Raw genomic sequence first — 72,089 nt, forward strand, 5'->3', positions numbered from 1 at the left:
GGTAAACAGTATCATGGCTAGGAATAATGTATTTTTCTTTCTTTCTTGATATTGATAAGTTGTGGATAGTGAATATTTTGTGCTGACTGGTGTCAAGCTATTTGGTGTCTGTGATCTGTTTTTTGTATATCAAATTATGAGTTAAGAGCTGAATATATGTGAATAATGTAGGCTATGTGATCGATGGCGTCAGAGGTGAAAACTCTCAGAGAGATGCTGACCTCTACTGGTTCAATTCTGTCATTGAAATAAATTTTTTTTTTCTTCTGCTCTGTAAAATGGGCTTGCTACATATTCACAAGTACTGCCATTCAATTGCTTGTTGTAACTCTTAAAATTAAAAATAATTTTTTTTCAACACTGAATCTAATGCTACACATATTTAACTCTTCAAAAATGTGTATTGGTCAAATCTCAGGAAACTTTATTTAGTTCTTTACAAGGTTTCTAAGCAGAAGATGGATATATATATATATATATATATATATATATATATATATATATATATATATATATATATATATATATATATATATATATATATATATATATATATATATATATATATATATATATATAATATATATATATATATATATATATATTTTTTTTTTTTTTTTTTTTCATTTTAAAGAAGACTGAAGCCACAAGTTTATTATTTTTTAAATAATTTGTTTTATTAAACAATTGTATAAATGATGGACCAAACAAAACTTTTTTGTTTTAACTATTTATTTATTTTTTTAGAAAAAAGTACATTTTTGTTACAGGAATGAACACTTGGTAACAGGAACGAAGACTGTGTAACAGGAATGAGTGTCCATACGTGTGTGAGAGAGAGTGTACATATCTGTGTGTGCTAAATGTCTAAAATGTTTTCGTAATTTCAACTGTAAAACTCATAAATCAGGTGAATATTATATCAACTAATATTCACAATTTTAAATCAACAAAACAGAGGACTCTACTCACTCCTGTTACTTTTACTCAGTCCTGTAATTTTTCATGAGTAACAGGACTGAAAGTAAAAGGATTATAAACATTTGCAAATATATGCCAAATTGCCATTTGGCTAAGTAGCTAATAGCATGAGGACACTGAGAAAATTGTAGTGACTTACCTAAAGTTAATATTTTTAAAATAAACAAATAACCTCTAAGAAATAATGTAGGTAACAGGACAGTGCGTTGAGATATGACCTTCTTAGTCAAAGTTACAATTTCATCAAATATACAGAAATAAAAATGAGAGGACTAACTTTTGGTCTTCCCATGGCCTACATAAGATCCAGATGATGCAACATCCTTTTAAAACAGTTAATATAAATGTTACCATATGAAATACATTTGCTATCATGTAACAGCAAAAGTGTAATTCACATGGATAGAAAAAAAACCCATCACAAAACATACCTAAATTATTTAAATAATCATTCAGACGCAGAGCATTTCAATGTAGTATTTTGTACCACATAAACGAAAAAAAAAAAAAAAAAAAAAAACGTTTTCCCAATCACTGAAAATAAATTATTTCCAAAACAAATGATTTCAGAATTGTTGTGCGAACATAGTATAGAGTATATTAGAAAAGCTAAATGTATAAATGTTTCTACATTCATAAAAAAAGAGGGAAAATATACACCTTGTGGTTTGGTGTAGGCCTGCTAGTTAGCTACTTTGGATATAAAGCATTTGCGAATTATTTGAATTAAGACATTATATTATATTAAGTCATTTTTATCCCTGCAAGTAAAAGACAAGTGTATAGTTTCATCAAGTAAATTAAACACATTACATAGGACTGTTGGAATGCAAATATACCGTAGTTACAGAACAGCAGTGGTTTTCCATAATTACTGAGGAAAATCTTGACAAATACACCTGCAGTTTATGGAGACATAAACAAGACCGTAATGATGTCTAGACTTGACAAGAAGGTCACAATTTTCTCACTTTAATATCATATGTAAGACGTAAAATTGCTTTTACTATAAACTTCAGGAAATAATTTTAGTGAAAATTTTTACTTATCTGGTTCTGGACAATGTGATATTATCTGAACAATGTCTGAATTAGGTGTTTTGACTAGAATATTCAAGGTGTCGTAATTTAATTAGTTCTGCTATAATTTCATCGTGGTCACATGTGTGGTAAAATCTGATTGGACAGATGTTTTTATGTACTACCCATAAGGTATTTAAATGTATCTATTGCAACATTAAAGCAGAACTGATTGTTTCTCACTTGATGGTAAGTTTACAATTCTTTTGCATTTATTCCTCTTCAATAGTCAGGTAATTGGGACTTTGTAACTTTGATGCATACAGTACGTGATATCTGCAAAGGACTATGAATTATTATGACATTCATAAGAGCTGCATGCAGGCATGCAGGCATGCGCAATATAATGTTTATGGCCTCAAGTTGAGCAGCAAATGGCACGTAGACACTTTACATTTAGTTTAAATAGATGTACTAAGATAAATTTTATTTAAGATAAATTATTAAGATAATTTTATAAAATGAAATAAAATGAACAAAAAACTGTATTAAAAAACTTATAAAAATTACAAAACAGCGAAATTACTAAAACTTTAACAAAAAATAAGTAAAAAAATTATATGAAAAAAAAACCTAATTTTAAAATATGGATACAAACTATAATAAAGTCTTAATGATACAAAAATAACACAGGTGCTAGCCAACTCTGAAATGTAAACATGACAGTATTATCTTAGTAGGCCTAGCGATTATGATTGTTGTGGTTTTAGTGTTTGCCTATTTGATCTGAGTGCAGTTTTTTGGCACAATTGATTACAAATTTCTAATCGACAGACAGAGGCAATGTGTCAGAATAACTGGGATGGCACTGCCGTCAAATCAAACATTTGGAATAGCTGTACGATATCAGTTGTCTTGAGGTTCATTTATCACTTGTGGTGTGCCTCAGGGCTCAGTGCTGGGACCAGTCCTGTTTTCACAGATACCACTTTCTCAATCAGATAAATCAGACATTGTTTTAACCGTTAAAGTGGTCATCATATATTCAGTTATACTTTTGGACAGCTTTAGGTCACATGGTTAACAATCTTGTACACAACACATGACTAAATTTGCCAAGTCATTGCCCTGTTGATTTTACTTCAGAATAGTCTATTCTCAAGTATGAATCTAGTATATGATCTATTTTTTTGTATAAATATATCTTTATGCTTTGTGAAGCACTTTGCAAAGATATTATTATAATACCAATTATTGTTGTTTTTATTACTATGACTATTTTGAATTCATTTTTAATGTGCTTTATGTTACAAAAAAAAGTGTTTGGAATCTTTAAAAGTGTGTTGTGCATTTTAGGGTGAAACGTAAAGATGAAGACAGTCATTGTAGTGTTGTCTATCCTGGGTCTTTGTCTTAGCGCTCCAGTAAGTTCCACTAAAAAAATCAATAGGTTAAATGGATTAAATATTAATTAAAGGAATATTTCACTTTAATATGAATATTACCCCATGATTTACTCACCCTCAAGCCATCCTAGGTGTATATGACTTTCTCCTTTCTGATGAACAAAATCTTATTAATATATTAATAAATATCCTGACGCTTTTATAATGGCAATGAACAGGGCTCACAAGTTTGAAGCTCAAAAAAGCGCATTCATCCTCATAAACATACTCTGGGGAGTTAATAAAGGCCGTTTGAAGCAAACCGATGCATTGTGTAAGAAAACTATCCATATTTAACATGTTATAAAGTAAAATATCTAGCTTCTGGCAGACCGCCTTCCGTATTCAACTTATCGAAAAAGCGTAACTGACGCGACACATGGTACCGTAAGTGTTTTGAACTGCAAAAGGCGGTCTGGCAGAAGCTAGATATTTTACTTTAGTTTTAAATATGGATATTTATCGATTCGCTTCAGAAGGTCTTTATTAACCCCCTGTAGCCGTGTGGAGTACGTTTATGAGAATGGATGTGCATTTTTGAGCTTCAAACCCCGTTCACTGCCATTATAAAGCTTGGAAACATCAGGATATTTACTAATATAACTCAGATTGTGTTCAATCGAAAAAAGAAAGTCATATACACCTAGGATGTCTTGAGGGTCATGGGGTAAATCATGGGGTAATTTTCATTTTAAAGTGAACTACTCCTTTAAAATAAAATCATTCTGAACAACATTCTCTGTCTTCATAAAGGTGGAGCAAGACACAGGCGGAGATAATGAGCCAGAAACTGGTGAGGTGAGAAAATAATTTCTGCATAACAACATTCCAAAACAATGTATTTACATGTCTGTACATCTTTCTGTGAATGTTGTGTTTACTGATCTAGGCTCAGCAGCATGTTGGTTCTCCACTTGCTCACACAGACCCCATCACCAGGAATATCTTCTTCCCTATTCCAAGAGCTGATAACATCCTTACAAACCCTTATTTGAACTACCAAAACCCATACTACCAATACTACCCGTACTACCCATACTACCCTTCATCCTACCATGCCTACACACTGCCCCCTATTGTTATCAGTCTTCCTCAGAGAAATCCCTGAAACTGCCTGAATCATTACTTCAAGAGCTTCAACGGCAGATGGCACAGATGAAAGCTTTTAATTATGCATATTTCAGGCTGACACTTCACAATTTTTTTTCCTTCTTTCGTTTATTAAATAAATATGCCTTAAGTGTGCAATAATGTGATCTGTATCCAATTTACTGTAGGTGTGTATCTAAAAAGGTTTAATTAAGCTATATCACATGAGCCAGAGTGTGCTTCATCCAATTATTTTGTCCATACATAATACACAATAAAAGGTGTAACATTGCACTGTGGTGAAATTATTATTCTTTCTGTACTATTTAAATAAATATATATAGCTATATATTAAATAAATACATATACCTGAAAGGGCTGGAAGCGTAATGCAGAGCAGCAAGAGCAAAAACAGCAAAAATTAAACGTACATGAAAAACAGCTGGTTCAGAAGTACATGTGAGAATAAACTCAAAATGAACAGAAGTTGAGAACAGATGAGAACGAATACAGAATGAACAAAAACACTTGTTTCTAATCTAAGAGGCATAAAGATTAGTACAACCCTTTCTAGGATAATAAAGGAATTGAAATGGAAACATTATACACAATTTTATAAAGCTTTCCCACACAGGACTCAAACCCACAATCTCTGGGTCAGGTGTGTGTCACTCATCTCATTGTACCACTGGGTAGACGTGTGTTCACACAAATGCCGAAGTTCCATAGTTCAAGTGGGAATCAAATCAAACTGAAGATTTTGTATATTACAAATGCACTGAATGTTATATTTAATAAGTTCAAATGAAATAATTCTCAGAAAGAATGTCTGGAACAGAAGCAACTTTTGCACCCCTTCTGGCCACAGTACCTCTTGCGGTCTGGGCATGTGCCACACAGGATTCGAACTCACAACCTGAAGGGTTCAGGACAGGAGGCTTAACAGACTGCGCCACCCAGTTAACGCCGATTCATCAGGCTGCCGAGGAGAGCCTTCAGTGTGAGAATGAGCACATAAAAAGCATTATTTAGCAATTATTTAGTAACCAGATTAACATGCTAAGCTAACTTAATGCTAATGTAGCTTGTGGTTACCTGATAGCTAAAGAGACACATTAGAAAGAATGGCAACTGGTTAGCATGCTAACCAATTAACACCGATTAGTCTCAGGAACGGTATTGAATATCAACATTTTTTTGTGCGGCTCGGTCCAAATATCACCTGAGCCGATTTTGGACAAATAGGAGTAGCGAAAACTGTTTAATTTGCTTCAATATGGAGTACAGTCACATGGAGAATGACAAATTAGATATCGTCACAATCAGCATAAACCAAGGAACGTTTAAAATGTTGATGTTTTTCAAATTTTGAACCATGTTTTCAAAAGTTAAAAGCGTTTTTGCAGCAAAACCTTATATCTCTGGAGCACCAGAGAAATTAGCTTTATTAATAATTTTTGGTGTTCATCAGGGCTCGGTGCTGGGGCCAGTATTGGTGTAAATAACACTGTAGTGAAATTATTGTTCCTTCTGTACTGTATTCAATAAATAAATCAATAAAAAGTGCCAACTAAATAGAGGAGATTGGGTGTGGTTGGATATATGGTTTGGTCAGGGTTCATTTTGTTTTCTTGACCCACATGTCATTAAAACAAACTAAAAAAATATTATACAAACTCTGGAAAGAAATATTTAAAATATAAGTGTTACTTAATAGAGATAGAAAACTGATTTGCATACCTGTGATTGTGTATGTAAATTGTAATAATTACGTAAATTATGAAAAGGTAAGAGGTAAAAAATGTAAATATTCAAAAATTATTTTAAAATAATGAAATACAAGGCATTGTAAAGGCTAAAATAAACTCAATGTTAAGAGGTGTTGAAGTAGAGAGAATGATGGAGCTTTGCAAGCACAGTTTGATATTCAATCATCCCAGCAATTAGCTCTCAGCTGTGTGTTAATGACAGGCCCACTCATTAACAGCCTATTACAAGAGCACACTGAAAAACACTCATGATAACACTTTGTGAGCATCGCACAAACATTGTGCAGCTGAATGAGAACAGCATGAGAGCAACCTGTCTGCTCATCTCAACAGATTGCTGAAATGAAGGGGAAATTGGGTTCAAATGAGATTTGGTTTATGTAATATAAAAAAAGGCTAGATCATTGATATGAAAGGGAGAAAGTTTTCAATTTCATCTCTATTTATCACTTTCATAATGCATTACATGCAAGGTAGAGTAAAGAACAAACAGCGCTTAGGTCTGCCAGATTTGAAGTTTTAATTTCTTCAGATTTAGAATTAGTTATAGGAATGTTATACGTTTAATATGTGAATGTAAGTTCAGTGCACACAATGATTGCTTGTCCTCCAGTAAAATGAGGTCAGGATTCTGATATTTGAGGTCACAGCCATATTTGAGAGGGAACAAACTGCATGGTCTTTGCATTGAAAGAACAAAATAGGAACTAGTTCATCCTTTTTTGCAACGAATGGTCTGTGAAAGCAGGTGATCTTCAGAAACCTCAGGAGGACAAACTAAATTTTATATGAGCTGTATTGTTTTCCATTCCTTTATTTATATGAGACATTGTCTGAATATAGTTTGTCTCAAACCTTGATGCTAAGATCATGTATGTATTAGTTTATAAAACATATATCTACACCGATCAGGCATAACATTATGACTTTTAAATTAATTGTCTGTTGGTCCCCATTTTGCTGCCAAAATAGCCCTGACCCGTCAAGGCACGGACTCCCCTAGACGCCTGCAGGTGTGCTGTGGTATCTGGCACCAAGATGTTAGCAGCAGATCCTTTAAGTCCTGTAAGTAGCGAGGTAGGGCCTCCGTGGATCGGACTTGTTTGTTCAACCTGGTAAGCGACGCACATGCACCCGGCCATCCACGTGATGTAAAAGAAAAAGTGATTAATCCGACCAGGCCACCATCTTCCATTACTCCGTGGTCCAGTTCTGATGCTCACGTGCCCACTGTTGGCGCTTTCAGAGGTGGACAGGGGTTAGCATGGGCACCCTGACTGGTCTGTTGTGCACTGTGCGATGCACTGTGTATTCTGACACCTTTCTATCAGAACCAGCATTAACTTCTTGAGCCATTTGAGCTACTATTTGAGGTAGCTTGTTTGTTTGATCGGACCACCCGAGCCAGCCTTTGCTCCGCACGTGCATCAATGAGCCTTGGCCGCCCATGACCCTGTCGCCGGTTCACCACTGTTCCTTCCTTGGACCACTTTTGACAGATACTGACCACTGCAGACTGGGAACACCCCAGAAGAGCTGCAGTTTTGCAGATGCTCTGACCCAGTCGTCTAGCCATCACAATTTGGCCCTTGTCAAACTCCCTCAAATCCTTACGCTTGCCCATTTTTCCTGCTTCTAATACTTTCACCTTTAAGGGCAAAATGTTCACTTGCTGCCTAATATATCCCACTCTCTAACAGGTGCCGTGATGAAGAGATAATCAGTGTTGTTCACCTCACCTGTCAGTGGTCATAATGTTATGACTGATCGGTGGACATGTCTCAAAACAACAAAAAACGTCAGACTTGGTTCTCTAATACTTAAAGTGCACCATATTCATAAATGAGTGACAATATATTAATCACAGGAAAGAGAATATAACACATAGGAAATCTTTTGATTTGTCAAAGCATTCAAGACACATGCAAAAAAATATATTATATCAAATGTCATTTTATATATATATATTAATGAAGTTTAATATGATAATTTTCCATACACATTGACAGTTTTAAAATCAGTCACTTCTGTTTAAGACCAGTGATTTAGACTGCTGCTGTGGTTTGTGCCATTTTTGAAACTAGAACTTTTGCAAAAACAGGAAACAGTGGTTGCTGCTGAACAGGTAGGGAAAAAAACTAAGAGAGGAAACAACACGAGTGGTTTTAAACATAAAAAAATTAATTCATGGATGCGAATAAAACAACCTGCCACACTACTTACTGAGCCCGATTTCAAACAGACCAGAACACCAGATGTTTTGTTAATGTGCCTCCATTTGCTTGATGGCTTATTTTTAAGTCTCTAATAACGGTCTTGACTGTTTAAATGCTTAATTGCATGCTGATTGCGGATCGCTGCCATTACAATGACAAGGGGGGGAAAATCTGTTATTGTTAAAGCTACAGAAATGTTAAACGCTCTTCGTGTTAAAACAGAGGCTGTCTTCAGATGAATAGTGGAGGCCACAGCTGAGGGCAGAGCTGTAATTATACTAAATGATAAGGCCACTCTTAGAGACCAATAATGAACGCAAGTGGCCTGTTTGAGATGTGAGGCTTTGATTTAAAACAATTATTAAAGTGGTTTATTTACACTGAAAAATATGATCATGAGATGAACATTTTGCGCATATAATCAGAGCAAACTAATTAGCCAGAAAATATACCCAATACAATTAGACAATACATTTCACAAACTAAAATTTACCTAATTTCCATTTCCAGCCTTCATACTTACAGAAAACCTTGCCACTTAAAAATAAAGGTTCCTTATTGGCATTGATGGTTCCATGTTGAACCTTTACATTCACGGAACCTTTGCATTCCACAAAAGGTTCTTTAGATTTTTAAAATGTTCTTCACACTGAGAAAAACAAGGTTCTTTTAGGGTGTGTTCACACTTGTAGTTCAGTTCGCTTGGTCTGGACCAAAAAACTAATAAAAAACAATTTAGTCCTCGTCTGCTTAGCATTCACATTGGCATTTTAACACCAAACCTAAATATGTTCACAACCTGATTGGTCGGTTTTTATTACGTATATTTTGAGACGGAACTTCCCAAACAATACTGTGCTGGTCTAAATGCACACGTTATGTGCGTAGCCTACATATGATGGCATTTTGACCAGCGGAGAACTCGTGAAGAGCTTATAAAATGTGTAAAGGAGTCAAAACAGCGGCAGGAACCCCTCCATCACACACACAAAGGAAGATCTGCTGCGAGGAGACGCGGTTCTGATGCCTGTTCCGAACTGTGATGGGCAATATTGTGATCAGGGAAAAAACAGGTATGCTTGACCACCGCGTTTTTGGTTCGTTTACGTCTTTTGTCTGTGCGGTGTTCATATTTTAGTTGAAACACACCAGAGTTTGTTTGAAAGCGGTTCGTTTTCAGTGGTCTCGGTCCGCTTGTTTGGTGCGCACCAGGGTTCAGGTGGCTGTTTGTTTCCAGTTCGTTTTAATCGAACCAAACATGCCAAGTGTGAACACACCCTTAAGAATTGTTCACTTCTTTGTGGAACCAAAACTGGCTCTTCTATAGCATCATTTTGAGAGCCCCCTTTTGGAACCTTTGTTTTTAAAGGGATAGTTCACCCAAAAATGAACAGTCATCATTTACTCGCCCTCGAAGTTGTCCAAACCTGTATGAATTTATTTCTTCTGCTGAACACAAAATAATATTTTTTTTAAGAATGTGGGTAACCAAACAAGTTGATTGGTCCCATTGACTTCCATTACATTCTTCAAAATATCTTCTTCTGTGTTCAGCAGAAGAAAGAAATTCATACAGGTTTGGAACAACTTGAGGGCGAGTAAAGGACAGAATTTTCATTTTTGGGTGAACTATCCCTTTAAGAATGTACATTCTAAAAACTTCTTGATTCTGGTCAGCGTATGATCTATATTTAGACTGACTGAGGTGGCAATATTGAGGCCAAAATACAGAATCTGATGCTATATTCATTGCTAAAGAAACGCGTCTAGGTTATTTCTCAGAAATGAATGTTTCTTCATGAACACTTCCCTTTTTAGCCATCAAACATTGGGTTGAGAAAATTCCCCACAGTGCTGTGCTCAGAATCCAAAAGGCGTCCGTAAGAAGAACGTCTGCAACACACAAACAAATCATAAGGCCACTGACAATCAATTTAACAATAATTGCAAAAGTAAAATGTAAATTAACTCTGTTATCGCCTACTATGCATTAAAGGGATAATAATATTCACCCCAAAATTTGAAGACAAAAATATTATATATTTTGCATAAAGGAAATAGCATCTATTTTAGATTTTTTTTTTTGTGCCATTTAATGTGATTTAAGCACATTCCCTCCCAACTACTGTAATGCAAAATATTGTCCTTCTCAGTCATAATTTATCACAATCAGCAAATATTAAACTCACTACAATAAAAACTACTATGATGCATGTATAAATACTACTACAATTTAAGTTTAATGCATTTTATTTTTCACATCTTTGTTCATGATGAAATGTAACAATAAAAATATATATATTTATTAAATTTATAACAAAAAAACGAATTATCCCCATCAAAAATTATCCCCTTCTTTTATATATATATATATATATATATATATATATATATATATATATATATAAATGATCAGCTCTGTGGGACTCACCATAAAATGCTTTGGAAGAAAAATAAAAAAAGATGACTACAAATAACTAAATTTTTTCTCTTGACTCACCTGATTTTGAAGAAGTACGCCCCAACAAGTAAGATTAATACAATAGCAAGGAAGCCAATTATGATTCCAGCGACACTCCCTAAAAAGGAACAAGGAAAATATTTAGTTTGCTCAATCATATCTGACATAGTCAGTCATGAAAGCTATTTTAGGCATTTTAAGAATTACTATATTGTTTCTATTATTAATTATTCATATCAAGCAAAACACAAAAATCAAGTACAAAAAAAAGTATACTGAAAAGACAAGCGTGTAATTTTCTTACACTCTTTCTTTTTGCATACAGGGAATTCATTTAGATACTTCGGACACACTTAAAAATGTGAATGTCACCACATGCACGCTCGGTCGCTCACACACTCTCTCTCTCAAAGCTATGTCTCACAAAAAGAGGTGTGTCAGGTTTGAAATGACAGGACAAAAGTTACAGTGTTCAAGATGTTCCACTTTGTGGTTGTCACATGGTAGCGGATCATGTCCATACTTAATGCGTTGAACTACATCTGTGGTTACTCTCCTACAGTATGTGTGAACTTGAGGAGAACTGACTTCATACATCCACCCAAAATCACTGAAACACCAGTAGGGCTGTGCGATATTGAAGAAAAATGCAATATGCGATATCCTTGTTAAATAATGCGATATTCGATATGCGATACGATATTGCTTTAAGTGTGTAAAATCTATTTCTTTCCCCAACTGATATCTTTCACTTAAAGCATAACCGACTGTGTTTTACATGAATACTCATCAAGACAGCCATTTTGACATAACTGTGTGTGTATTTGACAGTTCGACTGTGTAACAAGACACGAAAAGAAAAATGGCTTGCGCGCACGTTTCGGTGTGTGAGTCAGACAGCAGACAGCACGAGACTGCAAGTAGTTGTTTTTCGCAAGTTATTGTGTTTAATAACTCTTTTTAACGTCAAGCAAGTCACATAAGTAACAGTCGTGTGCCCAGTCTATTCTCTGATATGCGTCAACCTAAAACATACATTTTTCACAATGTTGAAGTAGCCTATTAAAACCATTCAGATATCGTGTGCCCTTGCAATATGCATATTGCGATATGTACATATGCGATATTTCGATATATTGCACAGCCCTAAACACCAGCTAAAATTCCTTGAGCAAAAATGTTTGTTCTGAGAAAAGCTCTAGTAGCATTTGTTTGCAGATGACACTTGTTTGTTGTGGGGTCAGGTGCAATGACATTCAGACAGTTTTAAGTGTGGTCGAAGTGTCCTACTTAGATGCTATGAAAAGGGTGAGGAACAATATAAACATTACGGGAAAAGGCTATAGGTAACTGTTAATGGTTCAATCACTCAGTTACTGTATTAAATATTAACTTTGAACCATGGGCGAGGCTAGCCCCTTTTTAGGGGTGCTTCAGCACCCCTAAAAAGGAGCTCAGCACCCCTAAAACTTGGAGTAAGAAATTGTGTTATTTAAATTTTTTGTTAGTCTTTTACACGGTTAAATAATGTCCAAAACATACCCCGTAGTTTGTGGTTTAAAATGTATGTGTTAAGGAGGAAAATGAAAACATCCCCGCATAGCAAATGGTGTCATCCTCTTCTCTTCTTCTACTTCTCCTCTGTACCTGCACCGCTCAGCACGACCGTCATCCAGCGCGGAACACACGCAGAGTGAGAACACGTGCAGTAGTGTTGTGATCGGTTGAAAGCTGTGTCTGACACTTCTTTCCTTTTACCTAGAGTTGTTCCGATTTCGAAACCATATCGGTGAGTACTGGAGTCAGTATCCTGAATCACCATGGTGGTACACCAATAATAAGTGTTTATTCTCGGACTTTTTAGTCCGGCGGGTCGCCGCTGCTGTGGAGTAGCACAGGGGCCAGTTGCATAAACTAAGCCATTATGTTAAGACAGTGTCTTAAGATCTAGTATGAGCCACTAGCAGTTAGGCAAGTGGCATTCAGTCTTACTTTTCGTATCAAATTAGGCCAGTCTATGTTTTTATGTAACTGATTTAAAAAAAATGTGAACAGTCTTAAAGAAAAAAAATGTATGTCTAACTTGTAAGACTAGTCTTAGCGGTTTATGCAACCGGCCCCTGGGTGACTCGTCCATAGTCATAAACGGAGAGAAGTAAGTAGTTTATCGTTAATTTGATACTCATTTTAACAATCGAGAGTCATGTAAACATGACGTCACATGCGTCTTTTCTGGTCAGTCGTCATAGAAACATGAAGCCCTGGCGTTTGGAGTGAAAACAAACGACGTATCACTGAAAACACTCACTGTGGCTTTTTAAATGAATTGTTATAAATTCCTAGATTTATATCTGTTATTTTTCAGTTGTGGCTGACTATCAAACTAGACAATAAAAGAAAGTTTCATGTTTTTCTTTTGCTATTCATTCATCACACACAGGATTTAACCTGAAACAGGCTTAACTCCTGAACTCCTAGCATAACTCTCTCGCTCTCTCTCTCTCTCTTTGTCTGTGTGTGTGTGTGTGTGTGTGTGTGTGTGTGTGCGTGTGTGTGTCTGTCTGTCTGTGGCCTGGCAGTGAGCAATGGACATACGACAATTATTTAAAAGAAAAAAGACAGATTCAGGTGAGAGACTAGGGACAGTCCATAATGACCTCTGTCTTGTTTTTTGTTTTGTTTTTTTTGTTCTTCTGAAAAGTGTTGAGCTAGAGTAACAGATAATGCAAACCAGCTGTAGTTGTATCAAATTACTTATCTAGGCAATGGTCCCCTGTTTTTATTTTATTTATATTTATTTCAAACTCACAAGCTTCTCTTGTAAAATGAATTTGTCATTTAAAAAGTTTCTAAGCCCAATAATAATAATAATAAAGACATTTAAAATGACACGCCTCTGTGTGCCTTTTGATCATATCCTTAGAATCTGTAAATGGTCTCATTTTTGTGACATGACAAACTGTCCTCAACTCTCCTGCCTACAATATATTTGTGTATGATTGTCAGTGCCAAGGGAAAGAGAGGGAGATGGCGAAGGAGAAAGGGAAAGGGAGAGCATGCAGGAAGAATCAGGTGAGGAAATAACAACAATAAATTGACATATAGTGAATAGTGGCAAGCAAAACAGTAACTACTCCTGTTTATGTGTGTGTACTCCTATACAAACTTATTGGCATTAAGTAGCCTATATTACATTTTTTTTGTAACATTATTTTACACCACAGTTTTTCTTAATAAAGGAGGAAAACAACAGGGAGAGTCCATAAGGGATGAGAGGGAATTGACTAGTGAAAGAAATGAAGAGACAGAGGGAGTGCAACATAGAGAGCACCAAGCCAAAGCAGCAGAGACAGAAGAGAGCTGTTCAGACTTAGGGGATAAGGACACTGGTCCTAAACAGTTAAAGCTGTCTCAATACCCTCATACTCAGTTTGGCACACAAAAAAGAGCCTTTCAAGAACAGTGGTTCAAAAGTTTCAGATGGCTGGAATACTCAGCTAGACAAAATGCTGCTTTCTGCTTTCCTTGTAGGGTATTTGGCAAAAATGTCAGAAAGGATGCACTTGTTAATGATGGAGTTAATAACTGGCAAAAGGCTCTTAGCAAGTTTCAAAAACATGAAACAACACAGTCACATAAGGACAGTGTGGTTTGTTGGAACAGCTACAAAGCAAGCCTGTCAAAAGGGAATGTTGTAGAGCAGATAGAGGCAGCAAGTACCACTGAAATTAGTGAAAGAAGGCAGTACCTAGAGCGTATTATGGCAGTAACCTGCTTCTTGGGGAAGCAAGGCATAGCATTCAGAGGTCATGATGAAACGGATGAGAGTCACAAAAAAGGCAATTTCCTAGAGTGCATGTCACTTTTGACGAAATTTGATCCCTTCTTGCAAAGATACACAGCCCCTTCAAACACCACGTTCCTCTCATCTGAAAAATGAGATGATAGAGTGCTGTTCACAAGAAATAACAGAAAATATCATCAGTGAGATAAAGGGAGCAAATATGTATGCCATTATGGCTGATGAAGCCAGGGATGGAAAGACAGAACAGTTGGCACTCTGTGTTAGATACGTGTCTGTTGAGGGTGCCGTCAAAGAAAGGTTCCTAGCCCTTACAGAGGTGTCACAGTTTGATGCTTCTTCGATAACAGCTGCAATTGAAAATCAGTTGGTAAAGAAGGGAATTGATCAGTTGAAATGTGTGGCACAGACCTACGATGGGGCAGCTGTCATGAGTGGGGATGTTGGGGGTGTACAAGCCCATTTAAAAAAAAAGCAACCTGAGGCAATTTATGTGCATTGCTATGCACATGAGTTAAATCTTGTTTTATGTCACACATGCAAAGTTGTCTCTGAAGCCACAGAGTTCTTCAACATGCTGGAAAGTCTCCATTCTTTCTTTAGTGTCTCCCTTGTAAACCACCATAAGTTTGTGGACACTCAAAAGAAGTTAGGGTTGCAGCCAAGAGAACTTGTGCAGTTGTCAACTACACGCTGGGCATGCCAGCTTCATTCAGTGACTGCAGTGATTGATAATTTCCCTGCTATCATTGAGTGCCTCTCCACAATCAAGACACCTACAGCAGTTGGATTGAGGGCAAAACTCTCCTAAAATTCTCCTCAGTGTATTTGCTGATGGTTTTCCACACTCTCCTGTCTGTAACAGCAGGTTTACATAGATACCTACAGAAGGAGACCATTGACATTGCCCAAGCAGTGACATACAAAAATGCAGTGACTGACACCATGAAGCAGAAACGCAGTGATACCACTGCTGCAGATCTGTACTCCAGAACAATGGCTATGTGTGAGGCAAACCAGATAGCAGTAGAATCATCCTCAGGACAGAGGCGTAAGACAAAGAGAATGGATGAATATGTTGTTGAGTCAGCTTGTGGGGCAGGCAGTGAAACCTGTGGCTCTTCAGAGTCTGAAGATCTCAAGAGGAAACTTTTGTTTCCTTGTCTGGACCGAATGATCTGTGAACTTGAGAGGCGTTTTTCTGGTGTGAATGAGGATGTGCTCAATGGAATTCAGGCATGCAGTCCAACCTCAGGCCATTTCTTGTCTGAGCCTCATCTGACAGCACTGGCTCTGCATTACCATATTGAACTTAAGTCAGAGGAAGTGATAGTCGCAAAAAACTTTCTGAAGCGCAAGAGTGAGGCTGGTACAGTTCAGGACATGCTAGCAGTGTACAAACTCCTAGATTCGGAAATGTTCCCTTCACTGAAAGCTGTTATGCAGGTTGCCTTGACAATACCAGTTAGCAGCTGTACATGTGAGCGGTCTTTTAGTGCCTTGCGTCGGCTCCATACATGGCTCAGGAGGACCACAGGCCAAAGCAGACTCCAGCACCTAGCTGTGATGTCTATTGAGAAGGAGTTGCTTGAAAAAATTGAACACCAAAGGGTCATTGACAGGTTTGCCACCCTCAAAGTGCGGCGACATAGATTAACTCTCCCAAAGTAGAGGCAAATGGGGATTCAGGGGAAGTACTTCAAAGATTTCCCTCTTTCTTTTTTTATATCTTTACTTTCTAAGTATTTTCAAGACGTCTGTAAATACTCTGGATATTTTGGACTTTTTGTTTTTACCTTCTTTTTTGTTTCTTTTTCTTTTTTTTTGCTCTTGATATGAAGCTTGTTTTATTATTATTTATTGATGACATATTGGTTTATGAAAGTTCAGACAGGCATGCATCCAGATATGTTAGAGATGGCCATTTGTAAATAATTTACAGAAGATGAATTACATTTTGTTGTCCAAGTACCTGTTACTTTGTTCAATGACAATAAAGTTGAATCTAATATAACCAATCTGATGACTGTTGATACAAAATGAGGCACATGGAGTTATCGGTCAGGAAAACCAGCTGAGTGAAGAAGGTTTTGTGTTTGTTACAGGGGGCTGTCTGTGTGAACTATCACAATTAAGCTGGTGTTCTGAAAAGGTCTCAAAAAAAAAGAAGAAAAAAAATCTGGATTTTGGAGTTAGTTGAATCAATGTTAAAATGATAAAGTTATTTTTCAATAGACATATTTTTTGTTTTTGTGTGAAAGAGGGTGGGTGGTGGCAGTGGGGTTCATTGGGTGCTCAGCACCCCTAAAGCTCTGACCCTAGAATCGCCCCTGCTTTGAACTAGGGCTGCAACGACGCGTCGACGTCGTCGATGACGTCGACTACGAAAATACGTCGACGTGCGTGAAATGCGTCGACGCGTCGGCGGCACATTATTTACGTTCTAGAATGAAACAGAAGATCTAGAATAATGGCAGCTTCTGCTCCCGGGCATAGTGAAAATGATCATTTATCATATAAAGCCAGACCGCGACATTCAAAAGTGTGGGAGTACTTTAAACAGAAGCCGAATAAAACTGTGCTTTGTTCGCTCTGTAATGCCGGTTTCACACTGCACGCAGTGGCAGAGCAGAAGCTGTGCGCGTGGAGAGCGGGAGCTTTCACACTGCAGTCAGTGTTGCCAAGACCGCTTTTTTCCGCGGAATTGGGCTACTTCTACACTGTTGCCGCGGGCTGTGTCTTATGTCCGCGGGTTGAAGCAAAAAAACACACATATTTAACCCCCCGAACGCGATGTTTACCAGAGAACCTCCCCGAAACGCGATTGGGCTTGTTTTGGGCTAGTTTTGAGTAACGAATGGGTGGGTTTTGTTGTGTAAACCTGGCAACCCATCTGCCAGTGTTCTCTCGCGCAGCTGAACCGTGGCGCGTGTATTGCAACAGACGGTCACATTTTCCTGGGTTCTTCTCCGACCCCAGTACGTCTCGTGCTTTTATTTATTATGGGCTGCATATATCTCCTGTTAATGCGACCTGGTTCCGCTCTGTCCCAAACACATATGCATAATAACTTGTTGTATATAGGTAGTTTACATGATTAAAGTAACATTAAAGTTAAGATATGCCTCTAGCTTTAATAATTTAAATGTGTCTTTGAAGTTTGGGCAAAAACTTCTGGCAGCTTTAGTCGTTGTTTATGCACATGTATCTTCAAAATAGACGACTAGTTATACATTAACACTATGCTGAAAGCTCCTGTATGTGAACCTTTTGCAGATAAATACAAGTGCATTTTCGTTTACTATTGACACAAATCAATAAGTAAATCATACTCAACTACTATAGTAAACAACTTTTCCTAATTAGGCCTACTCTGTATACATTTTATGATGAATAGTATCATTATATATTATGTTTAAAAAGCTTCTTTTGTTCATATATTTCATTATAAAATGGCACACTATGTACACTACCCTTCCTGAAATACAATTAATATTGTCATCATTCATTGATTTCATGTTAAAATAATATACAAATTCACTACCCTCTTTGAAATACAATAATCAGTAAAAAAGAATAATAAGATTAATCTGGAAAAATAATCGTTAGATTAGTCGACTAATCGAAAAAATAATCGTTAGATTAGTCGACAGAAAAAATAATCGTTAGTTGCAGCTCTACTTTGAACACACTTAACGTGTTCGGGAATCAGTGGTTTGGGTGTGTACAAAATAATAAATCCAGTTGCTAAAAACACTAACCTGTTTGTTAACTGCCTTGGTCAATATCCAAGAATGTTTGTATTTAATATAGTTTAATTACAGGCTTGAGGAAATAAAATAAAATAAAATATTTTATGACTTAGGCTAGTTAGAAAAACAGGAGGAGTAGAGGAGTAGTTCCCTTTAAAATGAAAATAACCCCATGATTTACCCTCAAGACATCCTAGGTGTATATGACTTTATTCTTTTTGATGAACACAATCGGAGTTATATTAATAAATATCCTGACGTTTCCAAGCTTTATAATGGCAGTGTCCATTGAGTTTGAAGCTCAAAAAAGCACATCCATCCATAATAAACATACTCCACACGGCTCCGGGGGGGTTGATAAAGGCCTTCTGAAGCGAACCGATGGGGTTTTGTAAGAAAAATATCCATATTTAAAACTTTATAAAGTAAAATATCTAGCTTCCGGCAGACCAACTTCCGTATTCAACTTGCGTCCGCCTCCCGCAGTTCAAAAAGCTTACGCTACGTTCTAGTGATACGCCACGCCAGTTGCGCCTTTTCCATAAGTTGAATTGTGTTCAACAGAAAGAAGAAAATCATATACACCTAGAATGGCTTAAGGGTAAGTAAATCATGGGGTAATTTTTAGGGGTGTAACAATGCATCATGGATAGTGGCAATATGTATTTTGAATAGTTCACCCAAATGAAAATTACTATATGAGGAAAAAATGCAAGTTTACAGAGTTTTAGTGTCAGTACTACATTCAACTACTATAATGATGAAAATACAATGTAGCCTATAATAATGCAAAAAAGTCCTAGCCTATTAATTTATAGCCCCACCGTAATCCCAAATTTTGCATTTTAATCAACGGTGTAGTCATGGTGTAATTGTAATGTTGTAGCGTGATATGTATTGAATCGTGGCAGGAGGGTACACCCCTAGTAATTTTCATTTTAAAGTGAACTACTCCTTTAAATTTCATACTAAAATTTCATCACTTTAGTTGTTAACCTCAATAAAAAAGTTTGAATTTTAATTTACCTGACCCGGTTTATGAAAACCATATAGGAAACTAAAGAGTCTTATAAGGAAATACAATACACCCCTTGACCTACTTAAGATCTGGAGCAGAAGGTCAGAAAACAAAACTTAGCATTCATTCAGCTGGATAAATTGGTGGGACTGAAACACTGTATTGATGATACAATGAAATATTTACACAAGTTGCAAAAAATATGCACTCATACCCGAGCTCAGGCCCTCTGGGTTTTTTCCAAGACTGGTATCGTGTTGTGTGGACGATGCTACCGGATTTTTGGTTGTCGTTTTTAACTCAGTAGAAGAGGGCACAAGTTTGGTTGTAGGCCTAGTACTAGTAACCATATATGTAGTTTTGGCACTAGTAACAACCGCTGTCGTGTTTCCCAGCGTTGTGTTCGTTGAGGTAAAATTCTCTGAAGAAGAGGATGTTGTCTGAGTTACATTCACCCAACTCGATGTGGTCGATTCGTTGGTCGCATTGGTGACTACGCTGGTGAGCTCCGTTGCTGAGGAGGTAGTATTATCGCTAGAGGTTGTATTTGCTGTTGTCTGAGCAGATGTAGAGTCGTTTGTAGTGCTCGAGGTGGAAATCATAGGGAAATCAGTTGTTGTTTCATTTGAACTGACGACCGTGGAGACAGATTGACTCGTGTTTCCCTCAGTGACATTAGCTGATGCTGTGTATGTAACGTTAGAAGTCAATGTCGTTGAATGAGATGTAGTTTCTGCTGTTGCTGTCGATGTGTCATCTGTGCTGCCTCCAAATATCATCCAACCTTCAAGTCCAACACACAAAAACAACCAAAAAGCCACAAAAAGTCTACATTAACTTAACTTAACACACAATACATATCAATAATAACCACATCTTGCACCAAAACTGCATCTTCTAAACAGGAAACACTTACGTGGAGTCGCTTTATGTGCTGTAGTAGTTGCACATTACAGTAGCCTATGTTTAAATTCAAATTACCTTTATTACACCTTATAAAAACTAAAGTAACACGAGCTACACATACAGTAACGTCAAATGGCAATTTTAGTAGCACGTGTTTTTAATGAATTGGTAAGCATAATATTTAATATTACAATTTATATTACAGATGTCACATGTAGGCTATTAGGCTAATTAATTACAACAGCAATGTCATTTTAATTCAAAGGTCCGTAAAATAATTATTGTTGTTGATAACTTATAATAAGTAGCTAAGTGAACACTATAATGTTTGACATAGTACCCATTATAAACATACCTGCAAATATCACCAGCGTTGAAAAGTGCATCTTCATTTTCCTTCCTCTTTCGTTTCTTACGCTGCGACTGTTTAACCGTTTCTCTTGCACTCCAACACATGTGAGTGACAAGAAGGAAATTCACACGCACAGGTCGTGAGCGCGCAGGCGTGCACGCCTCCGCTCTATTGTGACCTCTTCTAATAATGCCATATCAGACGAGCAAATAAACATGCGGGCAAAGGTGCTTTCTTGGCAAATAAAAAGCGAGGTATTGTATATGGAGTGTAGGCAAATGGCACGAATTATAAACAGTTTATCGTAGGAGACCATGACATGCAATGGCCAAAACTCGCCACTAGAGAGGAGCAAATCATAGAAGATTCACTGAGACGTCTGTGCACTTACAGTCACCATCAAATCAAAAATACCTGTGTTTATTATAAATTGTTCATCACAATTCTTTTAATTAATCTGCTGCCTAATCTTATATTCAAAATAACCTTCCCTCCCTCTTGCTCATCTCTTTTCTGATGATGATGTGATAACTGGCATAGGGGCGGGACAATAACCTGTCACTCACGTGAGATCAAGTCCTGCCCTACATTTTGCTCTTGTCCGAGAAGCACACGTCTTGTCCATCAAGATCATTTTCACAGATGAACACAACTTTTATGAATTTTGAAGCCTAAATGCAGTCGCCAAAAGTAAAAAGCTAAAGACAAACAGACTACACCACGGAATACTGCCATCTGTAGGTTTGTGGAAAAACTTTAGGAATTATAGTTAAAGGGTTAGTTCACCCAAAAATGAAAATTCTGTCATTAATTACTCACCCTCATGTCGTTTGACACCCGTAAGACCTCCGTTCATATTCGGAACACAAATGAAGATATTTTAGTTGAAAGCTGATTGCTGAGAAAGGCTTCAGATAGGACTCCATTGGCATTCAGTACACTTATACTCCCAAGACCCATAAAAGGCACTTAAAACGTTGTTACAAAGTCCATCTCACCACAGTGACTCTACAATAATTTTACGATGTGACGACAATAGTTTTTTTGCGCAAAAAAAAATCAAAATAACACCTTTATCCAACTTGTTCTTGTCTTCCGTGTGTGCCTCCACGACGCACGCGCGAGAATATGACGCAGATCCGGCGTTCGGACACATGACCCAGAAGCGATTTGTTTACAAGCAGAGGAAGACGCACGTATCTAAGCTGTTGAATTCTACATTGATCGTGCTTTAGGTCTCGGCGTAGTTCTCAAAATCGGGCTAAAGTGTGCATTTCATGAATTCCCGAACCCCAGCGCTACGTCATATTCTCGCGCATGCGTCGTGGAGGCACACACGGAAGACAAGAACAAGTTGGATAAAGGTGTTATTTTGATTTTTTTTTTGCGCACAAAAACTATTGTCGTCGCATCGTAAAATTATTGTAGAGTCACTGTGGTGAGATGGACTTTGTAACAACGTTTTAAGTGCCTTTTATGGGTCTTGGGAGTGTAAATGTACTGAATGCCAATGGAGGCCTATCTGAAGCCTTTCTCAGCAATCAGCTTTCAACAAAAATATCTTCATTTGTGTTCCGAATATGAACGGAGGTCTTACGGGTGTCGAACGACATGAGGGTGAGTAATTAATGACAGAATTTTCATTTTTGGGTGAACTAACCCTTTAAACCCTCTCTCATGATTGTTCCATGTTGCATTTGCTCTAGTATTTGTCCTTCATTTATGTATGGAATTTTTTCAGATTTATGCCAGTTTTGTTGATTTTATTTGCCAGTTTCTATAAAAATGCTCTCTGTTGCAGTCACAAACGTGTGTGTGTGTGTGTGTGTGTGTGTGTGTGTGCGCGCATGTGTGTGTATGAGACAGAAAGTTCGTTCCACTTTGTGTTTATGCTCTAGGACCAGATCTTGATATAAATGTAGACATTTTCAGATTTATACTGGATTTAGTAGATTTTTTTTTGACAAACAAAGTGGAGAAAAAAAAGCATTTTTTACATTTTCCCATTCATTGCCAAAATCTAAAAAATGCCCCCAGACACCTGTGTGTGTGTGTGTGTGTGAGTGAACATGCTTGTTCCATATTGCATTTGTGCTCTAGTATTAGTCCTTCATTTATGTATGAAAATCTTTCAGATTTATGCCAGTTTTGTTGATTTTATTTGCCAATTTCAATAAAAATACTCTCTGTTGCAGTCACACACACGTGTGTGTGTGTGTGTGTGTGTGTGTGTGTGTGTGTGTGTGTGTGTGTGTGTGTGTGTGTGTGTGTGTGTGTGTGTGTGTGTGTACGTGTGTACGTGTGTGTGTGTATGAGATAGAAAGTTCGTTCTACTTTGTGTTTATGCTCTAGGACCAGACCTTGATATAAATGTAGACATTTAATTTTTTTTGACAAAAAAAGTGAAAAAAAAAAAATTCTTTACACTTTCCCATTCATTTTCAATGTGGGGTCAGTCTGACCCCGAGGGACTTAAACTGTAAAAAAATTTTTACACACCTTTAGAACAACCAAATCAAGCCCATGTTTGTGCATGTTTATATAGATTATTTAGGAAAAGTCACTGAGTCTCATGGCCCTGAGATGAAGGGAACACTTTTAAAAAATGGAGGAAAAGTCCAGTGGGGTCAGCTGGACCCCAAGGGCCGATCAAGGGTTAAGCCTTGTCTGTGAAACCGGGGGCTAATGTAATGATACAGATTTTTAATACAATACTATATCAACATTGGTGTAGTTTTACATACATTGGAACTGCATTACTGATCCTTCTTGTCCCCATTGTTTCTCCAACAAGCTTATTGTAAGATAGTGCACAGTTTAGGTACAAATGACAATTATAGCAAGACTACAGGTGGAAACAACATGTTGTCATATCATCATTACATGTACGCTGAGACAACTTAGTTTATCCTCATTCCTAACCACATTCCATGATGATCTGTGTAGAGAGTCATACAGGTGGAGCTCAGTAGGAGCAAAGGGCATGTTGACTTTGTTTTGCAACTCACAAATGCACCATTATGATGATGATATCAGTATCAGTGTTAACAGTAACAGTATAAATCAGAATAAGAAACCTGATGAAAAGACCATAAGGTGATCTGCTGGTCTAAGATGAGTTGGTTTCCATGCTTTGACTGGTTTTCAACACCGGACTAGGCCAGATTCTGTATCTTAAACAAGCCTAGAGCAGCTAACTAACTTATGCTACGCTGGTATTTTGGGAAAGGGATCAATGTATATATCAAATACATTGATTCTGTCAGCACATTATTGGTTTAATGTGGTGAAAGAGGAAAGAATATTTATTTTTTTAATCAAAGACTCTAAACAGAAAGCAGTGATTGAGGGGTGTGTTCTATGAATGGCTGTAGTTTCAGAGTGTCATTTCAAACATACTTTCATGGTTTCGACATATGCAGAATGATGCAACAACCTTACCATAGACAGAATATTACAATGTGCCAACACTGTGAAATGTTCAAAATGCACGAACTCTTTACAGAGAAGTGTTATATTTTCATTTAGGTACTACTACATTTACATTTTACATTTATGCATTTGGCAGACGCTTTTATCCAAAGTGACTTACAGTGCCCTTATTACAGGGATAATCCCCCTGGAGCAACATGGAGTAAAGTGCCTAGCTCAAGGATACACTGGTAGTGACCGCTGGGATCGAACCAGCAACCTTCTGCATATCAGTTCCATGGTTTAACACACTTGACCACCATCTCACAGCAGTATAATCTAGTGTTTATTTTATTTCAAGTAATGAAAATGTTTTTGATGGTTTTAATCTTAATTAGTTATAACTATAATAACACTGCTAAAGAGTTTTGATGCAGCATAAATTAAAGGGATAGTTCACTCAAAAAAGAAAATTCTGTCATTAATTACTCACCCTCATGTCGTTCCAAACCTATAAGACTTTTGTTCATCTTTAAGATTTTTTTTATGCAATCTGAGACATTTCTATCCCTCCATTGACAGTTGAAGTTCATAAAGATATCGTAAAACTAATACAAATGAATTGAGTGGTTTAGCCCAATTAATTCAGTCTTTTACATATAAACATTCATCAACTCACACATCAGTTGTGGTAAACGGAAGCTCAAGCATGTTCGCTTGTCGTGCGACAACCAATGAGGTTCATTCTCGTGTTACGCAGCACATTTGAGCTTCAGCAAGAACCAATGAGGTTCATTCTCAGAACCAATGAGGTTCATTCTCGTGTTATGCAGCACGTTTGAGCTTCTGCAAGAACCAATGAGGTTCATTCTCGTGTTATGCAGCACGTTTGAGCTTCTGCAAGAACCAATGAGGTTCATTCTCGTGTTACGCAGCACATTTGAGCTTCTACAAGAACCAATGAGGTTCATTCTCGTGTTACGCAGCACGTTTGAGCTTCTGCAAGAACCAATGAGGTTCATTCTCATGTTATGCAGCACGTTTGAGCTTCTACAAGAACCAATGAGGTTTGTTAGTGTTACGCAGCACATCTAAGCTTCTGCAAGAACCAATGAGGTTCATTCTCGTGTTATGCAGCACATCTGAGCTTCTGCAAGAACCAATGAGGTTCATTCTTGTGTCACGCAGCACGTTTGAGCTTCTGCAAGAACCAATGAGGTTCATTCTTGTGTCACGCAGCACGTTTGAGCTTCTGCAAGAACCAATGAGGTTCATTCTCGTGTAATGAAGCACATCTGAGCTTCTGCAAGAACCAATGAGGTTCATTCTCGTGTTATGCAGCACATCTGAGCTTCTGCAAGAACCAATGAGGTTCATTCTCGTGTTACGCAGCACGTTTGAGCTTCTGCAAAGAACCAATGAGGTTCATTCTCATGTTATGCAGCACGTTTGAGCTTCTGCAAGAACCAATGAGGTTCATTCTCATGTTATGCAGCACGTTTGAGCTTCTGCAAGAACCAATGAGGTTCATTCTTGTGTTACGCAGCACATCTGAGCTTCTGCAAGAACCAATGAGGTTCATTCTCATGTTACACAGCACGTTTGAGCTGCCACAAGAACCAATGAGGTTCATTCTTGTGTTATGCAGTACATTTGAGCTTCAGCAAGAACCAATGAGTTTCATTCTTGTGTTACGCAGCACATCTCAGCTTCTGCAAAAACCAATTAGGTTAATTCTCATGTTACGCAGCACATCTGAGCTTCTGCAAGAACCAATGAGGTTCATTCTCGTGTTACGCAGCACGTTTGAGCTTCTGCAAAGAACCAATGAGGTTCATTCTCATGTTATGCAGCACGTTTGAGCTTCTGCAAGAACCAATGAGGTTCATTCTCGTGTTACGCAGCACATTTGAGCTTCAGCAAGAACCAATGAGGTTCATTCTCAGAACCAATGAGGTTCATTCTCGTGTTACGCAGCACATTTGAGCTTCAGCAAGAACCAATGAGGTTCATTCTCAGAACCAATGAGGTTCATTCTCGTGTTATGCAGCACGTTTGAGCTTCTGCAAGAACCAATGAGGTTCATTCTCGTGTTACGCAGCACATTTGAGCTTCTACAAGAACCAATGAGGTTCATTCTCGTGTTACGCAGCACGTTTGAGCTTCTGCAAGAACCAATGAGGTTCATTCTCATGTTATGCAGCACGTTTGAGCTTCTACAAGAACCAATGAGGTTTGTTAGTGTTACGCAGCACATCTAAGCTTCTGCAAGAACCAATGAGGTTCATTCTCGTGTTATGCAGCACATCTGAGCTTCTGCAAGAACCAATGAGGTTCATTCTCGTGTTAAGCAGCACATCTAAGCTTCTGCAAGAACCAATGAGGTTCATTCTCGTGTTAAGCAGCACATCTAAGCTTCTGCAAGAACCAATGAGGTTCATTCTTGTGTCACGCAGCACATCTGAGCTTCTGCAAGAACCAATGAGGTTCATTATCGTGTTAAGCAGCACATCTAAGCTTCTGCAAGAACCAATGAGGTTCATTCTTGTGTCACGCAGCACGTTTGAGCTTCTGCAAGAACCAATGAGGTTCATTCTCGTGTAATGAAGCACATCTGAGCTTCTGCAAGAACCAATGAGGTTCATTCTCGTGTAATGAAGCACATCTGAGCTTCTGCAAGAACCAATGAGGTTCATTCTCGTGTTATGCAGCACATCTGAGCTTCTGCAAGAACCAATGAGGTTCATTCTCGTGTTACGCAGCACATTTGAGCTTCTACAAGAACCAATGAGGTTCATTCTCGTGTTACGCAGCACGTTTGAGCTTCTGCAAGAACCAATGAGGTTCATTCTCATGTTATGCAGCACGTTTGAGCTTCTACAAGAACCAATGAGGTTTGTTAGTGTTACGCAGCACATCTAAGCTTCTGCAAGAACCAATGAGGTTCATTCTCGTGTTATGCAGCACATCTGAGCTTCTGCAAGAACCAATGAGGTTCATTCTCGTGTTAAGCAGCACATCTAAGCTTCTGCAAGAACCAATGAGGTTCATTCTTGTGTCACGCAGCACATCTGAGCTTCTGCAAGAACCAATGAGGTTCATTATCGTGTTAAGCAGCACATCTAAGCTTCTGCAAGAACCAATGAGGTTCATTCTTGTGTCACGCAGCACGTTTGAGCTTCTGCAAGAACCAATGAGGTTCATTCTCGTGTAATGAAGCACATCTGAGCTTCTGCAAGAACCAATGAGGTTCATTCTCGTGTTATGCAGCACATCTGAGCTTCTGCAAGAACCAATGAGGTTCATTCTCGTGTTACGCAGCACGTTTGAGCTTCTGCAAAGAACCAATGAGGTTCATTCTCATGTTATGCAGCACGTTTGAGCTTCTGCAAGAACCAATGAGGTTCATTCACATGTTATGCAGCACGTTTGAGCTTCTGCAAGAACCAATGAGGTTCATTCTTGTGTTACGCAGCACATCTCAGCCTCTGCAAGAACCAATGAGGTTCATTCTCATGTTACACAGCACGTTTGAGCTGCCACAAGAACCAATGAGGTTCATTCTTGTGTTATGCAGTACATTTGAGCTTCAGCAAGAACCAATGAGTTTCATTCTTGTGTTACGCAGCACATCTCAGCTTCTGCAAAAACCAATTAGGTTAATTCTCATGTTACGCAGCACATCTGAGCTTCTGCAAGAACCAATGAGATTAATTATTGTGTTACGCAGCACGTTTGAGCTTCCACAAGAACCAATGAGGTTCATTCTTGTGTTACGCAGTACATCTGAGCTTCGGCAAGAACCAATGAGGTTAATTCTCGTGTTACGCAGCACATCTGAGCTTCTGCGAGAACCAATGAGGTTCATTCTCATGTTACACAGCACGTTTGAGCTGCCACAAGAACCAATGAGAAACAACATGAGAAACAACACAAAGGGGAACCGACATGAGGATGAGTAATTAATGACAGAAATTAAATTTTTGGGTGAACTATCCCTTTAAGTACAGAATGCACCCAAAAGCTGAAATGTTAATTCCAGATCTGGTTTACTTTCGGCAAGCAGATTTTGGGCCAATCATAGGCCGTAATTCAACCTTGATGCGGCCCAAAATCAAATTGCTATCTGGGAAGCGGACAGAAAACAAGAAAAACTGACAAAGTTTTAGATGCCAGACATTTAGAATGATTAAAAGAAAACAAAAAGGTAAAATAAAAGATCTTAAAAAAATTCTAATTATATTATAATAATTATATAGCCAATATATTTGCATTTTTCTTCATTTTTTCTGCTTAGGCTGTATAGGCTACCATGTAAAATTAAGAAATTGACATATTCCAATTATTTATCAACTGGTGACGCAATGCCAAGTGGGCGGGAAACTACAGGTGTGCTTAGAATAGGCGTCGAAACTTGGAGCAGTTTTGATGTTGACATGATGACCGACAGTCACGTGACTTTCAACAATTGCCAGATTGTATGGGATCCTCCCACCTGAAGTTTCTGCTGCCCGTCTACTTTTTAAACACCGGAAACAAAGTAATTCATTCCCAGCAGGCTTTTTTTGTGTGTTCGTTTGTGATCTCCCAAATCTATCATGCGAACTCCTGGGATTTTTATTTTCGGGATGGTGCTCGCACCTTGCGGTTGGCTTCTGGAGCTGGTCAGCACCGTCGCACCAGCCTGGCGCACGATCAACAACATCCCTGGACAACCCATCGATCTGGTCCTCCAACAAGGATTATGGGACATCTGCAAGACTTTTGCATCATCCCAGAATATTATTTGCAACCAACAGGACACGCAGTACTTCAGCGCTCAGATCATACAGATCGCGCGAGGCTTGATGCTGGCATCACTCATTCTCAATGTCATCGCCATCGGCGTGGCATCAGCCGGAGTCAGATGCTGGAGTGATAACCCGCACTGGACCGTGGCTGGGGTCGGTGGGGTTCTCATCTTCATCTCAGGGGTCCTCACAATCATCCCAGTGGCGTGGTACACTCACATCATGACCTCCATCTTCTCCACATCCACCGATATTCGTGTGGGATACTGCCTGGTGCTGGGCTTCATCGGTGGGTGCATGGAGGTGCTCGGAGGTTTGGTGATGTCCATCGGGTTGTGTCGGCGCTGTGATGGTCGGAAGTCGAGGACGGACGCGGTGAAGTTCGCGCGCTATCCCTCTCCACCGCACAGAGTCACATCGCTCAGTGTAATCAGCGCGAGCAGCGCGGCCAGCAGCGTCCCGTATTACTCCAAACAAAGTGAGATGGACTTCACACGAGCGAAGACGCAACGGGACAGCAGACCAGTGAACACGGCGAATAAAGCACGACCTTACGACTCAGATTTGTAAAATACAAACTTTTAACCTTGTGAACTCAAGAACCTTACGACCATCACCAGTGTAACCATCACTTCCTCGCGAAAATTCCAGAGTTTATCAGTCAGATTGATCAAATCAGCCTTTCCAATCCCTGAAGAAGAAAACAAGCCTAGGCTGGTTTTAGCTGGTCTCCCAGGCTGACCAAGCTGGTGTTCAACTGGTCTTTTAGCTTGTCTCCCAGCTTGACCAGCCTGGTCAGCTAAAAAAAACCCCTCTAAACCAGCCTGGGAGACCAGCTAAAACCAGCCAACCATCTTAGGCTATTTTATCTGGGGGGGGTTTTCTTCAGCAGGGATGTAAAATCATCTGAAAGCGGAATAAATAAAGATACAGATAGAGATACAACTATTTGAAAATCTGGAATCTTGAGGGTGCAAAAAAATCTTAATATTGAGAAAATCTTCTTTAAAGTCCTTAGAAAATGTCTCCATGGAACATGATATTTAGCTACTTAATACCCTTATGATTTTTGGCATAAAAGAAAAATCTATAATTTTGACCCATACAATGTGTAGTTCGCCACAAATATACCTGTGCGACTTATGACTGGTTTTGTGGTCCAGGGTCACATTTAATTTCGTTTTTTTGAATAACAGTGACCAGTTATATTGTGGGAAAATATGTAGGCCTATTTCGAAAATGCCTTATATATTTTTTACAATGACATTGTAAAATATAATATTTTTCTGGTAAAAAAAAAAACTTAGTCACTATAAAATGTACAGTAAAAGCAAGCAGTAAAAGGAAGTGGCCCAAAGTTTAAATAGGTTTTATTTTTATTGCCGGTTATGTTTTATGTTGTTAGTTTTTTAGTTCATGTTCAACAGGATGTTAGTGTGTGTGTGTGTGTGTGTGTGTGTGTGTGTGTGTGTGTGTGTGTGTGTGTGTGTGTGTGTGTGTGTGTGTGTGTGTGTGTGTGTGTGTGTGTGTGTGTGTGTGTGTGTGTGTGTGTGTGTGCGGAAATACCTTTTTTGATGAACTGTTATTCATCATGTGACCACCTGTATTATCATTGATGTTATCAGTTTATTTTAAGGTCATATCAACTGCTCAGCTATGGTATTTTCGCGGAAATCATGGTTACCATTATAAATGTTCTGTTAAGGGAAGTGAGGTTTTGAAGTTATGTCGAATAGCACTAACACCATCAGTTTGGTTTTATACTTTGCACTTTATAATGTAAAGCCCTTATGATTTTGTTGGCAGTACCTTCGATGTCTTTTTGTAGCACTGGGCTCTAATGTGTAAATACTGTAACTTATCAGCAACCTTTTTTAGTTATGCCAACTGCAAAAAGCAAACACATTCTTCTGAAGAAAGCTAATGTTTGCACAAGCACTGCACACGGTACAGAAGTGTATGTCTCTGGTGTACAAGACAGAACCAAATGTAAAATATCTTTGTGGAAGTTATGTTGTAATTGACGTCCGTCCATCCATAAATTGTAATGCAAATGGTTGAAGGCTGTTTATTTCTTTGTATTTTCCTTTTTTTTGATGATGAACACTGTCCCAAGAGCTATGGCTCATTTATGTGCCTGCATGAATATAATAAATGATGAATGATTGCTCATTTGGAACAATGTCGAGCACTACTTCATGCATCCTAATAATAAATATTATCCTTTTATTGCATTTCCATTAATAAGCTATTTTATTTATGGACATAACATTTTTAAATGATATGGCATTATTTTATTAACTTAGTATGTCTTATGACATTAAGACATTAAAAGTTGAAATTATGACACTTCATAAGTTTTAAAAAGACAAAATAATGAGATAGCCGAAATTACGACTTATGACTTCTTAAGTCAATTTCGACCTTGTATGTCTTAATTTTGATAAGTCATAAATATGACTTAGCATGTCTTGATTGTGATTTACAAAAACATTTTCCCCTTTATGTGGCAGAAATAGGCTTCTATAATATTTTCTTTATTTATAAGTAGGGTTGGGTACCGTTCACATTTTAAGTACCTTTTTTCGGTACTTTGGGGATGTTTACATCAATAACTGTAAATAACCTGTAAGTCATTTATAGAAGTGTTATTGACATTATGCCAGAGCTGCCCTGGTTGCTGTCTGCCATTATCTGTGATGTTTGTATACTGTAATAGTTACTAGTAAATAGTAGGCTATACTAGCTACTTAATTTAATTCTTAAAAACAACCATTTTTTTTCTTTTCTTTTTAATTTAATTTCTATGAAAAGATTTCCCACAAATTATGTGTTATATATTTTCTGGTAATCATATGAAGACATAAGACATTAATTTAATGTATCTTTTAATTAAATTAAACTTTTTTGTCAAACAAAGTGCTGCTCAACTGAGCTTTATATGGTTAAAATTAAAACATGAAGAAAATTTGTAATTTATTACTTAAAAAATAAAGTTTTGATCATTTATTATTATTACATTAGTGTTAGTATTATTATTACATTGAGAGTATCTAAATTCTACTGTACAACAGTGATGTATTTGTCAAGTTAGGCCAAACTTTTATTTTGACGGGTTGCCGTGAAGACCTTTGAGTTTCTGTGTTTTTGACATGACAGTTTTTCTCAAATTAAATGGTAAAATGCTCATGAAGTGACTCTCAGTGGCTCTGGAGATGACGTTCATGCGTTCATGTCCTCATATGAGACGGCAGAGATAGAAACATGTGACCGTCACGCGCGATTCTGAGTGAGAGTGTGTGAGGTAAACCCAGACTGTAAACCGCGCGTCTACGGCATTCATTCGCACAGAGACACAAATTATTTGTATTTAAATAGTCTTTTGCGGTTTAATATTCACAGACAGTCTATATCACCAGATGCGTTCTCAGGTACCGAAATTTGGTACCGATTGATTTCATGTGAATCGGTACTCGGTAGTACCGACGTATATTTTATATTAAAAGACATTTACCTCAACATGAAAAAAAAAAGTGAATCAGTTGTCAGACTACGGAGCTCCTAATGGGACATGGAGAGTGGAGATATTAAGTGGAGGGGGTGGAGATATTAAATCAAAATTTCTTAGGGGAATGCAAACATTTAGCGAGCGAACAGAAAGTTTCTCGGGGAGCGCAAAATATTTGCGAGAGAACGCAAAAGCATTGACCTATTATTTTTCCTCCCATCTCATTTCCATAGGGGCTCCGTATTAAACAAACCCAATCATGAAAGAAAAAACTGGACAAAACGTATTTAATGCATAAGTATCAAACAAGTAATTGGCCAAAAGACATTCATTCATGAACTGTATAAAGTTACAGCATGTAAAACAACAAAAATGCCTGAATATAGATAAAAATGTGAAACATGTTATGAGAAGAGGTGATTGAAACCAACACAGGCAAACTTCTGGAACAAACAAACGTTTATGCAGATTAACTTTTGGTCTTACTGAGGTATAACCATTGTAAACAGCATTTCTTTGTGACAACTTGCCCCATTCTACCCTATTTTCCCCATAGCTCTTGCATAATGGTATTCCAGGTATTGGCTGAAACATGGCATGCAGTGAAAACCAGTTTTGCCCGAGTTTAAACCAGGCATTCAACACCACACCCTTCAGATGCTAATCACACAGATCCACCTCCTTCAGGTTTCAGTATGTTTCTTCTTAAGCACCAGACACACTCGACTCGCTTTAGACGTGGACAGCAGCTCAGCCCTCAACCATGCGGACTCCGGGGATCTTGATATTCGGCATGGTCCTGGCACCCTGTGGATGGATCCTAAACCTGACCAGCACGGTTGCACCAAACTGGCGCACCATCAACAACCTGGCAGCCCAATCTGTGGATCTGGTGGTGGAACAAGGAATCTGGGACATCTGCAATACCTTCACAACGTCTAGGGCGCAACAGTGCAACCAACGCACCAATGACCAAACGTACTTTAACAACCAGATCATTCCGATCGCTCAAGGAATGATGATTGCGTCCTTGATCGTGACCATCCTTGGCCTGGCGGTGGCAACACCTGGAGTCAGATGCTGGAGGGACAGACCAAGGTGGATCCTGGCTAGTTTAGGCGGCCTCCTCATCTTCTGCTCCGGAGTCTTGGCCATTATTCCCGTTGCGTGGTACACTCATCTGCTCAACAGCCTGAACTCCACCTCGGTCAAGAGAGACCCATTGAGAGCGGATGACATCCGTGTAGGATACTGCATCGTTTTGGGCTACATCGGAGGCATCATGGAGGTCCTCGGCGGTTTAGTGATGTTCATCGGGATCGCTTCCTGCTGCGGTGGACGGAACCGCGGAGAAAAGCCTGGTACCAACACGGGAAGGTCGGCGGACAGGATGGATAGACCGAGGACGATGGAGAGGCCGACGCCTCTGCCAAGGGTCACCGTACCAAGAAGCTACATCAGTGAAAGCAGCGTACCTTACTCGCAGAAGTCTCTGGACGACGACCTGGACTTCCCAAGAGCCAAACCTAGGAACAATGGAATTGTCAACACATCCTACAATGGAAGACCTTACGATGCTGATCTGTAAAATGATTAGCACATACTGTGAATAAATATTAGTTTACCACTTGTGAATGTTGACAACCGTTAAAGCCATGCAAGCTGTCTTCAACTGGAGCGTACACTTGTCACACCAGTTCTTTTACAAGTACTTTGAATGTTTACAAGAGCCACCGATTGTGCTTGCCAGTTTCCCTCTGAGGTTAAGCAACATGAGGACTTCCAATTTTAGAGTTGTAAATAGCCAAAATGTAACTTCCTGTCGAAGGTTTGTAATGCGGGTTAAAATCAAATCATGTGTCTTTATCTGTCCTAATGATGTTATCACATTAATACTGCAGGGTTTGAGAAAAATTAATTGTGCAATATTTTCCTTGGCTGTGGAAATAGTTTCGTGAAAGAGGTGACTGCGATGCAGTATAACTAGTAATACTGGTTGTTGCAGTTTTATCTCCACTGCAAGCATGTGGGTCATGTCTGAACTGTCGTGTGATCCACGAGCCATGTGAACAATGTAGCGATGGTCATGAAGTATAATCCTCCACAAAATCATTTCTATAGTATATTAATTTTCGATAGAAGTATTTCTGCCAAAGCGTAATAAGTGCTGTTTAATAAAGGCCAGTGATGACTTACCTTCAAGTCTGGAAGCATTAAAACAGAGACATATTACAACTATAAATGAAGTTTATTAATTATTAACTGTATAAACAAATGCATATAAGAGCAGCGAGGTGTAAATGAGGTTAAATGGTAATAAAACCACCCAGATAAAGGAAGTAGAATGTAAAGGAAGTAGAGTGTAAATGAGATCTTTGTGACTTTATTTTGCTGTAACTCATCAGATCATGTGATATTTCCCATTGCTCTGGGTTGTGTGGTTTCTAAATACAACATCTTTTAAATCTCTTTGTAACAATTTAGTTTTTTTTTTTTATTAAAGTACTATTTATTCAAAAACAAACAGTGTTGTCCATGTGTATCGATACCTACCGTTATAAAACGAATATCAATGTGGCAATCCCTTTTAACACTGCAAGAATAACTACAATTGTAGATGTTATCTTCCATGGATTGGAATAACACTGATATGATTATAATAAAAAAAGTTATTGAAGAAATTGCAGTGTCATTAACTCTAACATCTCTAACTTGTCTTTTCAATTCGGTAAAAAAGTAATACTATTATATAAACCTGAGGATAGACACAAATTACAGGTCTGTTTCTGTACTCCCTCAATTCTCCAAATTCCTTGAGAAACTTTTTACAGAAAGACTTGACAATTTAATTGAAACGCACAACTTTCTAGTTGACAGTCAATATGGATTCTGGATGGACGGATCAACATCTTTGGCACTAATGGAGGAGCTAACTGAGGATATCACAAATTGCACAAACAAGAAGAATCATGTAGTGGGAATTTTCATAGATCTAAAGAAAGCATTTGACACCATAAATCATGACATTTTATTACATAAACTAGAGCGGTATGGCAGGGGCGTAGCAGCACCAGGCTCGCCTACTATGATTTCTTGGTGTGATTTTAGAACACAAAATCTGCTGGAAACCGCACATAAAATGCGTCAAAGCAAAATTTGCAAAGACCATAGCAATGCTGATTAAATCTAAATTATACTGGACAATAAATAAATGCATATTCTGTTTTAACCCATTTTTGCCCAAATTTTTCTGAATTGTTTCATGCATAGTCATGTTAATAGTGTCCTATTTGAACATGTTCTGCATTTATTTTCCCCAGGTTTTTGTTTTTTTTCTTGAAAACCGTATTTGAATGTGTGGCAACTATAGTTGCCGGTGGGCAAATATATTGTATGCACCCTTTCATTGTCAAATTTGACTAGGAGGTGAACATTTGGCATCTAACTCAAAATAACTGCTTTCAACAGATCAATCTTTATTCATAAACAAATTTATTGTGCATAAAAGTCGAAGAACATTCGATGCAAACTCAAAAAAGCTGCATCTATCTTATAATCTGTTGAATATGAAAATACAACAAACAACAAATACATTTGTCTTAAAGTGGTGGACCATAGTGCAGAACAAAGTGCAGCCAATAAGTTGCCCTAACAGGGCATTGTGTATCAAAATTTAAATGAAAATAAATTAATATGATGATGAAAAAATTACATCTGTATAACAAACAAAAATAAATAAATAAACAAATAGTCCCATAGTATTCAATGGCTGACTGTAGTAGGTGATTTCATATAATAATGTAAATGTAAACTCATTACTTGTCTGAATTTCCACATTATAATGGAATCATAAGCTACTAGTCATAAGAAGTATGAGGGTCCTTGACCGATTAGAATGAAACGCATCCAAACTGGATGAAGGGTCCTCAATATTTTGGCCCTTACAAGACATATCATAAAATATTATATTTTTCCCTATCGAATTAAGGTCTACTGTACAGTAGATATGTCAGTTAAAGGGTTAAGTTATGTTTTAGGTGGGATATTATGAAAGCAAAAAGCACTAAAGACCAAAAACCTTGATTTATTAACCTGTTAATACATTATACCCCATTTCCCCATTATATGTACAAGGCATTTGCCCACCGGCAACTATAGTTGCCACTTGGACTTTTGACTAAGTGTACAAAAAAACGATAGATCTGTTGTAAGAATTGTTTTATTTGGATGATTCTAGAGACCTTCACGATTATGTAGATATATATATGTCAACAAAAAATACTTATTAGTAACATGAAAATAACCTTTCTTTGGGAGGGTTTGCCTTCGTTATGCTTCCTGGAAGTTGGGGTAGGAAGTTGGCAGCCTCATGTGACAGGAAGGAATTTAATACCTTTTTTTTTCTCTTGAAATCCTTTATTTGGTTGTTTTCTTGCATTTCATTGAGATTAAAAACATGGATACTATCTAGAAAAATACTTACAAAAGGAGAATTACAACTATACACTGCGACAACTATAGTTGCCGGTCGGCTTAAATGGGTTAAATTACTGTAGATTTGTTTTCTTGCTATGAATATATAATATTTAATGATATATACACCGATCAGGCATACCATTATGACCACCTTCCTAATATTGTGTTGGCCCCCCTTTTGCTGCCAAAATAGCCATGACCCGTCGAGGCATGGACTCCACTAGACCCCTGCAGGTGTGCTGTGGTATCTGGCACCAAGATGTTAGCAGCAGATCCTTTAAGTCCTGTAAGTTGCGAGGTGGGGCCTCCGTGGATCGGACTTGTTTGTTCAGCACATCACACAGATGCTCGATTGGATTGAGATCTGGGGAATTTGGAGGCCAAGTCAAGACCTCAAACTCGTTGTTGTGCTCCTCAAACCATTTTTGCTTTGTGGCAGGGCGCATTATCCTGCTGAAAGAGGCCACAGCCACCAGGAAATACCGTTTCCATGAAAGGGTGTACATGGTCTGCAACGATGCTTAGGTAGTTGGTACATGTTAAAGTAACATCCACATGGATGGCAGGATCCAAGGTTTCCCAGCAGAACATTGCCCAAAGCATCACGCTGCCGCCACCAACTTGCCTTCTTCCCATAGTAGTGCATCTTGGTGCCATGTGTTCCCCAGCTAAACAACGCACACACACCCGGCCATCCACGTGATGTAAAAGAAAACGTGATTCATCAGACCAGGCCACCTTCTTCCATTGCTCCATGGTCCAGTTCTGACGCTCACGTGCCCACTGTTGGCGCTTTCGGCGGTGGACAGGGGTCAGCATGGGGCCCTGACTGGTCTGCGTCTATGCAGCCCCATACACAACAAACTGCGATACAGTGTGTATTCTGACACCTTTCTATCAGAACCAGCATTAACTTCTTGAGCAATTTGAGCTACAGTAGCTCGTCTGTTTGATCAGACCAAACTGTCAAGCCTTTGCTCCGCATGTGCATCAATGAGCCTTGGCCGCCCATGACCCTGACGCCGGTTCACCACTGTTCCTTCCTTGGACCACTTTTGATAGATACTGACCACTGCAGACCGGGAACACCACATAAGAGCTGCAGTTTTGGAGATGCTCTGACCCAGTCGTCTAGCCATCACAATTTGGCCATTGTCAAACTCGCTCAAATCCTTACGTTTGCCCATTTTTCCTGCTTCTAACACATCAATTTTGAGGACAAAATGTTCACTTGCTGCCTAATATAGCCCACCCACTAACAGGTGCCGTGAGGAAGAGATAATCAGTGTTATTCACTAGACCTGTAAGTGGTCAAGTTATGTGTATAAAATATATATTGGAACTATTTACAGTTGTATAAGGAGTGGGAAAAATTAGCTTCTGCTTTATCTCGCTCCTTTTCGGACATATTGTAATTATTGTTTATAACACTTTATAGATATTGTTTTTATACTTTGGACTTTTGTTAAACCCAAAACTTACTATAGAAATGTATGGGGCAAACTTTGTAATCGTACTAAATATAAAATTGAACAAACTTGATGTTTTTTTTATTATAAACAAACAAAATACAACAAACAATGTGAAAATGAATTTACATTATTAAAGATGTAAAATGTCAAATGGAAAGACCTTTTATTTAATGTGGAGACAATGCAAAAAAATATAGCAAATATTGTTGAAATGACAGAGAAATAGAAGCAGTCATAATTATAGAAACAATAAAATCTTTATTATAAAATACTGGTCAAAAAGGGTTCAATGCAGAAATAAATGCATGTTTATTTTCGTAAAATAAAATAAAAACAACCATGACCAATACAAATGTCGTGCTTTACATAAATGTTTGAAAGAGATACTCATCTGTGGCCCATAAGTCCATGAAACTAATCAGCTTTCAGTCAGTGAAACTCACCAGTCCGGCCTGAGCTAAAAATAACAGCAGACAAACAGCACTAAAATACCTGGCATGCTACAGAAACTAGTCAATGCATGTTAAACAGGAACATTCCTTGCAGGAACGCCGATCCAAAGCTTGTTTTGAAATCATCTAAAAGTGCTGCAAACTTCATGTATTTCACATGCAATAGTTTTCAGTTCAATGTTGAGTGCATTCAGTGCTACTTCAATACCCATGTACAGCAATAACATATAAGTGTACAGTATTCATGCACCTTTCAGTGCGAGTTATGTGTCATGGCCGTACTGGATGTATAAGCACTTTATGTGTTGATTGTACTGTCTGAAGAGGGGGAAAAAAAGAGAGAAACTTTACTTTTTGTGACCATAGAGTTAATCTGACTTATTGTCTGTGATGTAGAACGACAAACCTGTTTTATGGCATGTTGCTTTAAGACATGTTAAAGATGCGCTCCATTTCTTATCAGGGTTTCTTCAGCAATCTTTCTTCTGTTGACAAAGTGATAAAATCAGTTTACAGACGTCATGAATTCATGAATGCTTTAAAAGGTTGGCCTCTTTTCAAAGACACTCGTCAGATTAAAATAGAAAATAACATGCACTCTAAAACTGCTATAAAAACAAAGCCACATGTCTAACCAACTTGTGTCCCAAATTGGAAGTTGATATCACAAAAACTGAGGTTCCTGAGAGATTTTGTTTAGGCGCAGTACCAAAAATAGCCACCAAGTGACAAACAAAACCCAATCCACGATCGGGTGCCAAATATAGAAACCTTGAGGTTTCAGACCTTTCCGACGATATGCGTTTTGTCAAGATCAGAAAAATATTTGATTACAAAAACGGTGTGGTAAATTTTGTACCGTATTCCGAATAGATGACAACCCTGATTATAAGACAAGGTGTACCTTTTGTAAAAAAGCTTTTTGATAAAGAAACCACTTTCAATTTAAAAATAATTTCATACTGCAGATTTTTCATATTTTAAGTTTTGTATTTAAAGTATGGTAAATGCTGGTAAAGTGTACCAATCTTATATAACAATTAGACCATCTCATAGTGAAAACCATGTAACCTACCAACATTTCTTTAACAATAGAAGTAAAATCTTATCTGTTTTGAAATCTGGGTACCGTCTTACGTTTTAAAAATGACATACGGGGGAAGTTTGGTTCCGTCAGCAGAAATAATCGCACAAAGTTAACAGGTTAATACACGTGCCAAGTTTTTTCACAGAGTTCTTTGTATTCATGTTGGTTTTATACTGTATAGTAAGGCTGGGCGGTATGACGATACATACTATTGTGACCATGGTCTAAAGTGTCTATCGTTAGATCCCAGTACTATTAAAGTTATATACACATAAGATTGATAAAGCCGTGTTCCATTCAAATTCTGAATGTGTATGTTTAATAAAGCTGTTAAGCGCAATAAGCTGTGAAAAAGAATTCCATGTGGCCCCCAGACAAAACCAGATGTGTGTCAGTAAATTAGATACGTGCATTCGGTCTTAAAGGGACAGCAGCATGATAAACTGCTGTTGGTCTCATTAATTTTAATCAAACAACAAAAGTCAATCAGAAAATCACTCACTGCTCTTGGCTGAATCACTTTTGTATTTAAAATTATTATTTTTTTAAATAAAGTTGCCAGCCACCGCCAGCATTTTTGATCATTTTTCTAAATTTTCATGGACCCCAGAATATTTGTTGTATGAATATCTGAACATTTTGAGCCAAAAGCTGAGAAAAATCACGTTTTTGTCAAAGACTACATCCCGATCGGATTCAGAACGATGATCAAAACACAGAGTAGATCAAGTCCATCAACACCCCTAATGCTTCATAGTCCTATAGCTTGTCCTGGGTCAACATTTCATTCAGTAACTTTAGGCAGTTTTGATTTATATGCTGTTTAATAGGGCTGGGTATTAACAAAGATTTCACAATTCGATTCGATTTCGATTCACAAGCTTGCAATTCAATATCGATTATTTTGGATATGTATCAGGTACAAATCATAATGCTGTAAACTATGGGAGTCAGTTGTAGCCTACTATAATATTGAAGGAAAAAAAACATTAACTGATTTGTATACGAAAACAACTTTTTTTTAATAATAGTTATATGAATATTTCTACAAATATTTAAATGGTGGCTGTCATAAAAAACATGCATTAAATATTGAAGAATTTAACAATTATAATGAATATGTAATATGCAGCATTTATTTAGTAAAACGCTCCTCTAAAGTAAATTTTTCTAGCTGACTAATGAGTTTATGTCAGTGAATATGTTTTTTCTGAGGTAAATGTGACATTGTTTACAAGCTGTTTTACTGACCTCTTTCTGCGGTTGAAACACTGATTGAGCGATTGATACGGATTTCGGTAAGTTGTACTCTATCTTTTAAAGCAGCACTAGGTAACTTTTCAACCTTTATAATATATTTTCAAGACTCTTGTGATGATACATCGACTTACAATAGGTTGAATGACACGTCTGCCATAGCCTGACGGGGTCTGTATCGTTTTTAATCGTACTTTTAAACTTCGGGTTTGGGGTTAGTAACCCGAGAACAAAAAGAACTACAAAATTTGACTGCTTTACGGCATATACGTCACTTCCACCACCACTTCCTTGAATTTGGACGTGCGAGCCCAACTATCATTTGTTTGCCGAATGTTATAGTCATGGCCGAAGCAGCACAGAAAAATAAGAAAGCAAAGGTTTTGTCGGAGGAAAGCAAAAAGAGGAAACGAGAAAGTGATCGGATTAAAGGCAGGACGAGGATCAACATTGGGCCAGCGTTTGCTCGTTGGCGTGAGCTGAAGGGGGAGGGGCTACATTCTTGCAAGTAAATACATAAGACGTACAAAATCATATTTTAGGATACCTAACATGTCTGTGATATTTGTTTATTTTTCTTGCCTCAAGCTATAATGCAAATCGATTTTTCAAATTTGCAGATTCATCTATGGTAGCTTGATATTATAATATTGACGATATATGGTAGACCTACCACTCAAACATTGAATTGAAGTATCATATAGATTCTGTAAAACGGGAACCAATAGACTAGGCTACTATAACGACGCTGGCTTGTAAACGTGAGCATCGCGATCATTTGGCGTTTGAAAAAAATAAAACCCATGAAATTATATTCATATGACATGCTGAATCATATGCCACTGTACCTGGGATGAAGACATTTCACACGCGACGCAAGCAGAACACCTGCATGTGAACTCCTCCTGCAGTGTTCAGGGCTATCACGCCGCGCCGAGAAGCATTGACGCCAACGCCCCGTGTGAATGCGGCGTCATGGTTGTCATGTCAACAAATGCACGTGCGATGCATCCCCTGATGAAGGATGACAGAGTTTACGACAGCAGTAGAGGACAATACTGTTTCCCAACTGTAGGGGGACCCCGAGAGCAAAACCTTCCTAGTGCTGCTTTAACACACTTTCAAATGCTCATTCATGTTTATTTCGCGCTGTAACTGGTATTAAGGCGGATGAGTTCATGTGAGCTCCGTGCTGCCGCTTCTCTTGAGCTGAGCCAGAACGATCTCACGCCATAGCGCCAAAACAGTACTTATGTTTTTGAATTTCGTAATAAAATGGAATCTGGAATTTGAAAATCGGAGAATTTGTTTCATATGAATAGTAACAAAGCACAAAGATTACTGCGATTTATTGGATGGGAGGCTTGCTACAATGTCCCGTTCATTCATCAACTGAAAACAGGATGACTAGCTAATCGATTCTTGGGATTTAAGATATTGTTTCGTAAAAATGAGAATCGATTAAAATCGAGAAATCTATATTTTTTTACCCAGCCCCACTGTTTAATGTTGATGATGATCACGTTATTTTAAATATACATCTGCTTACATAGGAAATCACTCGTTTCTGCGTCTTCTTCCCATGTGTTTTGACCAGAAGATTCAGTACTCTATGAGAAGATGCATAATAGCATTTAACAATACTGTATAACAGTGAAAACACACAAAGCTGAAAATCTCCTTAAATAGCTGGGAAAGAGTTCATAAGAATCAGTGCATGTTTGATTCACACAGTGAAGATGCAGTGTTTTAGTTTTACACTTGGTTATTCAATTTCCGTAGTATTTGGTAAATAATTAAGTTAAATAAACCTACAGCAGCTGAAAAACGTAAAGTTTATTTAATTTGAATCGTTGCTCTATTGCATTTGTCCTGTTGTTTGTAATTTGCTTCTTTGTTCTTATTTTTAATAAGAAAAATAAAATACAAATCTTTTGTATCAATATATCGTTTTCATGAAATTAAAAAAAATATCTCTCATACCGTGAATTAACATTTTGGTCATATAGCCCACCCCTACAGTATAGTAGTATATTTTAAAAACCTTTATAACATTTCATGTCACTGTACTGTAAATGTGTTGTAATCATGAAGTAAAAAGTAATAACTTATTTTTCCTAACATGTTTGTTAATGTGTGTACACTCGCATGTATTCAACATTACACTCGTGCTAAAAATAGCGCTTCAACCCGTCCACGTGCTCATGCAGCTTAAGGAGTTAATAATCATTTGAGAAGTTTTTTAAATATATGTTTTCCGAGGTATTCATTTATTCATTCATAAAGTATTTGACGCGTTGCACCATGTGACATTTTACTAAAACTAACCTTACAGTCACTTAAAAATAAAGGTTCTTTATTGGCATTGATGGTTCTATGAAGAACCTTTAACATACATAGAACATTTTCATTCCACAAAAGGTTATAAAAAGTTGAAAGAATGTTCTTTAGATTATTAAATTGTTCTTCACAGTAAGAAAACACTGAAAGGCTCTTTGGGAAATCAAAAATGGTTCTTCTATGGCATCGCTGCAAAAAAAAAAAAAACTTTAATATTGAATTAAGAGTGTGGTCATAAAAAGTTCAAATTATCATGTCATGTGGGTCTGCAGGGCTCCTTTATTCATTTTTTCTGCATTATTTGGTCGCACCACATGACTGATTCCGCAGACAAACATTTCACATTTTTCAAATGTTAATAAGCATTTCACCAAGAAATAATAATAAATGGTCAAACTACTTAATAAAATTCCTGAAAAAAGACCCTTGTTTAGTTATTATTTCCCCAACATGTTTTTAAGTGTAAAAACAATTAGGTGCATTCATGCCAATGTATGCATTAACTGCATTCTTGAATGTATTAATTCACACAAAAAAGAAATGAACAAAACGAAAGGAATCCTGGTAAAGCCTTACCTTTTCTTTGCCTTTTGCCTTTGTCGGAAAAATGCCATCCCAAACATGAAGATGAATAAGCAGACGATGACCAACAGGACGCCGACGGTGAGTGGTACAGACAGAGCCTCATTGATGGTTTCGTTACAGGAGTCTCCCATGTATCCCAGGTTACACTCACAGCTGGCTTCCCCGTTCACCAGCACACATCTACCATACTGGCACACGACACGGTCACATGCAATCAGAAGACGAGACACGCTACCATCTTCATCCAGAGGGCTGATGGCAGGGGCAGACATGCCAAAACTCTGGAGTAAAACACACACAAATGAAAGAACACAGACTTACACCTCAAAATCACTTAGTGGCAAGGTTGTGAAGAGTGCGGTAAAATGTGCCACCTCCTACAAAAGTTGTAGCATTTCAAATCCAGTCCCCGGGACTCACCTCGCAGAATGTTAGAGATATTTCAACCGACAAAGAAGCTGAATGAGTTAAATCAGGTGATTTCATGAAAAGGTATGCATGTAGGTGGGTCCCCAGGGCTGGAGTTGAGAAACATTGCTTTAGGAAACTACGCCTAGTTGTTTTTCAGGATCTCTCTAATTTAGGGATGGGCATCGTCGGTCCTGGAGTACCACTGTCCTGCAGAGTTTAGTCCCACAACTGAAAAAAAAAAAACCTCACTTGCCTGTAGCCTTGGCCAGACTCCAGTCTTCAGTCACATGCTCCTTCAGAAATGATTTAATACGCTGATTTATTGCTCAAGAAACATTTCTGATTATCATTATCAATGCTGAAGATGTAACATTTTTCTCATATGCATGTCTATCACACAGTTACGCGTGTGATTGACTTTAAGATGTGTCAGTGCTGTGTTTCCCCCTTAAACCACATGGTGCACGGTTTCAAGAAAAAGTATACTTTTCTCTGTTGGAACCAGTGGATTGAGACACTCAGTTAGCAAATTCATGCTAAATAAATGCGAAATTGAATTTCTAACACCAATATTAACAGGATCAAACAATTAATCTGCCAGTTCAAACAGGATGATCTTATTACATTCTTTTTTGAGCCTTTCTTTTCTCTGACAAAGGATAACTAAGAACAACTGAGAGGTGATGCATGCAATCTTAAAACACATTCATTCTTAATTAACTATGAAATGCAAACAAATTCTTTAGAAATACGTAATGGAAAAAAAATAACATCAGTGTAAACTTGATCACTTACCCAGAAGTAAATGTAGGCTAGTTTATGCAAATGAATGTAAGCAAATGAACATATGAAGCAATCTGAAACGCAATGGTTAAGTGACAGTGGAAGCATTCAGAAAGCGTAGCCCTAAGACAAAATAACTACAGCAAGAGTACAAATACTCACCAAGCAAACGCAGGTAATTGAGACTAGGACAGGAAGGCAAAACTTTCGGTGTTTATCTGTATACAAATGTGAAAGAGAAACCAGAAATAGAATTGCCTTTAGAGGAGCTGAATTGCTTGACACAAGAAGAATAAAGCAATGTACCCACGCAGAAAAAAGACCCACCCATTCACTACACCAGGAAAACTCAGTGAAACAGGATTCCTGTTTGCTCACCTACCATGTGGGCAAGGAGGAGTGAACTTCAGGACAAATAAGGGCCAGATGAAGATAACAGCGCAGTAACAGTCTGACAACATTTAAATCAGTGTTGTATGTAGACAATGCGGGCGCAGACACCCAAACAATCACAGTTCCGACGAGAGTCCCGTTCTCCACCCTCACCGCTCTCCACGGCGCCACTTAAGGTCACGTGAGCACGACTGGCAATAGGTGTGTTCGACCGGCTTCGGCTGTTACCGCTTACCGGTCGCCGAGAGTTGCCGCTGGCAGGGAGTTACGAAGAAGTTACAGATCAGTTGAAGTGATAGTTTATTAACTGCTGTGTGAAAATAAACATTTATGTAGCCTATTGATGGATTCTTATGTTTACTTCATAAAGAATTATTCATATGCATACCATACAATGCTAGGATTGTCTCCATAGAAAGCATAACAATGGTTTGAATGATGAGAGATGGTGTATATAAATAGACTATTAAGAAAAGTATAAAGTTTTTGGATATTTTTCACTTGGTCTTGTTCTATTATTTAATTAGGAAAGAGCAGTTAGTGCTAAATGGGATTCGCCACTCAGATGATTGTTTTGCACTCATTTATGTGATTGTAACTGAGAGAGATGTCCGTCTCTGTACCTGCAGCTAAAATCCAACACAACAAGCATCATTTTCCTCTTCATATGGGACATCTGATTACCACAGCAGTTGCTTACATCTGTTAATATTTAATAAACTATCACTTCAACTGATCTGTAACTTCTTCGTTTCAGTAAACACAGAAATGAACCGATCACACTGCACATAGCCTACCTCTGCTTGTGGTCGAAAGGAAGCTAATGACGTAACAGCAGGTGGGCCCGCCCCCACGCGATAATGATTGGCCGATTGATAAGCTTAAATCTGATTGGCTAAAGCGTTCGACTGATCCGGGTGGGAGGAGAGTGCTGCCAGGAAAGTCTCAAAAACACACACGCACAAATCCAAAGCAGTTCACACGTGAATGACGATTTGCACATTCACATTACAGGATGAACGTGTACATTTTAAACATTCAGACGTTTTTGTGCACAGTTGTAAATCTACGAATTGTGTTTTGCATTTGTGAAATGTATTTTATGAATGTATAATTTTAATTTGCGCACGTGAATTTGGTTTTATGCATGTGAAATTGGCTACACATGTGTGCATCTTGTTTTTTGCGTGAATTATTAATGAGACTAATCTGTCTCCATAGTGTGTTTCTCAAACGGACGGCTGCATCCTAACGAGACCGCGTCCTTCCTAGTCCAGTCGTCCTCAGCAATTAAAACGCTAGAATGAGACGGTCTAGTAAAGGCCAATTTATACTTCTGCGTCGAGTGCACGCAGAGGGTACGGCGTACCCTACGCATAGACGCGTTGGATACGCCGTACCCTACGCCGTACCCTGACGCGCACCTCTCCAAAAATGTAACAACGCGTCAATTCTACGCGGACCGCAAGCGCTGTGATTGGTCTGCCAGAACCCTTCCCTCAGGTCAATAAATAAATAAAAAATCTGCGATAGGAGTGTGTGTGTGTGTGTGTGTCCAGAAATTGGATGATAGTTCCTTACGTCTGCTATAACACACTATTTTGCAGTCCAGCGATTCTTTATGGTAGTAAATAAATACATAGATCCGCTGAATATAGTTTATTTATTTTCTCATTAAAACCAAATATGTTAATCAGTAATTGTATATCAAGAACAGGGACACATTAGGGTATATTTCGTGAATGAAGTCTCCGCAACAGCAATCGCTTGCTGAGCCACCGCTGCTGAAAACAGCGGCCACGAGCTCCGCATAGTTTCACAAATGCATTCCAGCGCCAGATCGCCTTATTTAACTTTACTAATCAACTAGAGATGCTAAATTTGTATTAGATACAACAACTCAAGCTGCAAGAAAAGCCGCTCTCTCACTGCTGCTGATATTCCGACATGAATGTACACATTCTACACATCAAGCTGCTTCTTCTTCGGCTGTTGTCTTGATTACACCAACATGCCCGAGGACACTGCCTCCTAGCGTCTGCATGTGGAATTGCACATTGACGCAGACAACAGCGCAGAAGTATAAATGCTCACGACGGCGTCGGCTACGCGCGTAGCCTACGGCGTACACTACGGCCAGAGCCATAGAGAGAGTTGCGACAACGGAAGTTCAAAACGCTTGATAGTCACGTGATTCATGTAGACCTCGAATAGTTCCAGGAAGTGCTTTGACGGGCAATTCAAATTGATAGTCACAGTGACAGAACTGCGCTTTTTGGTAATTAATAGTCAATAAATGCATTGATTTTCAATAATTTTATTACACATCGACTTGTGTATGTAGCATGAGTATGTAGTTACAGCGATGTTGTTTTTAAAATATATATTTTTTTAATGATGAATAATCTACACAAGCAGGCTTTAATGTACAAGTTATTTTGATTAAAATGTGCTGATCATTTAAAATCTTACTGATTAAACGTCTTACCTTTTAAAAGTGCATCACAAACGGTCTGTTCTGCTGTTCTCTATGGCGTGGCTGCTACTTCCGGGAACTATTGAGAGTCTCCGCGAGCCCCCATTGCTGTAAAAAAAACCGTTCCATTGGAGTCTATGGAGTTGTCGCAACTCTCTCTCTATATGGCTCTGACTACGGCGTACACTCGACGCAGAAGTATAAATGGGCCTTAGTGTGCATGTACGTCACGCAGGTTCCCGCCCCCGCGTTCATCAAAGTGAAAATATGTGTACTATTGTACTGTGTACTATTGAGTGTAATACTTTGTATTACAAATCTGTATTAACTTGCTTTCTATTAATGCGGTCTCGCAGTGGCTTACATTGTCATCAGTTTAGTGTTAGTGATTCATTTGCAGCTAAACAAAAGATAATATCTATAGGACCTTCATGTTCGAAAATATATATATTTTTTATTATTATTTCATAATAAACTCAGACAAGCTCAGTACCAACTCATTTTCCGTCAGTTTATTTTTATGTGCGTGATTTAAAGGGATAGTTTACCCAAAAATGAAAATTAGCCCATGATTTACTCACCCTCAGTCATCCGAGGTGTATATGACATTCTTCTTTCAGACGAATAAAATCTGAGTTATATAAAAAATGTTCTGGCTAATCCAAGCTTTATAATAGCAGTAATAGTTACTCTGTTTTTGAAGTCCATAAAAAAATGCATCTGTGCGTCAAATAACGTGCTCCACGCGGCTCCGGGATGTTAATAACTTGGCCTTCTGAAGCGAATCGATGCCCTTGTGTAAGAAAAATATCCATATTTAAAAATGTATTTCATTTTTTTCTATGGCTCTGCATCAGCCGAATCCTTATTAAATCATGCGGCTTGTGGTGACACATTGATCTCAAGACACAAAACGTTCGGTTTCTGCGAGAAACTGAACAGTATTTATGTTATTTTACCTCTTATCAGACGAATGTCATCTAGTATTCCCAGCGCCATCGCTTCCGGCGAATAAGGTCAAAATACATGCAAATATCCTCATTAGTCGAATGAGGCATCTACATATATAGGCCTATATCTTTATATACGTATTTACACCAGTATTTTGACCTTATTCGCCGGAAGTTATGGCGCTGGGAACACTAGATGACATTCGTCTGATAAGAGGTAAAAACAAAAATACTGTTCGGTTTCTTAAACCGATCATTTTGTGTCTTGAGACATCAATGTGTCGCCAGGATTCGTATATCTATGCGTTTTTACTCTCATACTCTAAAATATCCCCATTGACATGCATTATACGACTATCACACTGCAACGGTTGGAGTTAAAAATCTTCATTTGTGTTCTATTGAAGAAACAAAGACACCTACATCTTGGATGCCCTGGGGGTAAGCAGATAAACATAATTTCGTTTTTGGGTGAACTATCCCTTTAAGGCAGCGAACGGAAGGCTGCATCCTACGAAGGCTGCATATCTCAGCTGCCACATCATCAAACGTTGCCGAAGGCCATCTCAATTTAAAGGATCCTTGGAAGGCAGCCTTCATTTCGCTTCCTTCATCCAGCCTGTTTTGTAGGACGCATCGGATGTATCCTCCGCGGCCTTAAATCACTCAAACCCTTTGCGCACATTCCAATTCATGAAAATAAACTGACGGAGAATGAGTTGGTACTGAGCTTGTCTGAGTTTATTATGAAATGTAAGACAAAAATAATGTTTTCAGACATGAAAGCATAGATGTTGTTATCTTGTTTTGCTGTAAATTAATCACTAAACTGACAATAATGTAAGTAGAGGCTGTCATTCACTGTATTGCATTAATAGAAAGCAAGTTAATATAAAGATTTGTAATACAAAGTATATTTTTCCAAAATTAAGTTTTAATAGTATTTTCACTTTGTGACCACTGAGGGCGGGAATGTGCATGACCGTCTCATTCTAGCTTTTAATTGCTGAGGATGACTGTGTAGCTGTATGAAGTCGAACAAGCCTATAGGCCTACTTGCAGTCGGTGAGGAGCTGAAAACAGACACTTACTTCTGCTTCCCGTATAGTGACTGAGCGTTGTGTTTGCATATTTTATCACAGCTGAAGTGAAATAAATGCAATATTAGTCAAATATATGTTTCAGAGACATTTTCATTCAATACTTTACACTGCTTAATACAGTGTCTGTTTGTACAAGAATAAAGTTCAACTTAAAGGTTTAATTCAACTACATCAATAGCGTAAGAGACTGACACAGGCTAGAAGAAATTGTTGAATAAAGTTATTTTTGTTTGATTTTTGCGCAAAAAGTATTCTCGTCACTTCATAAAATTTAGGTTAAACCACGTAGACTATTTTAACAATGTCTTTACCTTTCTGGGCCTTGAAAGTGGTAATTAAATAGCTGTCTATGGAGGGGTCAGAAATCTCTCGGATTTCATCAAAAATATCTTCATTTGTGTTCTGAAGATGAACGAAGGTCTTACGGTTTTGGAACGACATGAAGTTGAGTAATTAATGACAATTAATTTTTGGGTGAACTTTCCTTTTAAGCCTATAGGCCTACTATGTAAATACCAATGAAGTGGGATCTAAATCACTCACACACACACACACACACACATATATATAACATCGCGACCACATTACAATCTTTATGATTGTATTTATTAAAAAATTTTTTGGTTTGATGTCTCTAATTTCATTTCTAGATTGTTTGGAACATGTACACAGAAAAATATTACGTCATACAGATCAATTTGTATACAAGACAATGTCGATTCCAAAAGTACGATGTAGCCTACTTAACTTTATTTTAATTGGAAAATATTACATTCATGTGAAAAAAATGGGCTAAAGCTAAGCTTTGAACATTTTATAAAAGAAATTAAACAATATGGTACTACATTAGAATGTTTTTTTTATTTTTTTTTTATAATTGTTGTGAGTTGTATTTACATGTACAATTTTTATATATTTTTGCATTAATTTAAAAATTAACCACAATGCACTGCTTCAAGCCAGCCGCCTATCAGTCTGCAAAGTCGACCAAGCGTAAAGTGTGACCCATTTATGTATGATCCTTAACGGAAGACTCGTATTTTAGTGCAAATAGGTTTTATGGTTGAAATAAAATTAAGTAATTCGGGAGTTTTATGTGAAAAATAAACCGAAAATAAACTCTGAGTCCATGAATCATTCAGATCGTTTTTGCAACAGTTCAAGATTCAAAGAAAGAAATTAACTCTATTCTTTCTTTGGTGAATATACAACACTGCTACATCAATTTCAAAATGGGTTACTATTTCTCTGAAATAATGTCAAAGGTACAGATATATCCTCCGGTTTCACAAATACGATTTAAGCCTAGTCCCAGACTAAAATGCATGTTTGAGATGTTTTAACTGAAAGCAACTTGCTCTGGCATCATATGTCACAGGCATCGTTTTGTCTCAAAATGCACATCATTGATGCGTTTCTCTAAACAAATTTATAAAAACTACTTAAATCTTCTAATTGAACTAAGGCCTATCCTGGTTTAATCTAAGCCCTGTCTGTGAAACTAGACCTATATGAATTGATCTTACACATGGGGTCCTATATTCGTGAACGATTCATTCAGTAGAACCGATTCACATTCAAAAGGTAATCTGTTGACTTTGCTTCTCACAGAATCGAAAGTAGTCACATTTGGTCATGTTCGAGTCGCAAAAAAACTTTTGGTTATAAAATGATCTTAACAAAAACAAATAGTATTGTGTATTTGATGTACTTTCTATTGGGTTTTGCTTTATGTGATCATTAATAATTCTCTTTTATTAATCTCCATTATAAACTAACAGTAACGTGTGTGGCAAAGCTCCACTCTTACAGTATTGCCATAAAACCTTAACCTTGGACCCCTGTATGGAAATTTAATGCAGAATTTAAATCAACAGAATTTTAAAATCAACGATATACACATCCTACATCGCTTGCATTTATAGAATAAATTTGACACTGGTCCTTTCAACTTTACCATATTATAGCTCATGAGCAAATCTCATGTGGGCCAATAACGAGTGAAATCAAATAGAAACAACCACAAACCAAAACAATAACTGCAGAGACTTTCGTTGGTAGAACACGGCTCATGACGTCAATACAGTATGCTCCTGATCAACGGTGTGCAAAAAAAGAATTTCTCACGAAAACACCTGAATTTAACCTTTTACATGAACAAAGCACAGACCTGACTCACACTAGAGAGCCTCTTCCTCTTTTTCAGAAACTAGCTCATGTTTCATTGAGGGCGATGGGTGGAGTAACAGTAGGCTATTGAAAGTAGGCCTGGTTTTGCATAACCAAACAAGCCTTTTGTGTCGTGTATAGAAGCAGACTGAAGTGACTTCAAGAGGAACACCACACTATTTATAAAAAGAAAAACAACAACTCAAATGACCAAGCAATAAAGACCGCAAAGCTTTGAACTTGAGGTCTATATGAAAGTTCATAATCATAACCATAAAATAAGGGTAGAATTAAGCGTGATAGAAAGACACTACAATATTGAACAGAACAGCTCATTGCCAAACATGCTTCTTGCATATAAAAGCAGTTTCACGCTAGAATTAATGCAAACTAGACTCTTTGGTTTCACAACCCATGGCATTAACCGTGTGTGATTTCCTTTTAAGTGCTGTGTAAATATTTCACCTGCCGTTTTGACATCCGTTGCAAGTTTATACGTGCCTGGCACTTTTCTTGACATTAGACTTGAACATGAAAACCGGCTGTTGTGTAACCCATTGTAAAGCTTTTTTTTAATTGGAAGTAGTAAACCACACCCTATTTCTTGCAATGAAAATAGTTTTATTAGACATTTAAAATTATTATTATGTTTTTTTAGCTGACAACAGGGGTGGTGACAGCTGGAGTAATCGGAGCCTACAGGAAAGAGAAAAAAAAAAAAAAAAAGTCAGATTGAATTCTGAATCAACTTCCAAGAGTTTCATACATTCTCCGTTTACTCGCCCTCATGTCATTCCACACCTCTATAACTACACTTTATTTTGCAAAACACAAAATTAGAACTTTAGCAGAATGTCCAGGCTGCTCTTTTCTACGGAGTGTGGGAAGACCCCTGTAGGAGAAGGCAAGACCCGCAAATCCTTGGTTACAGTTTTGCAATTAGTCCCCTCAGTTTATAAACCGTACTCATTTTGGAACAAAATCAAAATCAGAATCATACAAAATCAAGCCCATTGAATAATAAACCATACCAACGAATTACCAATCAGTGCGCTCAAATTTGTAAACCGTACCTTTGGGTTCTTCAATCCATACCCACAAATTCATAATCTGGGTCCACACTTTTGCAATTCACTCCAACAGTACTCGCGGATTTGTGGCCAGTCCCTCATTTTAGAAATCAGAGAACACGCTTCAGTTCTGTTAACTAATCTATTATGAATATGGTTTTTGTGTATTAAGTTCAATACATCAAAATGTCCACCTCGTCTCATACAAATTATAGCCTAGAATTTAATTGTGCAGTTAAGACAGTCTCATGTAGCCAGACCTTCAGACTGACGGCAGATACTCCATCAGAAATCATTGGTCAAGGGCCGCCCAAGAGGCCATCTGACCAACATGTAAAGCAACCAATCACAGTTCGCTTTGTTCTGCGTGTTTAGGGGGCATGGAGATTAACCAATCAGATGACGACTTCAAAACTCCCAAAGTGTTTCCCATTTTGTGTGCCTTATGTATCCGATATTCAGCCAATGAACCATCTGAGGCTAGGGTGGACTGACAATTCTTATTAAATCGTTGTCTAATCTTGTCCCATCTTTTATTGGTGATATTCTAATACTCACTTTTTATTGGTGATATTCTAATACTCACTTTTTATAGTCACGGGTTGGTGTACTTTCAATAAACCGATTTTACCCCAGCCCTTTTCTAATGGCAACCATCAATACGTCAAGCATTTCCATGACAGTATCCAAGTTTCCCCCCATTTGTTCCGGGTCCAATTTTCCATTTCCATGCCTCTATTCATTCTTCAACACCATATGATTTATTATTTTAGTACTTTCCATGTAAACCTACTGCAAAAGCAGTCAATGTAACCGAGGTGAGCCATAGTCCAATCAATCAGCACCGATTTCTAAAATGAGGGATGGGCCACAAATCAGTACAGCTGGATAGTGAAGGCGTGGGAACGGTTTATGAATTTGTGGGTACGGATTAAAAAACGGTTTACAAATCTGAGCGCATGGATGATTTGTTTAACCGAGGGAACAATTTAAGAATCTGTGCATACAGTTTATAAACTGTAGGGACGAATTGCAAAACTGTGGCCACGGATTTGTGGGTCTCATTTTTCTTTTCCTCCTACAGGTGACTTCCCAGTGCGCCATACAATGAAACTAAAGAAAGAATGAAACAGACAGACTAAAAAAGAAAAAAAAAAAGAGAGAAACTTCAATGTACCTCTTCTGGATCATACAACTCATTAACAAAGTTTTCAGAGTAGGTTGTGCGCTCTTCTCTCTCATTAGGCACAAGCGTCTCTTTTTCAGAACCCTCTTTCCTTGCTGCTTGCGCCCTTCTGCAAATAAAATCATATTGGGATAGTATGAAGTCCAAGTATGTGGCTTATAAAATATGCATCTTTTATAACTAAACAAATTGTAAACCTCCTCCTGAGGATGACTGTGGCCAGCAGAGCCCCTCCGAAGAGAAAGCCGAGTGTGAGACCGAGGGCAGTGGACCTGGAGTTGGAGTTCTGACAGAGATCCCCGCTGTAGCCTTCCTCACACTCACACACCGGCTCACCCTTCACGCTCACACACTTCCCATGACTGCCGCATCGCTCATCACATGACTGCTCCACATCCTCGCCGTCTATAGATGGATAGAGTTCGACAGCCGAGCCGAGAGAGTAAGGCCCAGATTTGGATTTGACACCTGGTTTGGTTTTCACTAGGTCACCTGTCAACAAGGAGGAAATTATTTAGGTGTTAGGAGTTTTGAACATTAATACCAGGTTAAAAATAATTTATATTAAAATAAATTGCTCTACTACAAGATGACAAATGCCCACTAAAATATTAAAGCGCCCCATTTTACTTTTTCAAATATTAACTTATGCAGTGTGTAGTGTAGTGGTAATGTCACGTGTACCACAATAAATTAAATATGTACACATTGGTTTGTTGATGGACATACACTTGTTAGTGCTAATGGTGAGGAATTACAGTTGCAACGTCTCAATGTATGTCAAAATGAGTAGCGCATCACTGAGAATCGTCCTTCTTGAGTTGTCCTTGCTATAGAGGTTCGGGTTGAATGACTAGCTCTTTCGATGTTTCATCATTGGACGCTATGGTAAAAATCAATGTCATCGGTACGGTCTTTACAGTGTGTACAATCGCTGAGCTTTAGGAATCATCAGGAACTGAAGTTCAGTGATGGTGATGGGGGATTTCGTTTTCGAAACATGCTGCAAGCGGTAGACCAATCAGAGCTGAGTAGCTTGCGGAAATGAGGGATTTGGAGAGACGGAGTCATCTGTCGAGTCGTTTGAGAATCATTGAAAAATGTGGTGATGTGCAATGTGTATTATGAGAAAATTAAAGTGTTAAACCTTTGCATGCAAACCTGTTGTAGGAAACTCAAACTAAATTAGGAACCTTTAAGATAGCATAAAAGAGGCACTTTAAGAGACAAATTCTCATTACAGACAGACTGTTTCTATTAAACAAAACTAATAATCTGCAATGGTAGCCATTTCACATGATAGCGGGTAATATTAAAAAGCAATAAACCCCAAGAAGCCGTGGTTTACAGTGAATTTATAACCGCTAAGGGGCGTTGTTAGGCATGGCACGGAGCGGATTTTCTTAAAGTCTGCCTGTTAACGCAGGATTGTGAGATATTTTGTAACGTCAGTCTCTGCAAAGTTTTCACTACTCCAAGGAAAACGTTGTTGCTGGTGATAAACTCAGGATCTTTTAAAAGACTGTTGTGAACTTTTCCTCGTTTGAAGAAGAGACGTTGGGATATCTTTCAAGCAGACGTTACTCTTTATTGAGAACACACGCTGTTCTTCAGCTGTTAGTCATCCAACAAGTCTAACTAAGGGAGCTGTACGTGGAATATTATAGGCATTCAGTGGGCAGTCCTTAAAAGGTGTTAGCATTACACACAGTAGAGGAAGAGACAATGATCAAAGCAAATGTCCAATCACCAGTTCTGATCCAATCAGAATAACAGTGCCATTCAATTGCATATAGATGATAATTCAATCACTCAGGGGCTCCAAGAGCCATTAAAGACAAATGGTGTTCACAATGAAGAGAACAGGAACTGCCCTGGAAACTTTGCATAACAGACTAATGTGATCATATTTACCTTAAATATGAAACACAATGTACTTCCCTTAGTTTTAAACCTATACTTAAATTTGTAATCTTACAAGACACCAGGACTGGCTGATTGGTGGATCATTGATGTACCGGTTGAGCCCTGCGTGTAGGCCAACACAGCTGCAGATACCGTAGGGTTCACCTTTCCAGTTTTTCATGGTGGCATAAAACTGTTTTGGTTATCGTTTTAAAACTCAACCAAATATTTCTCAGCACCCCAGGACTGAAAACAGCGAGCGAACAGCCCACATGGTCTGTTTAACAGTACCAGCTTCATTTCTTGACTTTAAGCTCTTCAATTTCCCTCTCATTAATTTCAGCGTGCCTGCTTTCTTTTTTGTCCTCTTCCCCTGTTCTGCCTATATCCTTCCACCACTCATCCATGCTTAGCCCACCCAATAAATCAAAATCTGACATTTTAAACCTTTTTTTGGCTCCGTAAAACTGATAAGCGGAATGGCTGCCAAGCAACACAGACGCAGTAACATACAAACGCAGTGGCGCAGCGATACTTGTATAATGCGGTCGGCTGTATAATTTTCAGTAATTTCTCAACGTCTTCAAACGCAGCTCAACCAATTAGAATCAAGGGCCGGAACGAACGGTTTTATAATGTGTATTTTAACATGGCTGGAACGCTGTACTGAGCAATCAGAAACCAGGATTGCGACTATCAGTTTTAGGGTCTAGATTTAATATGATTTAATGGCAATTAGTTAGTTAGTGGTGTTTGCTAAGGTTTAATCAAGACTTTGATTAAGACAACCACCCAGAACACCTTTGCAATCAACCAGCAGAACTCAAGCAACTTATTTGTTTGAACAATCAAAAGTGCTAACAATCACTCAGAACAAATATCAAATATCAAAACAAATATCACAGCGAGTAGCAACAACTTTAACACCAAAAACAACTGCCTAGCAACATGCCAACTACTCAAAACATTACCATTGTTGCAGCAAGTCTACAATCTAGTCCAGGGGTGTCCAAACTCGGTCCTGGAGGGCCACTGTCCTGCAGAGTTTAGCTCTTACTTGCCTCAACACCTGTCTAGAAGTTTCTAGTATGCCTAATAAGACCTTGATTAGCTGGTTCAGGTGTGTTTAATTGGGGTTGGAGCTAAACTTTGCAGGACAGTGGCCCTCCAGGATCAGGATTGGACACCCCTGATCTAGTCTATAAACAATCCCCAGGAAACAGGGACATCTGCTCATCCGAATATAAATGTGATAATATTAGGATCATGTTATGCCTGATTATATAGTGTTGGTCCCGTTTGCTGCCAAAACAGCCCTGACCCGTCGAGGTGCGGACTCCACAAGACCCCTGCAGGTGTGCTGTGGTATCTGGCACCAAGATGTTAGCAGCAGATCCTTTAAGTCCTGTAAGTTGCGAGGTGGGGCCTACAATTTGAGCTACAGTAGCTAGTCTGTTTGATCAGACCACACATGCCAGCCCTCACTCCCATGTGCATCAATGAGCCTTGGCCGCCCATGACCCTGTCGCCGACTCACCGGTTCACCACTGTTCCTTCCTTGGACCACTTTTGATAGATACTGACCACTGCAGACCAGGAACACCCCAGAAGAGCTGCAGTTTTGGAGACGGTCTGACCCAGTCGCCTAGCCATCTCAATTTGGCCCTTGTCAAACTCGCTCAAATCCTTACACTTGCCCATTTTTCCTGCTTCTAACACATCAACTTTGAGGAAAAATTTGTTTGCCTAAAAACTTGCTGCCTAATACATCTCATCCACTAACAGTGATTGACATAATCAGTGTTATTCACTTCACCTGTCAGTGGTTGTAATGTTATGCCTGATCGGTATGGTAGGGTATGAGAGAGATATATAATGTTTAGAAGAACTAAGAATCACTCACAGTCCTCATCCGATCCATCCTGGCAGTCTGGGACCTGGTCGCAGAACTTGGACACAGGGATGCACTTGAGGCCGTCCCGGCAGGGTTTACTGTCAACAGGACACTTGAGGTTGGAAACACATTTAGTCTTGTTCACAGAAAGGAAGTCCTGCGCACAGCGACAAGAGCGTCCGCCTGGATACGGCAGGCACAGGTGACTGCAGCCCCCATTGTTTTCAGAGCAGACATTGGTTCCTGGTGGGTTGAAAAGACAAAAATCAGATGTCACATGACTGACTTTAGGGAGGGTTACAGCTCATACAGCACTGTAGTGTTCAGACTGAAATACTAGCTTACTTACTGAAAAATAAATGCAAGAGGATAATTAAATGCATCTATTTATTTTTATATTTATTTAAATATATATTTTTAAAAGTATATACAAATATAAATACATATCTAAATATATAGATACAAGTATTTTTATCTTGATAAAGTAAAAGTAGTAAGAAAGTAAAATCAGATAAATTAAATGATACAAATAAAACAAATTTTAAAATAAGAAAATTATCAAGTAAAAGCACAGTGTGCTCTGTTGTATAGTGTGCATTTTGGCAAATGTAATGGACCATCCCGGCATTTCAAGTATAATGAAAAAGTTTGCTAAGTATACATTTACATACTCTGTTCAGAATGGCATAAAGTTACTATTATTGTACAGAGCCAAGCTGAAGAGCCCGGAGTGAGTAAGTACTTAGTGCCTGGACAGGTTCTTCAGTAAGGGGTGTGGGACAGTAAAAGGAGAACTCTAAATGTTTCTTTTGTGTGGCCAAGCTCCCTGAACACACGTGACATGCCCCTCAGCGCAGCTCAGATCACTCATGCTCTCACGGTCTGGATAAGTACCTTTCTGACTGGACCTGCTGTAAGCCTTTAACTCTATAATGTTCGTCTTCACCTCAAACCACATCTGCTTGGGCTGGAAGCCATCGCTGTACCACACATTAGTTGAACCTGTTTCAAGAAGAAAGTGCAATGCATTAATGCAATGCAAATTCATTAAATAATGTCTTTATTACCTGAATTACATTTATTTGGAAGCTTTTCTTAGCAAACTGATATTGATAGGAGTTTTTATATTTATAATCAGCATATCATGAAATTTTATTATGATTCATGAATTTATAACTCTTCGTAACACAACTCTTGTAGAGTTTATAACTTTATTCATTTTAGTTCCAGTAAACATAAGCCACTGGCCAAGTTTTATTGGAGGCTTGGTCACAAAAGCCTTGAAATACTGCTTTAATATTAAACATATTTAAGATTTAAATTGTGTATATTTTCAGATTAAAGACAGGAAGTTAATGGCTTCATGCCATCTAGTGGCACAGACACAGAACTGAATTCTATGGAAATAAATTGGATTTCAGGAGGTCTTGAATCATTACCATTATCCAGGGTGATCCAGAAGTTGATGTTATCAATATGGGCAAAAGACACAACGAAGGCATGTCCGGTGCTGTACTCCTTATAGTCAGAGCCGTCTATATTAATTGAGCTAATCAGTTCACTGCCTGAGAGAAAAAAAAAAAAAAAAAAAAAAAAAAAAAAAAAAAAACAGCATTATTGATGAGTTTGGAAGACATTTTCAGCATTAAATACATAAAAATTTTCCCCCAAACAAACATAAATAAACTTTCACTTGCCACAAATAGAGAACAAAATAGTTTAAAAGTAAGTGCATAACCAGATTGTAGATTTAGCCTAAATTAAGATTTGGGACTTAGATAAACTTGTATTTCCCAAAACAAATTGAGGTTTAGGACAAAATGTTGGTTTATGACTGCAATCAAAACAAAATTTGTTTTTTGGTGGTTAGAAGAATAATAATAAATTTGTATTTCCCAAATAAAATTAAAGAAAATACAATGCATGACGTTTAATACATTATAGAGAGTTGTAATTCCTAAATTAAAATACTAAACGTAATAATAATAATAATAATAAATATTATAATAATATTTGCATTTCCCAAATAAAATTAAAACAACTGTATTCAAGTTTTATACATAAGGTTGTATTCCCTACATTTTAATTTGAGAGCTTCATGAATGATACTTTTTTTATAAAGAACATTGCTCATATAATACTGTCCAAGTTTCATTTAAGACTTGGCCATAAAATACAGTACTTTCAAGAATACATGAAGTCTGACTTTAAAAAAAAAAAAAAAAAAAAATTATATATATATAAAAAAAAAAAAGAGGTGTCAAAAGTAATTCACATTCATTACTCAGGTAGAAGTATAGATACTAGGGTTTAAAAAGACTTCTGTAGAAGTTGAAGTATAAACTTTTTTTACTCAAGTAAAAAAAAAAAAAAAGCTTTTAACAACCAAAGCTTAGGCCGCGCCACAGGGGCATATAGTGCACTACCCACCTCCTCAAAAAACGTTTTTTTAAAGACCATAGTATGAGTATAATGTTATATTAAAATGGGATGTACTAGGCTACCTGTTTCAGCCGCATATATGCCCATTAAAAATGAACGCATTTTAGTACAATGCAAATACACTAAAGAACCATATGTGTACTGCTGAGCATTACGTGTCTTGTGTCATGTTCAGGTGCTATGGATCGCGTACAAACCAATAGGGCGTTGGAATGGTATGCGTTTATACTTCTCATCCAACCACAATCAAATTCACTATCCGGATGGCGCAATTTATCAGGAGAGTTTTTTTTTTTTTAACGATGACAAGCCAGATTGAAAACAAGCCAAAATTAAATAGGAGTAACAAGGCCATTTTTAAAATGTAAGGAGTAGAAAGTACAGATAATTGCGTGAAAATGTAAGGAGTAGAAGTAAAAAGTCGGCTGAAAAAATAATTACTCCTGTAAAGTATAGAAGCCCAAAATTTCTACTTGAGGTAACAAAGCGTTTGCACTTCATGATTTTCTTCAGAGGTGTCAAGTAACGAAGTTAAATCGCTCCATGCCATTTAAAAAAAAAGCGGCACAGATCCTTTAACTCTAACTATTGTACTTTACATTCTATGTAGATTTTTTGTTAGATAGTTTGTGTGTATGGAATGGTTCTAAATTTTTTTAAATTTATAAAATATAAATTTCTCTTTAATAATGGGACATCAGTCTGTACCCTATTTGTGGAAAGGGTAATGAAATGTTTTGCTTTTAAAACACACCAATATCTGCCCAATACAGTGATGTTCCTTTCTCAGAAAATGCGAGTGAAGCAGGCATCTTGGCTTTGCTCCACAGCAGCGTGCGATTCTTCCCGTCCATGTGAGCGCAGTCGACCTGGGGCAGTGGCTCGGACCCCCTACGCCCCACTGCGGTGAAGCACAGCCTGCCTGTGGGAGGGTGTAGGGCGATGGAGATCGTTCCTTCGAGGTCAGCTTGCAGCACCAGGCTGGTGTACTGCCCTCCAGGGGACGTGACGTAAAGCTGGGGGCTCTTGACGCTGCTCCAGTATATGTTACCGGTGACCCAGTCCACAGCCAGAGTGGTTACCAGGTCGCCTTTGAGCTGAAGCACGTGACCTATTGGTGTGAAGCCAGAGCTGCTGAGTTTGAGCTGAGCTACAGAGCCCTGGCCCGCATCAGCTAGGGAGATGGTGCGGTCTTTGATGAGCAGATCGAAGTCTGAAGCCTCATTCACGCCAGGGAGAGTCAGGGCACGATGCTCTGGCCAGGTCTTCAGCCCAACGTTTCCTTGAAGGCTCTTGGTGAAGATCTGAGCAGGGGAAGTGAGGTCAGTGAATTAACAATGGATCAATATTCTTCAAAGGAACACTGAGGGTTTAGTAAAAGTTCAGCTGAAGATATGTCAAAAAGCCTAATTTTATATACACTGATCAGGCATTACATTATGACCACTGACAGGTGAAGTGAATAACACAGATTATCTCTTCCTCACAGCACCTGTTAGTGGGTGGGCTATATTAGGCAGCAAGTGAACATTTTGTCCTCAAGGTTGATGTGTTAGAAGCAGGAAAAATGGGCAAGCGCAAGGATTTGAGCGAATTTGGCAAGGGCCAATTTGTGATGGCTAGACGACCGAGTCAGAGCATCTCCAAAACTGCAGCTCTTCTGGGGTGTTGCCGGTCTGCAGTGGTCAGTATCTAGCAAAACTGGTCAAAGGAAGGAACAGGTGAACCGGCAATAGGGTCATGGGTGGCCAAAGCTCATTGATGCACATGAGGAGCGAAGGCTGGTCTGTGTGGTCCGATCAGACGAGCTACTGTAGCTCAAATTGCTCAAGTTAATGCTGGTTCTGATAGAAAGGTGTCAGAATACACACTGCATCGCAGTTTGTTGTGTATGGGGCTGCATAGCTGCAGACCAGTCAGGGTGCCCATGCTGACCCCTGTCCACCGCCGAAAGTGCCAACAGTGGGTTCACCAGTTCCTTCCTTGGACCACTGCAGACCAGGAACACCCCACAAGAGTTGCAGTTTTGGTGATGCTCTGATCCAGTTGTCTAGCCACAATTTTAAATCTCCTAGGTTATGTCAGCCATGCCATGAAAGCATGCCATTATTTAAAAAAAAAAAATGACATACAAGTTGATGAACCGAGTATGACAAGGAATGTGCATTAAACTAAAAAAGGTAAATTGATTTAATCTTGAATTTAAATTAATGCATTCTCTAAGTCTTGCCAAGCCATTCAGTCATTCTCCTCAAGTGGAGTACCTGTGTAATCATGGTAGGTGACAGTAACATAAGGAAAGAGGAGGAATCATCAGGTGTGCCGCAAGTGAATTCATCCACGGCCAAGAGAAGTCCAGCCGGGCAGCGACACACAGCTTTAAGCCCTGGAGCCAGCAAGCACGTGTGGGAGCATTTGAGCTTCTTACAGGGGTTGGACACATTGGGCTGTAAAAGAGGGTGTACAACCTACACCAAGACAGAAAGCGGAGACACTCATGATGCTACAGTAATGCAAGGATTATATTGATGTACAAGACAACTTTGATGACATTACTAAATGTCTACAGTATGTATTCTCACTTTGAGGTCAAACGGCTGTCCGGGTCTCTTGAGAAGAACTTTGCGGTTCTTGCCGTTCAGTTTATTGGCACCTTGAATGGATATTCTACGAGTGTCAGACCAGTAGACCATGTCATTAAACACAGCCACAGAGAAAGGACTGGGCATTTCAGACAGCTGTAGCAACTGCAAAAAAACAAAAACACCACATGCGGTCTTTAGTGTGTAACTTTCTATAATGGCTCTATATCTATATCAGATGGGCTGTAGCATTACATTTGTTTTATCAATAAAGTTACACTAATTTCACATACATTGTCTTTCAATAAATTTAAAAGTTTTCAAAAGATTTTCCAGGACTTAAATTTCAGAAAGTCAAATCAAGCACTTCAAGCACCTTGTACGAACCCTGCATCATATTTTACTTGGCCACTTGCAGCACAGTAAACATGTAAAATTTCAAATTACCCTCATGTTTTCGCCATCCAATGTCGCTGAGCCTATACATCTGAGCTTCTCGTCAGTCCAATATAGTCTGTCAGTCAAAATGTCCACCGTCACAGAGACAGGCCATTTGAGACCACGGCTGATCACCACCTTCCTGTCTGAGCCGTCCATGCTAGAGCGCTCGATCTGTGCTTGGCCTCCAGTCTCTGACCAGAACATTATCCTGCAAGCAATGGCTGGAGAGATTATGCATCCATACAGATGAACAATCATGTAATGGTGCCAACTAGTGGAGGTGGTACGTACCCTTTCTGCGGCAGCAGCGCAAGTGAGCGTGGCTGCTTCAAATCCTTATCCAGAATTATAATGTAGTTTTGTGGCTTTACAATACTGCTGGTCAATCTCACAGCTAGAATCTGCCCAGCAACACCATCGACCCAGTAAAGGTTCCTTCCCATCCAGTCAACAGCAATGGAGTCAGACTTCACACCTGAACATGCAAGATTTTTGGAATACCTTTATCATCTGAAGCATGGCGAAACTTTAATTGCATTGCATAAATTGCATTGAATATATGCAAAGACTAAAAATGCCCCTAAAGCGCACTTGGATAAGAGCTTATTGAGCCCAAGGTCAGTACCGGTAATTTCAGTTTAACTCAACATTTATTTTAGCCACCAAGTCTAAACTAATTTAATTTGGTAACACTTTAGTTTAGGGTCTAAATTATCTGTAGAATTGTGAATTGGACTCCAATCTAAAGTGATACAAATTAGTGGTATTCATTATAAATAAAAGGTATGATTTATATATCTTTCATTCTTGTTATGAATAACATTAAATTGAAATGTATTTTAGTTCTCCCTCATTAGACTACAAATCATGTTAATAATGTTTGTAAAACGGTTTTATTTACCGTTATTTGACCATTTCTGAATGTAATAAAACGTGACTTCTGCTGTTTTTATTTCTCAATGCAATTTTGAAATGGTGAGATTTTCTGGAAAATATACTTGAAGTACCCTCTGAGATTTAAGGTAATTTTTCAATAATTTACATTCACAGTTCTCTGATGTTGGTTAATGGTCACATTCACGGGTCTCTGAAGTTGGTTTATGGTCACCATCACATGCATACTTATACCTTTATTTCTTTTTTAACCTCTTAAGCTCTGGGACCATTTTTGGGATTTCCACCTGGATTTGGCCTACCCAAATTAAAAAGCTTCCCATACACACATACAGTGGTCTAAATACACAATTTTGGTGTAATTTTAAAAGGAAACCCTTTGAAGTTTCATAAACTGCTAAAAATGATAAACATTCTAAAAATGATAAACATGCAAGAATATTCCTATTAGCTGCTTATTACAGCTTAGACAACGCATGTACGCATGTACGTAGGCATGTATGTATATAATATTTATCACTTTCAGAAGTTAAGTAATTTCAGGGTTTTCTGTAAAAAAGACAGGAATATTGCATTTATACCACTGTATATGGGGGGGGTCGCCCTTTCAATCGCCCCCTGGTGGCAGGCTGCTGTATAGGTCTTAAACCCCACCGTCTCCATGTAATCAATTCGAGTTGAATTGCAAGCCAAACTAAAAAAAATCCAATTACACTTAATTTTCTCTTCATTCTAGGTAGTTCTTATGCAAGATGTTCAAGTGTTCGTTTTTCCAGTAAGTGTGTTTTTAGTTATTTGATGCTTTAAAAACAGGATGTAACGTCATTATTGACAGCTGTGCTTGCGATTGAGTCTGCTGGAGCGAAAATATCGTGCGGGACCTTCATACCACAGCTCCACCACAGGATCACTACTGTGCAGACTCTGAAATGTTCATTGCCAATTATGTCATTTGGAGCCAGTGATATTTTGGTTTCATTTTTCTACAGTGGAGGGAAGACAGTAAAAAAAAGATGGACAGCTTATGATTATGATTTATAAAATGGATAGTTCCTGTAATTGATGCTCATTGGTCAATAGCCACATTTTATTTACTATGGTCGCTTTACTGAACAGATCTGTGTCACTGCACAACTCCCTTAGAAAACACCCTTGTCGCCGTGCCTACCAATGGCCATCGACCGTTACTGCATTTACAATATAGCACAACCTCTCGTACCTTATTAAATACAAAAAAAAAAAAAAAATGTGTACCTTTGACAATCGTTCCAATGTTGTCTTTTTCTCCGTGGAAGGCATATTTGATGCTCTCATCCTCCAGACTGACCCAGTAAACCCTCTGCTCTGTCCGGTCATAGTCCAGAGAGAAGACGGGCTTCCGTCCTGGTGTGATAAGAGCTTGAATATTGAAGCTTCGTAGACCCAACTTTAACAGCTCGTACTGTTCAGAGACCAAAAGACTGGGCTCCTCTGCACAAAAACATGATTCACATGAGACAATACTATTAATAGAGTAGAACACTAAGGGGAAAGAAACCCCCAAACATTTCTGCTATTTTCCATTTGTGAAAAGACATTGTTGTGCAATTATTTCAATTGCTATAGATTGATACCTGCTGTCTTGCAGCTGCGACCATCTGGCTCCAGCATAAATTCAGGGTGGCATCGACACATGTAGGAGCCTAGCGTGTTGATGCAGTTATGACTACAGGCAGCAGGTTGAATCTCTTTACATTCATCTATGTCATTGCAGGTTAAACCATCAGACTGAAGCCTGAAGCCAGTCTTACAGCCACATCTCTGGAAACACAAGACAATCTTTGAACATACAGCTGTTTGCATTTAGATTCCCTCTCAAAATGTTTTTCAAATATTAGCGGCCAACAGACTTGCTTTGATAAAGGTTCCGTTTGGTATCATACTAAATAGTATGAAAATCTACAATTTTAATTCATTTTAATCATGATTTGAATCTTGGATCATTAATGAACAATACATTAGGAGCCAGATTTACAAACTGCTTGTACCAGCGCAAATCTTTTGCCGTTAAAAAAAAATACTGTCAGGATTTCAGTTCTTTCTGCAGCTGACCTTATTGCGCAGTTAAATCGTGCAACATGATTTACTAATGTGTTTCCGGTAGTCGATTTACTGGTATCTGTGCCGTTTTTTAGGTTTCCGCTCTCTGCAAAGATGTTACACATTTATTGTCCTTTTCAGACACCTGGTAGAATTGCCAGACCGGTTAATTTAGTGAAGCAATTTTAGCTGCGCATAGCAAAAAGTGGATTTGCAAGTTTTGCTTCATCTGATCGAACGCGACCACTGATCAAACTATATAATGCTCGGCAACCAATCAATAGGAGCACCCTTCCTTCTTTAATTTGCACATTGTCAGTAGATCACCTGCAGAACTTTCCACTCCCATCGGCACTTTTATGGGATTGTGGTCTCGCCAATTTGAGTTTAGTAAATCTGGCTCTTGGCTTTTTAAACTATATAAAAAGAAAGAAATGTTTGACCGCTCCATGTGGAGTGCTGAAGCAGTAGTGTTGGCATGATGGGCTGCTGGGACTGGAGCAGTTGTTCTTCAGACAGCCCACACCCTCATCAGAACCATCTGCACAATCAGAGCCACTGTTGCACACCAGATCTGGGTCCAGACACTCCCCGCTTCCACACCGGAATAATTGCGTCGGGCATTTCACTTGACCACCTACAAAGCAAGCAAGCGTTTACACTTTAGTATTATTGAAAGCATGCTGGTATGGAGTTTAGAATTGATTTCACACATGCACTTACATCCAGATTCATCACTCTCGTCCTTGCAGTCTTTCACGCCATCACACCTCCACATCATGGCAATGCATTGAGATTTAGATGCACATGACCACTGGAACTCTCCACACTTCAGTGGAGTCTCCTTGCAGTTCTAAACAGGAAGAGAAGAGGCACAGATTGATAACTTGCGATTATGACGAACCTTCCTACCCAACACACATCAACTTGCAAATTTGTTTGAAACACTTATGGCGCTTTTCCATTACCAGTACCAGCTCGACAATAGTACCTCGTCATCATAGCGACGCCGCAGGAAATTTTTCGTTCCTGCGGATCCTCTCTTTGGCAACCAAACAAAGGAAACCTCCTCGTTTGAACACAGCGTATTCTTCAGAGTTGCCATAATAGTAATGAGTATATCACGCAATCTCTGGCCAAACTATTTAAAAATGTCAGGGTTAATCCATAGACCGTAAAAAAATATTCAGGATACTCCGTCTGGTGCGTGCAATGACAGTGAATAGTGACGATTCTCTCTGACCAATCAGCAGTCTGCAGTGTTGTTTTCACGTCACATTTTAGTATCGCCTCAGCTAGCTCAGAACCTCGCCAGAGGTGATACGAAAAAAAGTACCTGGAAGCAGGTACAGGTACAAATTTTACCCAGTGGAAAACTGAACAAAGGTGAGTCGAGCTGGTTCTGTGTAGTGGAAAAGCACCATTACACTACTGGCACCAGACAAAATTGCAAAAACAAAATGTTTCAAAAGGTTCCCCAAACACCCCAGTTCAACAAGAGTTAATTCTGCCATAAACTCCTACCACTGGCAACTCAAACAGAGCAATGTTGAAAGCACACATTTTGGGAGAAATCAGCAAAACACCACAAACACATGAAAAAAAAAACTATAACAAAACCCAGCACAAACAAAAACACCAAACAAACATGCCAAAAAAAAACTAAACTAAACACCACAAACAACATAGTACAAGTGCAAACAACAACCCCATCACAAATCCACCAAACACACTCAACAAATAAAACAAACAATACACCATAAACACCAACAACAAAAGATAAAATAACAAACACCACATGCAAAACACTACATATAAAACAGCACAAAAAAAAAACACGCAAAAAAAACCCCTGCACACCAGCATTAAGGAAAAGGGTAAAACATAGTAGGTTGCCCTAGATTTGAACAAGACTGGATCAGTACGCTTCCTCACCTTCTCATCAGACCCATCACTGCAGTCCTTGTCTCCATCACAAAGCCATTCTTTCAACAGACACTCGTGAGTGTGGGGGCAGCGATGGTCAACGGGACAGTGTGGAGGTTGAGGACAGCCCTTCTCATCCGAGTGATCACGACAGTCAGCGTACCCATCACAACGGAGGACCAGAGCCACACACTGACCATTACTGCACTGGAACCGATCACTTGAACACGGCTCTACCACTGCAGGACAAATAAAGCCCAAGTATAAGTAAAACTGTCCAAACACTGAACAAATAAATCGCTAAAATGGCCACAAAAAAAAAAAAAGTCCGAAATATTGATTTAAACAAGACGATTCTCAAGGGGCACTATTCAGCAAACAGAACAAGAGTCACCAAACAACCTTTAGATTAGATGGCATATTTATTTTTGACATAAACAAAAATGAGGAACAAGGATGATTGTAGACACCCTTGGTGACAATGGTTTTACCACCTACTTAGGCTTACATTGCTTTGGGAAACGCAGGCCAGTTCATTCTAAAAATTGATTTTTGCATAAAATAGTGAAATAAATGGTCAAAATAAAATAAATGGAGATAAACATTGATTCAGTAAATAAAGACAATACAATAAATGTGAGTGAAATTAATGGCAGAAAATAAGTGCAAAAAAAAGTGGAGATTTCAGAACCGCAAACTACTTCCATTTCCCCCATAGAAAGATATGTTAAAGATAGCACGAGTAGTATACTAGTATGCTGATTGTGATTTTATTTCTCTTTTGCCATTATTTAATATGACTTTGTGACATTGACCTACCACAGTTGGCTTCGTCAGTGCCATCCACACAGTCTCTCTCTCCATCACAGAGGAAGGTTTCAGGAAGGCAGCGGGTTTTATTGTCACATGGGTGTCTGCACTCCTCTGAGAGCTTCATGCAGTTTATTTCATCTGATCGGTCCTGACACTGAGGTGTGCCATCACATAAAAGCTTCATGTCTATACACTTCCTGCCATGAGCGCATTGGAATTGGCCTGCAGGGTTTAATTATTGAAAATGTTAATTTGCCCAGTTTAATAGTCTTTTACATAATGAACTGTATTTCTACTGCAAAGCGTACCTTTTTTACATTTACGCTCACAGTTCCTCTCATCAGATCCATCTTTGCAATCTTTCTCTCCATCACACACATGACTGTACAGGACACACTCTTTCCCATCCCTACAAGGTTTGGATGCCAGGGGACATTTCAGAGGCAATGAAGCACCTGCAACCACACGACTATTGTCTGAAACAAAAAAAAAAAAATCATTATTTGACTAATTTTAATGATAAAGGTCACCCAATGATGAATGAGACCATTCGGTCATCATACTCTTGTTCCAGACATGAATTTATACTGCACAGATTTCCAATTAATAAATGGCTTCAATTTATAACTGCTCCTCACACCAAGTTATAGTACAGCTTCCAAAGACTTCGAATAGCACATTTCTTTAAATTTTATGGATGCAGGACCTCCCTTTTTGTTTTCAACAAAAGAAAGAAATTATATGGGTTCTGAATAACATATATGATTAAATAAAAGGTACTGTAAATGATAACAGGTGTGAACTTACAACAGTTCTTCTCATCGGAACCGTCTCTACAGTCTGGTTTTCCATCACAGAGCTGCTGGTTAGTCAGGCACACCTTCTTTTGGTCACAATGTAAAGCACAGGTGGGACACTGTTCCTCATCTGATCCATCAGCGCAGTGAGTGTACCCATCACACACTAGAGTTCTAGCAACACACTTCCGTCTGTCCTTGCATAGAAACTGGTCTGATTGGGGTACAAAACCTTTTCATCAAATGTACTTTGGACTTTGAACCATCACATTTAAGAATAGGACAAATTCTATACGTTACCTGGATTGGGACATGAATATATGCAAAACTGCTCATCGGCTCCACTGGGACAGTCTCTCTTTCCGTCACATAGTTGGGATTGTGTCATGCATTTTGAGGTTTCATGACAAAACACAGAAGGGCTAATGCAGACTGGCTGGGTTGATATTTTAGAAGGGTCTGTGATGGATGGGTCAGTAACGGGAGCTAGAAAACAAAGTCAATGAGTACATTTAATGTCTTAGTCAATTTTTTATAATGCATTTAACTTGGGTTTTTAAAAGGGTACATAACACAGCTTCTGCCAGTCTCATATCAACCTTGAGTACCTAAAGAGTAGTATTGTATCCATCATATCTCCAAAGACTCTTTCGTCTTATATTTATAAAAGACGGATACGCTGTACTGATTCTTTCCGAAAACAGCCAAGCTCGTAGAGGAGGCATGCAGTGGGCGGAGCTAAAGATTCACAAGCGCGCACAGGCATTATCATCCCTGGATAACTTTCGATTCACAATACATTCATGTTTACATTATATGCACTTATCTTATGCACCGATTGCCAAAACAAAACATTTGATGCAGTTTCACTCACCGCCTGCGGTTTCGACTCATGACTGGGAACAAACAAGCACACTTGCAGAAAACGGCATTCACTGTTTCCTTAACGCTGGATTATTTGGAAAGCTGAACAAGGTTCTCTTTCCCTCACAACCAGAAACACACTTCTTTAGTGACAGTTGTTGATTTCATGGTCCAAAAACAAAATGACAGCTCTGCCGACGGCTTTTCTAACCTAAACGAAGCTCGTTGATGGGCGCACTCTTGCTCTCGCTCTGATTGATGTGCACGTGCTCATCCGGGAGAAGTGCCCGTACAAGGAATTCTGCCCTTTATGACATCATACAGGTCCATACACCAAAGACAAAAAAAAATATCCAAAACTTATTTGAATCCTGAAGTGCATTTGGAAGAGAAGTACTCCGTCATACATCCCACTTGTTTTTTTTTTATTTATTTTGGCCATTTTTAGCATGAGTATCCAACTCTTTAACAGCGTAAATAAGTCAATGCATGAAATAGCATTAGACCCCCACCTTTAAAGAACTTGCATTTAAAAAATAGAAGTTGGTTTTAAACTTAAAGCATTTTCATTTTAAGCAACCAGTTAAAACAATTACCACAGTTGTCTTCATCAGTGGCGTCTACACAGTCTCTCTCTCCATCGCAGAGGAAGCTTTCTGGGATGCAGCGAGTTTTATTGTCACACTGGTGTTTGCAGTCGTGTGAGCGAGTGAAACAGTCCAT

At 38.4% G+C, this 72,089-nt stretch overlaps 4 protein-coding genes across 6 annotated transcripts; 2 read left to right on the forward strand and 2 right to left on the reverse strand.

Moving 5' to 3' along the window:
• Positions 1-10,189: 10,189 nt before the first annotated feature.
• parm1 (prostate androgen-regulated mucin-like protein 1) lies at positions 10,190-20,899 on the reverse strand. The gene is made up of 4 exons (XM_079804374.1): positions 20,814-20,899; positions 19,767-20,336; positions 11,020-11,098; positions 10,190-10,412 (listed from the first exon to the last, which is right to left on the reverse strand). The coding sequence occupies exons 1-4, from the start codon at positions 20,848-20,850 to the stop codon at positions 10,334-10,336; spliced, it is 765 nt and encodes a 254-aa protein (XP_079660500.1). The 5' UTR covers positions 20,851-20,899; the 3' UTR covers positions 10,190-10,333.
• Positions 20,900-28,819: 7,920 nt separating this feature from the next.
• Positions 28,820-29,581, forward strand: cldn23.2 (claudin 23.2; the record flags this gene model as incomplete). Its single annotated transcript, XM_079804416.1, has 1 exon — positions 28,820-29,581. The coding sequence occupies one exon, from the start codon at positions 28,820-28,822 to the stop codon at positions 29,579-29,581; it is 762 nt and encodes a 253-aa protein (XP_079660542.1).
• A 3,658-nt stretch (positions 29,582-33,239) lies between these two features.
• cldn23.1 (claudin 23.1) lies at positions 33,240-35,745 on the forward strand. Its single transcript, XM_079803978.1, has one exon. It carries the CDS (start codon positions 33,283-33,285, stop codon positions 34,105-34,107), a length of 825 nt encoding a protein of 274 aa, XP_079660104.1. The 5' UTR covers positions 33,240-33,282; the 3' UTR covers positions 34,108-35,745.
• Positions 35,746-38,525: 2,780 nt separating this feature from the next.
• Positions 38,526-45,974, reverse strand: LOC307118567 (uncharacterized protein). Of its 3 annotated transcripts, XM_079804222.1 has the most exons (6): positions 45,710-45,773; positions 45,545-45,600; positions 44,180-44,469; positions 42,813-42,873; positions 39,326-39,404; positions 38,704-39,237 (listed from the first exon to the last, which is right to left on the reverse strand). In XM_079804222.1, exons 1-5 carry the CDS (start codon positions 45,711-45,713, stop codon positions 39,390-39,392), a joined length of 426 nt encoding a protein of 141 aa, XP_079660348.1. In that variant the 5' UTR covers positions 45,714-45,773; the 3' UTR covers positions 38,704-39,237; positions 39,326-39,389. The 3 variants fall into 3 exon arrangements, with proteins under 3 accessions (XP_079660347.1, XP_079660349.1, XP_079660348.1); XM_079804221.1 differs by lacking the exon at positions 42,813-42,873 and having other exon boundaries at positions 38,526-39,237; positions 45,765-45,974; XM_079804223.1 differs by lacking the exon at positions 42,813-42,873 and having other exon boundaries at positions 38,526-39,237; positions 45,710-45,954.
• Positions 45,975-72,089: the final 26,115 nt, after the last annotated feature.

This window comes from Gobio gobio, assembly GCF_949357685.1.
Source record: "Gobio gobio genome assembly, chromosome: 22".
Lineage (NCBI taxonomy): Eukaryota > Metazoa > Chordata > Actinopteri > Cypriniformes > Gobionidae > Gobio > Gobio gobio.

Excerpts from the sequence above, each read along its gene's own strand:
- cldn23.1 (XM_079803978.1), top strand. The coding sequence starts at position 33,283 with ATGCGGACTCCGGGGATCTTGATATTCGGCATGGTCCTGGCACCCTGT.
- LOC307118567 (XM_079804221.1), bottom strand. The coding sequence starts at position 45,843 with ATGTTGTCAGACTGTTACTGCGCTGTTATCTTCATCTGGCCCTTATTT. Across the intron at positions 45,601-45,764 it reads CACTCCTCCTTGCCCACATG|ATAAACACCGAAAGTTTTGC; the intron begins GTAGGTGAGCAA and ends ATTTGTATACAG. Across the intron at positions 39,405-44,179 it reads AGGCAAAAGGCAAAGAAAAG|AAGAAAGATTGCTGAAGAAA; the intron begins GTAAGGCTTTAC and ends CTTTGTCAACAG.
- parm1 (XM_079804374.1), bottom strand. The coding sequence starts at position 20,850 with ATGAAGATGCACTTTTCAACGCTGGTGATATTTGCAG. Across the intron at positions 20,337-20,813 it reads AACGCTGGTGATATTTGCAG|GTTGGATGATATTTGGAGGC; the intron begins GTATGTTTATAA and ends TTGGACTTGAAG. Across the intron at positions 11,099-19,766 it reads CCCAGAGGGCCTGAGCTCGG|GGAGTGTCGCTGGAATCATA; the intron begins GTATGAGTGCAT and ends GTTCCTTTTTAG.